Raw genomic sequence first — 69,043 nt, forward strand, 5'->3', positions numbered from 1 at the left:
TGGCTCAAGTGGTAAAGCGCTCTGGAGCTGAGGAACAGCTCCCAGGCCCAGAGTTCAGGCCCCACAACCAACAAGAAAGAAAGAACATTACAGGCTCATCTTTTCCTGATCCAGCCAATCAGATTGGAGTTCCGCACTGAGTCCTAGAGTCCCTCACTTTCCCAGTAGGGATGGGGGCTCAGATAGGCCAGGTGAGGGGATAGTGCTTAGAGGCAAAGACCGCCACAGGCCGGCAACAGGAAGTGCAGCTACCTGACTCAGGCAGTCAACTGTGAGAACCTCCCCAGACTGTTTAGGGTTCAGAGTTAGGAGAGCAGAGGTCGGGGGATGCTGGGCCCTGGCTGACATCACCATCAGCCAATCTTATCTTCCCACTCCTAGCTAGAATGAGGATCTTGCATTTGCATCAGATCATGCCTGGATGTATTTTACTGGCAAAGAAAGATCTTTCAGATCTCAGTTCTGCTTGGTTCCTCGGCAGCCCTTCTTCCAGTCATCTCCAACATTGTAAAACTTTTTTTTTTTTCATTCCTCCACTTGAATAACCTCATAATCCACTTCTCACTGAGAAACTCCTACTCATCCCTCAGAACCCATAATATGTGAAATTCTCTGAAGTCAAGCAAAAGCTTACTCCACCAAACCTTTCCATCATCCTTTTCAAAAGGTCTTCCTTTTTTCACTATTGATTTTCTTGGTCTTTGAGAAGGATTTTTTTCCCCTGCCAGTCCTGGGGCTTGAACTTAGGGACTAGACACTGTACCTGAGCTTTTTTTTTTTTTTGGTCCAGTCATGGGGCCTGAACTCTGGGCCAGGACGCTGTCCCTCAGCTCTTCAGCTCAAGGCTAGCACTCTACCACTTGAGCCACAGCGCCACTTCCAGCTTTTTTTCTTTTTGCTTATGTGGTGCTGAGGAATCAAACCAGGGCCTCAGGCATGCAAGCCAAACGCTCTACCACTGAGCCACCTTCCCAGCTCCACTTTCAAGAATTTTTAAAATTTATTCATTTATTTGAAAATGCTAAAAACAAAAACCAGAGGGTTGGGTTTATGTGTGTGCACCAGTCCCAGGACTTGAACTCAGGTCCTAAGCACTGCCCCTGTGCTCTGCTGTTCAAGGTTAGCCCTCTACCATTTGAACAGTAACACTACTTCCTGTTTTTGGGTGGTTAATTAGAGCTAAGAGTCTCACAGCCTTTCCTGCTTAGGCTGGCTTTGAACCATGATCCTCAGATCTCAGCCTTCTGAGGAGCCGTGGATTACAGGCATGAGCCAGCAGTGCTAGCTTCAAGAAATTTATTGATGGTTTCAGTCACTGAGAATGCTTCTCTGTGGTGCAACCAAGATTTTCTAAGAGTAAGACAACAGTGCTGATCACGAGGAAACAGCTAATGTTTATTGAAACAAACTGCCCCCCATTAAGCAGTAATTTCCCACTTCCTATACCTCTAAACCCAGACAGCCAACATACTCCTCTGCCTGTGTGTGTACATGTTAGAACTGGGGCTTGCTCTTAGGGCCTAGGCACTGTTCCTTACCTTTTTCACTCAAGAATGATATGCCATCACTTGAGCCACACCTCTGCTTCTGGCTTTTGGCTGGTTAATTCATTATCAGATTTTTATGGACTCTCCTGCCCGGGCTGGCTTTGACCAGGTCTCAGCCTCTTGAGTAGCTAGGATTACAGGCGTGAAACACCAGCACCTGGCTCTCTATAATGGTTTTTGATGTCTTTTGTTGTTGTTGGTCCTGGGGCCTGAACTCTGGGCCTGGGCACAGTCCCTCAGCTCTTCAACTCAAGGCTAGCAGTCTACCACTTGAGTCATAGAGCCACTTCTGGCTTTTTCTGCTTTTGTGGTGCTGAGGAATTGAACCCAGAGCCTCATACATGGGAGGCAAGCACTACTGAGCCACCTTCCCAGCCCGGTTCTTGATGTCTTAGAAGCAAAGTTTGATGCTAATTGGTAGGAAACATTTGGGTTTGGGTTCTGGATTGTCACGGGCCTAGTTTAAATACTGACTGCCACAAAACATAGTTTCATCAGTGTTCTTAAGTCTTTCTAACCTCAGTTTCCCCATCTACAGTGCAGACGGCAGTATATATCCCCCCCATTCCCCGTCATGGGGTAGTGAGAGATGAGACAGGATGAAGCTCCACAGCACCATCTGAAAGCAGAGTGGTTTAGCTGATGTAGTTGAGGACACCTGTCTTCCATGATCTCTTCTACAAAAAGCTCCCTAGTTTTCCTGGCAATACTTCCTTCACTGGAGAAGTCTCTAAGGGACTACTCGGTCCTGGCTAAGATCTGATCTGGCAACATGGATTCAGCCAACCAGACTCAGAACCTGAACCTGACATCCAAAACTCAGAGAGACACACATATACAACAGAGAAAAAGAAACAACAAAACATGTAGTTCACATGTCCCTACTACGCAGTAGGGACCAGAGTGACCACTGCAGCTTGGCTCCTACCTTCTCCTGGGCTTTTTCATAAATTCTCTGGTGTGCCAGGCTCCTAGCTACTCAGGAGGCTGAGATCTGAGGCTTGCAGTTCAAAGCCAACCCAGGCAGGAAAGTCCATGAGACTCTTATCTCCAATAAACCACTCAGAAAACTGGAAGTGGCGCTTTGGCTCAAGTGGTAGAGCACTGGCCTTGAGCTGACAAGCTGAGGGACAGTGCCCAGGCCCAGGGTTCAAGCCCCATGAATGACCTCCCCTCCCTCCCCCCCAAAATTCTTTGGCCTTCAGTGAATTTCATTAGATGGCTGACTTCTTTTGCTCATAACCAGAGAACTTTACTTGGTGGTACTAGGGCTTGCACTCAGGGTCTCATGAGCTTACTTGGTTCTTTTACTCAAAGCTGATGATCTGTCACTTGAGTCACAACTCTACTTCTGGTTTTTGGTGGTTAATTAGAGATAAAAGGCTCACACTTTTCCACCCAGGCTGGCTCCAAACCTCCATCTTCAAGTAAGCCATTAGCGCCTGGCTTCTGGTGGATTTTTTTTGTTGTTGTTGTTGGTAGTGGGGCCTGAACTCTGGGCCTGGGTGCCATCCCTGAGCTCTTCAGCTTAAGACTAGCGCTCTACCACTTGAGCTACAGCGCCACTTCCGGCTTTTTCTGCTTATGTAAATGCTGAGGAATCAAATCCAGGGCCTCTTGTATATAAGGCAAGCACTCTACCACTGAGCCACCTTCCCAGCCCATGGATTTTTTTTTTTTAAAAACAAAGGTTAGGACTCTGTAAGGCCCAACAAACTCTTTAATGCATTCACTCTGCTCTCCTGGGCAGAGAGTAGTTATCTCTTTGGAGCAATAAATCACCCCCTCCTCCCCAAATCAAGTGGCTTGAGAAAATAAACATTTACTATTTCACAGCCTAGTCCCTTACATTCCAGAGGGGCTCTGCCGAGCTGCTCTGGGTCTCACAGGGAGGTGGTAGTCGTCCAACTACTTGGCTAAGATGGAAAGAAAGACCAGCTTCCCACACGGCTCACCCACATGGCCAATGACAAGACCCCCTGCAAAGGGCTGCTCCAGTGTCTTCCTGACCTAGAAGCTGCACCCCCAAGATAAGGAATTCAAGGGAACAAGCTAGAAGTTTTGAGGTGTCTGATGACCTTGGCGTCAAGCTCCTATCATTTCCTCAAGGCCTGCTGGTCACAAAAGTCAGCCTTGACCATGCGAAGGCAGGGATGGCCTATGGCCAGCTTCTAGGCTGGCTGCTCACCATGAGCTTGAGAAACCTTGAAAGACTTTGTCCCTAGTCCCTCCCTATCTCCCCGTTCCTTTTCATTTTAGCTATTCCAAGTCACCTAAGATGCCAAGGGGGGAAAGAATTCCCTTCAGAAATCTACAAGGCTTTCCAGTAATAGCAGAAAAGAGGAATGGCTATAGAAAGGAAGACACCAAACAGGCAGGGGAAAAGTCTCCAGTTGAAGAACTGGGAAAGGGGAGAGGTGAGGCCCCTCTCTGGGGAAAGGAACACAGGCTGCCCTAAGGTCCACATATGAAGACTAACATCAAATGCAAGTGCTTCCTTTGGCCGATGAGTAACTTTTCCCTTTACAACCCCTGAATAATGTTTAATATCTAGCTAGGCCAACTGCTTGTGTCAACTATAGGTTACTGTTCTGGGATCTATTAGCCCAGCCTACTGCCAAGCTGTGGGCTAAATTGTGCACACTGTCCCCTGGCTGCTCAGTCATATGTTAAAGCCCTACGTTCAGGACCACAGTGTTAAAGAGCAGTATGAGCCTGTGAGGCAAGGCTAATCTAATGTGACTGGTGTCCTGAGAGGAGTAAATTAGGATACACAGAGGGAAGCCAGGGATGCAGGGGCTTGGAGGAGACTTGGAACACAGCAAGAAGATGGCAGTCTGTGAGCCAAGGAGAGAAACAACATTGTGACACTTGATCTTGGATTTGCAACTTCTCTAACTGTAAGAAATCTCTGTTGTATGAAACCCATACTTGAGCCCTCTGAACTGTCCTGGAAAGCAGCATTTTCTGTGCTCCAGCTCCTAACCCCTGTGTGGAATGTGGTATGGAAATCCATACAGAAGGACATCTTTCCTGGAATCGAGAAACTTCGGTGGGCTGGGCTTCCTTGGCCTTGGCCTGCTGGGGTGCCATCAATGTCTTGAGTTCAGTCAGACTCTCCATGGCTGGTCCCTCTGCAAGGCGGGGGCCCCAGGCCTCTCAGGGCAGTTTCAAGGGCTCAGGATCCTGGTGCCATATCCAGTGTGCTGCACACATGCTCCTTAGCTGTAAAGAACCTTTTGGATCCGTTCCCATACTTCCTGGGGTCCCAAGGACACCATCATCTCAGCCACTGGGGGTCCTTGCTATGAAAAACAAAAGGGGGGAAAATAAAGCAAAATCATTGCTGTATGTCTAGAACTGCCTCAGGACCTGCACTCAGCCTCAACCTGCAGCGCAGCCTGTATTCCAGGAGCTTGCCTTTTGTGATAGTACTAGGGCTTGAACTCAGGACCTAGTGTTCTTTTGCTTAGCGTTGTTTTTGTTTTTTTCCCCTCAAGGCTGGCACTCTATCACTGGAGCCACAGCTCCAATTCTGGCTTTTTTGTGTTTAACTGAAGATAAAGGGTCTCATGGACTTTCCTACCTGGCTGGTTTTGAACTGCGATCTTCAGATCTTAGTCTCCTGAGTAGCTAGGATTGATTGATGGCCCTGGGGATGGAACCCAGGACTTCAGCACATTATGTAAATGCTCTACCACGGAGTTACAGATTCGGTGTTTATGGTCCTTCTTTTCCCTGGATGATGTTGGGTCCTAGGAGCCCATTTTCCCATTAGGTAAACCACTGATAGATCTGTTCCCCCAATGAAGCCCATGAAGATGGGCTTGTGAGGTTGTTTTTTTTTTTTAATTTTTTATTGTTCTTATAAAGGTGATATACAAAAGGCTTAGAGTTATGTAAGTCAGGAAAAAAGAATATTTCTTTCTGGACAACGCCACTCCTTCCCACACTGTTGTCTTTTTGTGTTAGTCTTGTGGCTTGAACTGAGGACCTGGGCACTGTCCCTGAGCTTTTGTGCCAAGGCTAGAGTTCTCCCACTTGAGCCACAGCTCCACCTCAGGCATTTTAGTGTTAGAAGTCTCATGGCCTTTTGTCTGAGATCCTCAGATCTCAGCCTCCTGAGATTACAGGCCTGAGCCACTGGTACCTGGCTTTTATGTGTTTCACTCACTACCATACACATAGTATTTGCACGGTACTTGCATACAGATAAAAAGATGCTCAAAATATGATAGTCTTCTGAGTGACTCAATGCTTCGGCCATCTTTGTATTCCCACAAAGTGTGTTCAGCACCTGCCAGTAAATACTAGCTGAGCCAAGCCCCGGGTGGCTCCAGAAAGCAGCCCTGCCCAATGCCCCACACACCGGCTGTCCGCTGAGGGCCACTCGGAGGAGTCTCATCACTTCACTGTGCTTGGTGCCTTCCAGACTCTCAGACAGCTTCTTCAGTTCTCTATTCAGCATGTCCTGTGTGAAGCTCGCACCAGATCTTTCCAGAAGTCTAGAAAAGAACCAAAAGGAGCCAGCATGGGCCAGTGGCAAGTGGGTAGGAGGGTATACATCACAGATGATCTCATATTCACACTGAAGGCCTGGAGTTGGGGGCGTGGGGATATATCTCCCATCACTTCTATCCAAAGAGAAGAGACTACATGCATAACATGAGCCATGCAAGCGGGTGCACAGAGGGACCTGGAAGGATGTGTAACGGCTACCTATGTGCACTGCAATTGCTATGTCTTTCTTCCTGTGCAGAGGAAGTGTTGACAGTATCTGCCCTGCACAGGCTGTGAAGTCAGCCCTGACAGGTGCTACAAATGCTACAAATGAACACATGCTAAGTACTCACGAGTATTAAGTAATCCAGCTCAATCCAAAAATTAAAGATTAGTTAATATTAATTTCAGTATTTATTACATCAAAGAGCTCAGAGACAGGGCTGGAAATGTGGCCTAGTGGTAGAGTGCTTGCCCAGCATGCATGAAGCCCTGGGTTCGATTCCTCAGTACCACATACACAGAAAATGCTGGAAGTGGTGCTGTGGCTCAAGTGGTAGAGTGCTAGCCTTGAGCAAAATAAGTTCAGGGACAGTGCCCAGGCCCCTGAGTGCAAGCACTAGGACTGGCAAAAAAAAAAAAAAAAGAAAAAAGCTCAGAGACATTGTTAGAAGAAACTCAGGGAATGGTGCTGGTGACTCATGCCTGTAATCATAGCTACTCAGGAGGCTGAGATGTAAGGATCTCAAGCCAGCCAGGCAGAGGTCTGGGAGACTCTATCTCCCATTAACCACACAGACACAGACACACAGACACACACAGACACACAAACACACACAGACACACACACACACACAGACACACACACACACACACACACACACACAGCCAGAGGTGGAGCTCAAGTGTAGAGCATTAACCTTGAGCAGAAAAGCTTAGGGATGGCACCCAGGTCCCAAATTGAAGTCCCAAGACTGGCATAAGACAAAACAAAACAACAATAATACACACACACACAAACACAGACACACACAAGCACACAACACCTCAGGGATGCATTAAGACACAGAATGGAAGATTGGCTACTTTTTCAAGAAAGTATCGGAAACAGCCTTAAGATTGGCTGAGAGTGATTTCTTTGGGGATGTAACATAGTAGAGCAGAATGAAATCAGGAGACTGCTTCAAGGAACAGTCCTGCTACCAACTTGCTAGCACCTTCCTTTTACCACCAAGGGACTCACATAGCAAGGTTAAGTCCAGTAGGGGCAGCAGCGCCCCCACACTCCTGGCAGTCCAGCTGAACTCCTGGCTCCACCCCTCATTCTATGAGCACTGCAGTTGTAAACATCGGTCCCCGCCCAGACTGATGTGGTCTACAGACACGTAGTTCAAAGTTCAGCTCAGAAGGGGGCACTACTGGCCCAGGAAACCGCTTTCAGAATGATTTTAAGCAATAGCTTCTTAGTGCACACAGATTTCCTAACTGCCAGAATATCAGCAGCTGACCTTTAGTTTAAGACAAAATAAATCATTTTTCCCCCCCAGTCGGTTGTGGGGTTTGAACTCAGGGCCCGGGCATTGTCCCTAAGCTTTTTCTGGTCAAAGACTAGCATTTTACCACTTGAGACACACCCTTCTGGCTTTTTTGTTTTAGTAATTAATTGTAAATAAGAGTCTCCCAGATTTTCCTGCCCTGGCTGGCTTAGAACCATGACCCTTAGATCCTAGTTTCCTGAGCAGCTAGGATTGCAGGCAAGAGCCGCTGGCACCTAACTTCTCTGTGTTTTTGAGACAGAATCTACGTTGCACCTGGACACTGGTGGCTCATGCCTGTTACCCTAGCTACTCAGGAAGCTGAGATCTGAGGATCATAGTTCAGAGAAAGTTTGCAAGACTCTTCTCACCAATTAACCACCAAAAAGTCATTAGTGGAACTGTGGCTCAAGTGGCAAAGGAATAAGGCCCTGAGTTTAAGCACCAGTATTGGCACAAAAAAGAGGAAAAAAAATTACATGTTGCCCAGTCTATCTGTGAATTTATAATCTTCCTGTCTCAGCTTCCCAATAAGCTGGGATTACAAATGTGTACCATCATGCTTGGTCGCCTAAAAGTAACCATTCTTACTGCATCCTTGCCATGGTCTGAACGCTCATGTCTTCCAAATTTTCTAATGTTCAAGGTGATGGTATTATAGTATTAAGAGAAGGGGGGTGGGATGTGGGCGAGAGAGTAAGGTTAGTGCCCACATAGAAGAGACCCCAGAGAGCTCCCTTGGTCCTCCACCATTACAGTACTGTATATATATATATATATATTTTTTTTTTTTTTTCTTTTTTTCTTTTGCCGGTCATGGGGCCTGAACTCTGGGCCTGGGCGCTGTCCCTCAGCTTTTCAGCTCAAGGCTAATGCTCTACCACTGGAGCCACAGCACTACTTCTGGCTTTTTCTGTTTATGTGGTGCTGAGGAATCGAACCCAGGGCCTCAAGCTTGCAAGGCATGCACTCTACCGCTGAGCTACCTTCCCAGCCCTACAGTACTGTTTTATAATTAAATATTAAAAACATAAAATGGAATATGATAAGAGGCTGGGGGTGTGTGGCTCAAGTGGTAGAGCAGTAGACCAGCAAGCACAAGACCCTGAGTTTAAACCCCAGTAATGCCAGCAGGGGAAAAAAAAAAAAAAAAGGAAAGGAAATGAGTGAGGCAAAGCAAGCAAGCAATGTTGGAATAAAATCAGCACTCTTCCTACTCTTACTCCATCAAGGAAAGCAGCTGCCCAGGAACTGAAGGCAGACTGACAGGCCCCAGATGGCCACTGTTGGCAACTCTGGCCACATGAAAACTAGCTCAACACTTGGCGTGGGCCCCAAAGGGACTTCTAGTGATCGAGCAGCTCTGGAACACTTGGGTGTCAGCTTTCCTGCCTGGAGTGGGTGTCCCAGGGCCTGTCATCCACTCCCATGACAGGCTGAGGAGTTAAGACAGGAGCCTTGGTGACACAGAACTAATAGTTCCTGCTGTGGAATGTCCTAAATTAAGAGTGGTGTTAATAATAGCACTTGGGGATTGATCTTGGAAATAAACTTGTAAACATGCTTAATTATGTCTATGCTAGGTGATTATTGTGCTGTTCTCTGTAATAGTCACACAAATGCCCAGCACTAGGAGAGGGGCTAAAATTAATGCTAAAAGCAACTACTATGGAGCAGGTTTAGCTGTGGAAAAGAATGCATATGATCTCCAAGTTCTGAACAAATTTGGGTATAGTTGTCTCTGCTGCAATCCCAGTTTCTTGAGATTTTTTTTTTTGGGTCCAGTCGTGGGGCCTAAACGCTGGGCCTGGGTGCTGTCCATCAGCTCTTCAGCTCAAGGCTAGCGCTCTACCACTTGAGCCACAGCGCCACTTCCGGCTTTTTTCTTATGTGATGCTGAGGAATTGAACCCAGGGCCTCATGCATGCAAGGCAAGCATTCTACCACTAAGCCACCTCCCCAGCCCCAGCTTCTTGAGATTCTTATAGAGAACTGCCTAAGTCCAGTTTAGGACCAGCCTGGGCAACCTGGACACCCTGTCAGTTAACTTAAAAAAGAAATAAACCAGGCTGGGAATGTGGCTTAGTGGCAGAGTGCTTGCCTAGCATGCATGAAGTCCTGGGTTCGATTCCTCAGTACCACATAAACAGAAAAAGCCAGAAGTGGCACTGTGGCTCAAGTGATAGAGTGCTAGCCGTGAGCAAAAAAGAAGCTCAGGACAGTGCTTAGGCCCTGAATTCAAGCCCAAGACTGGCAATAAATAAATAAATAAATAACCAGAAAGCTGGTGGCTCACGCCTATAATCCTAGCTGAGACCTGAGATTGCAGTTTAAAGCCAGTCTCAGAAGGAACATCTATGAGAACTCTTATCTACAATTAACTAGCAAAAAAGCTGGAAGTGGAACCGTGGCTTAAGTAATAGAACACTAGTCTTGAGCAAATAAAATAAAAAGCTCCGAGACAGTACGTAGGTCTTGAGTTCAAGCCCTAGGACTAATACTGAATAAAGAAGAAAGGGATATATCAAGTAGGAAAAAAAAATCCAATTAGGTCTCAATACTAATGATCATAATACTAAGTTTGAAATAAAAATCTGCGAGAACTACATAGTCATTCTTGTCTGCTGTACCCCTTTCTTTTGCAGTAACAGAATTTTCAGCCTGGCACATAGCCGCCAAACTTAAAGACATTTCCCAACCAGGTGCTGGTGGCTCACGCCTGTAATCCTAGTTACTCAGGAGGCTGAAACCTGAGGATTACTGTTTGATGCCACCCCAGGCAGGAAAGTCTGTGAGACTCTCATTTCTAATTAGCCAGCCAAGAGTCAGAGTGGAGGTATGGGTCAAGTGGTACAGCATCGCCTCTGAGTGAAAAAACTGAGGGACAGTACTTAGGCCGTGAGTTCAAGCCCCAAAACTGGTGTGGCACGCGCATGCCACACACGCACACAGAGGAAAACTTATTGAGAGGCAAAAATGGAATGTAGCTAAGGTGAGTTCAAGCCATGGAGCCCACTGCAGCATTCTTAGGAATGTCCTTGTGCCCCTGGGTTGCTCTGCTTCCCAAGAAACCAACAAGTGAGCCCTTTTCCAGGGACTATGGGTCTGTGTGGGGGTGGGGAGATGGGGGGGGAAGGAAAAAAGGGGGTGAGAGGGTGGTCCAACAGGGAAGAGGAAGGGCTGGGAAAGCTGTCAAGGGGGAAAAGTCGGGAAGGGCATGGAACCCCGAGCTGGATCTGTAGACACTCACCCCAGCACACGCTCAGCAATCTTATCCACCTTCTCTGAGATGGCGCCCAGCTGCTCTCGGCCCACAGTGGGGCGTGTCCACAGGTAGGAGTATAGTGGGGAGACCAAATCCTGCAGGCGGCACACGTGGCCCTGGGGAAGTGGCAGTCACAGCCTACACTGCCAACAGGGCTCCTCAGGCATTGGAAGGGGAAGGAATGGCTCCACCAACCAGGGCCCCAGCCCCACACCTGTCGCAGCAGAATGATCCTCTCCAAGTACACGGGGTCCAAGACGGCACGATCTCGCAGCTGGCTCCCGAAAGTCTCCTCCACCAAGGCCTGCAGCTTCCTCACCAGCTGGCGTCTCTGGGCGTCACTGCTCACCAGTCGACGGAGGTGCAGCCTGCAGGAAGTCAAGGGGCTCTCCTGGGCTGCTGACTCCAAGGCTCCCCCAGGGCAGTGGGTGGGGGCTCCAAGGATGACACATCACAGAGATAGCCTTCGTGCTACCATCAAACTGTTCTTTACATTTATGAAATGATTTATTGAAGAATCCAGGTGTTCCATAACATGCTTCTTCTTCTTTTTTTTTTTTTTTCAGTCATGGGGCTTGAACTCAGGGTCTGGGCACTGCCCCTGACCTCTTTTTACTCAAGACTAGTAGTACTCTACCACTTTGAGCCACACACCACTTCCAGTTGTCTGGTGGTGAACTGGAGATAAGTCTCACAGACTTTGCCCAGGTTGGCTTTGAACTTTGACCCTCAAATCTCAGCCTCCTGAGTAACAAGGATTAGACATGAGCCACCGGCACCCAGCCATGCTTTTATTTATTTATTTTTTAGTGCCAGTCCCTTGGGCTTGAAATCAGAGCCTGAGTGCTGTCCCTGAGCTTCTGTACTCAAGGCTATTGCTCTACCACTGGAGCCACAATTCCACTCCAAGCTTTTTGGTGATTAGTTGGACATAAGTCTCATAGATTTTTCTGTCCAGGCTGGTTTTGAACCATGATCCCCCCCTCAGTAGGTAGGATTATAGGTATGAGCTATCAGTGCCTAACCTACTATGACTTATGAAATAATCATACCAGTGGCTTGACTACAGAAACATCTGGACACAACAGCTCTGGCTGCATTAAGCCTGTGGGCATCAGTACTCACATTCCATCCCTCAGTGACTCACACTCAGCAAAGTCTGCCTGCTTTAGAGACCACAAAGCATCCTGACCTGATTCCATCTTTCCCTCAAATACCACTTTCTCCATGACAACAAAGGTGCAAGTACACAGGCACCGATGTGACATTTACTTGAACACACCCTATATAAAAGATGTCCATTATTACGGTGTGATTCAAGCTACTTATTCAAATTGTCCTGGTAACACAGGGCAAAACCATTTACCTGTCCTCACAGGTCTGCTGGAAGAAGTCAGAGAAACAGTCATATTAGAACCGATGCAACTGCTATGAGTTCTCAGTACTGGCAAGAGCCTGTTCCTAAACCAGTGCCGAAGGAACCAAGACAACCTGACTGACCACAGATGCCTGGCTAAGTCAGGTCAACATTTGAACTGTCATGACATTAGCTTTCAAGATGAAGGTCTACCTTGAAATAACAAGCACCTGAAATACAGATTCAATGGCCTAAAACAGTGCTCATTATGGCTGGGTGAAGCATGAGGAAGGATGCTAAATGAAGATGCTTTTAGGCTGTAGGTGTCAACCAGGTTCATGCAAAGAGTGAGTGTCCAGGAATATAAACCATAATGATAAATCAGTGCCTGCTGTTTATGGAACACTGTCCATGTGCCAGGACTATGCAAGACACCTGTATGCAACATTTAATTATGACAACCGCCCTGCAGCCATGGCTGCTGCTGCCCCTGCTGCTACTGCTGCCTCCAGGCACCCTGCCCACACCCTGTCTGACAACGCCAATCAGGGTTTCTAGGAGGATCCATCCTCAGGGGCACCTACTGCACTGTGCACTTGTAGGTGATTACTGGTGGTCTCAGGACCTAGATTGTCCACTACAAAGAGCCTGAGGGTAAAACGTTACACACAGAGCTGAAGAGACAGTATGACAACTTGACCTTCAGGGCCTCCGAAAATGGAAGCTTGACCTTCAAGGCCTATGCAAATTTTGCTTCAGCAAATGAATTTTCTACTTTTACCCATAAAACTGGAATCTTTGACTATCAAGATGGACAAGACCCACCTTTTTTTCCCAGTGAGAACTGAGGCAGTGCTCAGAGGGGATCAGCCTGCCTCTCTGCTCATGAAGCTCTCATTCCCTCATCCACTCTGAGACTTCTTTTCCACTGAGAGGCTCTAGGCCAAGGCCAGACAGAAGATCTAAATACAAGACTGTCCTACTAGTCCACAGGAGAATCCAGATGTTACCTGTTTTTGAACACCATGTGGGCTTTGGTCTGGGTTTCCAGACACATTAACAGCTTCTACTTACATGTCTAAATAGACTGGAAAATAGCTATCTGCTCATCAATGCTAAGCAACGTTCTTTCTTCTTCTTACTACATCATTTGGGACCTCTTCTATTTTCTGTAATGCTTTTATAACCTGTTGCACAAGTTTGAACTTGACAAGTATTTGTGTTCGGACATGACTTTAAATATACATTTGAATACTACAGTTGCATGGTTTTTTTCCCCAGTCCCGGAGCTTGAACTCACAGCCTGGGCACTGATCCCGAGCTTCTTTTGCTCAAGACTAGCACTCTACCACTTGAGCCATAGCGCCACTTCTGGCTTTTTCTGTTTATGTGGTACTGAGGACTCAAACCCAGGGCTTCATGTATACTAGACAAGCACTCTATACCACTAAGCCACATTCCCAGCCCCAGTTGCATGTATTTGTGACAAAAGATAATTATTACAACCACTAAAAAAGATGTGAGCTTGTGGTTCACGTCTATAATCCTAGCTACTCAGGAAGCTGAGATCTGAGGATCACAATTTGAAGACAGCTGAGGCAAGAAAGTCTGAAACTTTTCTCCAACTAACCAGTGGGGGAAAAAAAAAGCTGGAAGTGGAGCTGTGGTTCAAGTGGTAGAGTGCTAGACTTGGTTTAAGCTAAGGGACAGCTCAAGCCCCAGTATAGCACTAAAAAGTAAATTAAAATAAAAATGGTAGTAAAATAACTCTTCTCTGTTTTCGAGAAGAGAAAATAAAGTTGAAAAATTTAGGTGACATGGAACAGTAGATAGCACACCCAAAGTCAGAATCAAGTACGGGTGACTCCAGAGTCCACTATACTTTCTCTTTTTTTTTTTTTTTGGGGGTCTGGTCGTGGGCCTGAACTCTTGGCCTGGGCGCTGTCCCTCAGCTCTTCAGCTCAAGGCTAGCACTCTACCACTTGAGCCACAGCGCCACTTCCGGCTTTTTTTTCCTGCTTATGTGGTGCTGAGGAATCAAACCCAGGGCCTTAAGCATGCAAGGCGAGCGCTCTACCACTGAGCCACCTTCCCAGCCCCTCCACTATACTTTCATTGTGAGAACTGGGCAGGAAAGACCTTTTCTACTGGAGGGACACCATTCCCACCTACCTGTTGAATTCTGGGAGTTTCTCAAGGTCCAGCAGGGCTGAGTGGCAGGTAATTCGGCTCAGGTCAAACTGTGTTATCAGCTCTGGCAGCGTCCTGCCCATCTGGTTCTCTGTGCAAGTGAACCAACCAGCCACTTAGCTTCCTCCTTCTCCTCCTCACCCTCCCTCCCTCCCTCTCTCCCTTCCTTCCTTCTTTCCTCTGTCGCCCAGTCTAGCTACTTCTTATAAGCAGCTGCTCTCGTCTGTGGAGCTGGAAGCCATTATGTGCAGGCACAGACCTGAAATGCCATGTCCTCACTAGCTGTGTGACTCTGGCAAGTTATTCCACCTCTCTGAGCCTCCCCATCATCTTACAAAGTGTGGGAATAACAAGTAACTACTCCTCAAGAATTTTTTCTTTCTTTCTTTTTTTTTGTTGGTCCTGAGGCCTGAACTCTGGGGCTGGATGCTGTCCCTCAGCTCTTCAGCTCCAGGCTATTGCTCTACCACTTGAGCCACAGCACCACTTCTGGCTTTTTCTGCTTTTGTGGTGCTGAGGAATCAAACCCAGGGCCTCATGCATGTAAGGCAAGCATGCTACCACTGAGCCACCTTCCCAGCCCAAGAATTTTTTCTTTTTGTTGTACTGAGGATTCAACTCAGACCCTCATGCTTTACCACTTGAGCCACTCCTCCAGTCCAGCATTTTGTTAATTACTCAGAGATGAGAATCTTGCAGACTTTTCTGCCTGGGGTTGGTGTTGAGCCACAATCCCCCAGGCCTCAGACTCCTGAGTAGCTGGGATTAAAGGCCTGAGCCATCAGCATCTGGATCCTTTAAAGCTATTTGAAGCTACATGAAATACGAGCAGAACAGTAAGCAGATGATTACTGACACAATTTCAGAACTCCCTGTCCTGGGCTGGGGATGGTAGCTCAAGCAGCAGAGCATCTGCCTAGAAAGTGCAAAACCCTGAGTTCAAACCCCAGTACACGCACCCCCCCCCCCCCCAAAAAAAAAAATCCTTGCCACATGTGGTCATCACATTTGGTGCTTGATTCATCAGGGTTTGGGCTGGGTGCTGGGCCACATTTAAGGGCTGAGCCTAGAACGACAGATTCATGGAGCAATCTGCAATACTTAGGAAGCACATCTGTGTAGTGGCAGTCATCATGAGGTTTTTAGTGGGGGTTACTGAGTGGCAGACAATAAGGGGTGCCTCACATCCACTGAGCTCAGTGAGTCCCCACTAACTACTGTGAAGGAGACTCTTATCCTCACAATCACAATTCAGATAAAGCAAGGAGCTTTAAGTATCCTGAAGGCAAGAACTAGACTCAGTGTGCTCAATTTCCAGCCCCAGCCCCCACACACTAAGTACTGTATAAAATAATGGATTGAGCTAGGTGCTGGTTGCTCATGTCTGTATTCCTATTCAGGAGGCTGCGATCTGAGGATCATGGTTAGAAGCCAGCCTGAGCAGGAAAGGCCGTGAGACTCTTATCTCCAATTAACCACCAGAAAACTGGAAGTGGTGCTATGGGTCAAAGTGGCAGAGCACTAGCCTTGAGCAAAAGAGCTCAGGGACAGTGCCCAGGCCCTGAGTTCAAGCTCCATGACCACCACCAACAACAACATAAAGAACTGGTCTAAGATCACGAGGCTGGCAGGGAGCAAAGCCCTTGCTCTGTACCATTCAACTGTGTCAACGTGAACGCACAGGTACCTGCAAACCCCGAACCACAGTTGGTGATGATGTCAAGAAGAGCATCTGGCAGAAAGCCAGCTGCCATGAAATGCTCCAGGAAAATGTCCCCTTGCCTCTTGGAGAGCTTGTGGCCATCTTTGTTGAGGACCAGGGGTAGGTGGGCAAAGTGAGGTGGCTGCCAGCCCAGGGCCTGGTACAGGAGCAGGTGCTTGGAGGTAGATACGAGCCACTCAGATCCCCGCAGCACGTGGCTGATGCCCATGTGGTGGTCATCCACCACACAGGCCAGATGGTATGTGGGGAAGCCATCACTCTTCAGGATGACTGGGTCCCCTTCCACGCTGGCCACTTCATGCTGATTCCAGCCATACACCAGGTCCTGGAAGCCTGGTGCCTCCTCCTCCAGGCGAAAGCGGATGGCGGGCTTGGGGTCCATGGCCAGTTTCTGCGCTACCTGTGCCTGGCTCAGGTTTCGGCACCGATTATCATACCTGTTGGGAAGCAGATCAGCATACCTGATAAGAGACCCGGGGTTGTACATGAGTTCCCTCCCTGGCCTCTGACCGTGGTGTGACACTGGGACAGGCATTTATCTCATTATGCTCTGTCCAAAATGAGAGCAATGGTAAGGCGGGATTATGCAAGGGAGCAGACTCTGATGTCTACGTCTACCAGCTATTCCCCGTTTCCTTTGCTGCCAAGAAGTGGCAAGTGCTGAGACCAAGGTGAAGTCACAATCGCTACAGGCAAGCCTGCAATCCCAGGACCCAGTGCCAGGGAGCAGTCCAAGGGGGAAGGGGACCCTGTTCTATTCCTAAGAGGCAGAAAACTCCATGTGGTGAGTAGGGGAGGGCTAAGGTCTAAGAAAGGTTTTCCTCTCCAAATGAAGCTAAGAAATAGTCACAAGAAGAAACTTTGAGTTTCTTTTGCTCAAGGTTAGCACTCTACCTTGAGCTACAGCGCAACTTCAGGCTCTTTCTGTGTATGTGGTACTGAGGAATCAAACCCAGGGCTTCATGCATGCTAGGCAAGCACTCTACCACTAAGTCACCTTTCCAGCCCCTGTTCTGGTTATTTCTAAGATAGGATCTTTATTTTTTGCCAGGATAGGCCTGACCCACCATCTTGTTTATGCTTCCCACCATAGCTGGGATGACAGGCACGCACCACCACACCCACCCAGCTTTTTCTGTTGAGAAGAGGACCTGCGAACTTTTGGCCCAAGCTGGCCTTGAACTGTGATCCCTCCATCTCAGCCTCCTGAACTATAAATGTGTGCCATGGTGCCCAGCTAGATCCTTTCTTAAATCCTCATATCCCTGCTTTCAGCCCTCCTTGGATGTTTTCCTATGAGGTGCTGTGTTTGGAGAAGGCAATGCAGTGGAAAGAAGCCACAATGGAGCCCTAGTATCTTGAGCAACCTGTCACCCACCCCAGAGTTCTGCAGGAGAGGGAGGCTGCCTGTGTGGTTTCCCTCCTGCTACTCAATGGGGTATATGGACACCTGGCACCAGTCCAACTTGGGAGGCTGTCGGAAATGTACATCTCAGATGAACAGGATGCTATGTGTTACCAGATCCCCAGGAGGCTCATACTGGCCAGAGTTCTAGGCATTCCACTGTGTCAGTCTGAACAAAGTGCCCCCTTACTTGTATTCAATTGTCCTAGGTAACGCACAAATGTAAATGTACGCTCAGTCTTTGACACGGTGAAATGTTCAATCAACAGATATAGATGGCTACATAGATCCCATGATGTGATCATTTAATTCTATCAATGGATTTGTAGACTGCTTACGATATTAAAGGAAAAAAAAAAAAAACACTGCCAGGTGTGGTAATGCATACCTGTAATCCCAGCACTCAGGAGACTGAGGCAGGAGGATCACAAGTTGGGGGCCAGCCGGGGCTACAAAGCGTGATCTTATCTCAGAAAACCAACACTACAGTTGATGTTGTAATGCATGTACAAACATTTGAGCCCTTGTCCAATAGTTCACTGAAGGTGGAACTTTCATACTATGTTCCTGCTGACCAGTGCATGAGCCACTATCCACTGACCCTGTCATTCTACAACTGCCACACAGGTAAAATGTCACCATAACAGATGAGAAATGACAAAAAGATCCATTAATAAGGAACCAACTAAGTTATAGATGGTATATGCATACCATGGAATATTAAGTGAGTAAAAGAATTGTGATCAACTAAGCATCACTTTCCCACAATACTGTGAAATTTGGGGAAATTATGTAACCACTTAATCACAATAAAAAAATTGGGAAAAAAAAAAAAAGAATTGTGAGCCAGGCACTGGTGGCTCACACCTGTGATTCTAACTACTCAGATGGATATGAGGATCAAGGTTCAAAACCAACCCAAGCAGAAAAAGTCTGAGACTCTCATCTCCAATTAACCCCCAGAAAACTGGAAGTGGAACTGTGTGTGGCTCAAGTGGTAGAATGCTAACCTTGAGCAAAATAGCCCAGGGACAACGCCCAGGCCCTGAGTTCAAGCCCCAACACCAACAAAAAGGAAGAAAAAAGAAAAAGAATTGTGAACTGGAGCTGGGTGCTGGTGGCTCACACCTGTAATCCTAGCTACTCAGGAGGCTGAGATTTGAGGACTGCAGTTCAAACCCAGCCCAGGCAGGAAAGGTCCATGAGACTCTTATCTCCAATGAACCACCAGATAACCGGAAGTGGCTCTGTGGCTCAAGTAGTAGAACACTTGCCTTGAGCTGAAGAGCTGAGGGGCAGAGCCCAGTCCCAGAGTTCAAGCCCCACTTCCAGCCTCCCCCTCCCCACCAAAAAAAAGAATTGTGGACTGGTATGAAGGCAACCTTCAAGATAGTATGGGAATGGCACACAACACATTATGTGCAACCAATTAGGGCAAAGGAGATAACAGGAACACTGGTCAGTGTATATAGAGAATTAAGTCCAACCGCAGATGTTGGATAAAGGCAAGTGAGGGCCAGAGGTAGGCTTAGAACAACTCATCCTGAATCTTTCTGGATATTTTATTTATTTATTTTTATTTTATTTTTTTATTGTGAAAATACTGTACAGAGGGGTTACAATTACATGGGCAAGATAATGAGTACATTTCTTATCAAGCATTGTAGCCTCCTCTTTTGTTTCCCCTTCCCATCCCTTCCCATCCTTCCCCTGCCCCCGCTTTCTGGACATTTTAAACACATAAAAGTTTTACCTTTTAAAATAATGTGATTTTTTTTTTGACAAATAAAGCAAATTTTTCTAATTTAAATTCCCAAGTGTAAAAAGCACGTGTATTCTTTTTTTTTTCTTTTTTTCTAGTTGTGGGCTTGAACTCAGGGCATGGGAACTGTTCCTGAGCCTTAAGGCTAGTGCTCTACCACTTGAGCCATAGCACCATTTCTTGTTTTTGAGTGGTTAATTGGAGCTAAGAGTCTCAAAGGGACTTTTCTGTGGGCTGGCTTTGAACTGCAATACTCAGTTCTCCTGAGTAGCTAGGATTACAGGCATGAGCCACCAACACCTGGCTCAAGTGTGTTTCTTTAGGTTTATTTGATAGAAATTTCTGTACATTGTATTTTGTACTAGAGAGTATCATATCACTGTACATTAAAACATAGGACTTCATAGGTTTTGTTACTTCAAGTATAAAAAATGTCCAGAGTAAAAATAATAATAAACTTGATTGGGGCTGAGAAGGTGGCTCAGTGGTAGAGCGCTCGCCTTGCATGCCTGAGGCCCTGGGTTCGATTCCTCAGCACCACATAAGAAAAAAGCCGGAAGTGGCGCTGTAGCTCAAGTGGTAGAGCGTTAGCCTTGAGCTGAAGAGCTGAGGGACAGCGCCCAGGCCCAGAGTTCAGGCCCCATGACCGGACCCCCCCCCCAAAAAAAAAATAATAATAATAAACCTGATTAAAATGACAGCCTGAGACAGCTCCTCACATGAACTGATGCTCTCCCTTGAGTATAGCTGGACCTACTGCCTTCCTTCTACCCATGACCGGATGTCACTTCCACTTCCATCTTGTGGACCCGCTTGCTCTCTCCCTTGTCTTCTCTGAGCAAGAGCTGCCATGTGTGAGTTGCCCTCTGGAGAGGCCTATGTAGCAAGGAACCAATGGCGTCCAGTAATAGCTAGCTGGTACCAAAGGCCTGCCAATAGCCTAGAAGGAAGGTGGAGGAAGCTCCTCCCCAAAACTACAGGCCATGAGCTGTTACCAGTAACTACTTGAAAGGTTTAGATCTGAGGAACATGGTTCAAGGCCAGCTGAGGCAGGAAAGTCCATGAGACTCCCATCTCCACCAAAAGAAGTGGAGCTATGGCTCAAGTGGTACAGCGTTAGCCTTGAGCAAAAAAGCTCAGGGACAGCACTCAAGCCCTGAGTTCAAGCCCCTGCAGGCCTGGCTGAGACCCAAATGGCAAAAGTACACTGAGCCAAAGAACCCAGCTAAGCCCTGCCTAGACCCCCACTCATAGAAACTGGCAGGGAGCTTATGTGTGGGGGCAGCTGTTACGCAGCACTGATGGCACACAGAGCACTGGCCAGGGCACTCACCGGGGCGTCTGGTAGCTCCTCAGGGCCTCCTTTTTCAGGAGCTCCAGCCGTTGTGGGGAGCAGAAACAGGGGTAGGCAGCTCCGGAGCTCAGGAGTGCCTCTGCAGCCTGGGCATACAGGGCCAGCCGCTGGGACTGCTGGTAGGGCCCGGCGGGACCGCCCCGGCGGGGGCTCTCATCAGGGGGGATGCCTGAGGAGCAGAGGGAGAAACACACAGCACTCAGTCCCATTCATTTCTCAAGGCACTTTACACACTAAGGATTCAACTCCGGGCCTTGTTCCCCTCTACCATTTGATCATGCTCCAGGTCCTTCTGTTTTTAGTTGATTTTTTCAGGCACTCTCTGGTATCTTTGTCTGGGCTGGTTGAAAATGGCTATTTTCCTATCTCAGTCTCCCTCATTATCTGGGATTACAACTATATACCACCACACTCAGCTTATACCAAACCTTTCCAGCCTCCCAATAATCCCAATAATCAATATTATTAGGTTTTCACTTTGGAGATTATAAGACAAAGCACAGAGGGGCTGAGGCCTCCGGGTCACCTCCTGGTACCTGAGAAGTCAAATGGCAGTGGGGTGCCCCAACACCAACTTCCTTTCTACCCACTGTTTCCTCAGTGAGGGAGAAACCAGTCCAGGCCTGCAGCAGTGGACGGAGAGAGGGTATAAGGATGGAGATGGAGCCTGCAGGCTTGGCTGCTCTTCTGTCTGCCTTTTTTTTTTTTTTTGTCAGTTGTGGGGCCTGAACTCTGGCCTGGGCACTGTCCCTTGGCTCTTCAGTTCAAGGCTAGCACTCTACCACTAGAGTCATAGCTCCACTTCCGGCTTTTTCTGCTTATGTGGTGCTGAGGAATCGAATCCAGGGCCTCATGCATGCAAGGCAAGCACTCTACCACTGAGCCACCTTCCCAGCCCCATCTGCCCTTTCTGCCTGTGACAGAGCTTGTACAGGATAATGATACTGGGTCCAGGATGCTGGCCACCCTGAAGACTGATTTTAAGGGGGATGAGCCCCAGGACCAGCACACACATACACACACACAACACACACACACGCACACGCACACACCCCCTCATAAACTGCTGGTGGAAATGTAAACTACTGCAACTACTATGGAAATCTGTATGAAGTTGCTTTTAAAAATTAAAAATGCATTTACCTTAGCCAGGCCCCAGTGCTCATGCCTGTAATCTCAGTACACAGGAGGATGAGATCTAAGAATTGCAGTTTGAAGCTAGCCGGGGCAGGAAAACCTGTGAGATTCTTACCTCCAATTCCCCACCAAAAATTCAGATGTGGAGGTGTGGCTCAAGTGATAGAACACAGCCTTGAGTGAAAAGCTACAGGGTAGTGCCCAGGACCTGAATTCATGCCCCAATACTAGAAAGCACGCACAAAAGCGCGTGCACACACACACACACGCACGCACACACACACACACACACACAAAATGACACAACGTTAGGCTAACCAGCGTGGGGCTTGCACACCTGCAATCTCAACACTCAGGATATTTAACCAAGTAGATCTTCCTTTTGAGACCAGATGGGCTAGAGAGCAAGAACTTTCCCAAAAAAGCAAAAACAAACAAACAAACAAAACACAAGAACAAGTCTGCTTATATCCTCTCTCTGTCATGCACTGGGTCTTTGCATAGACACTAGTCTCCAGCACCTGAAACAGATTTGTGGACCATAGTAAGTGATCTTGGTTCCTTTATTGAATTAATCTCAACTGAATATGGGCTGAAACCTAGGAGAGAAGCTAGAAGGAAAATGGATTTCAGAACTCCAGGGCCTCAGAATCCAGGGAGTAATTTACCTGGAGGAGAATACATATCCCTAGTCTTGGTATTTTCATAGGGCCATTTCCCTTCAGTGGTCATGCCACCTAGCAGGGCCCATCCTAGGTAGGCCTGCAGAAGTTTGTGTGGACACACAAGGAGACACACTCCTCTTTGTTCTCCTTCAGCCTAACTGTCTTCAGGACTTACTTCTAACCTGAAGATCCACTTCAGAGACTATACACACTTTGTTTTGCTCACCCGGTATGGTTAAAAAAAAAATCAGAACCTAGATTGAACAATAGGAAGTATTCATAAAAACATCTGGATTTCTGGCTCTTCTTAGAATCTGGACACTGGACAAGTTGAGCCTGCATTCCTATGGGAGCGGTAGCTGGGGCTCACAGGTACTTTGTCCTTTGGATGAGGTCATGTCCTCCAACTCCCATGTAGCCTGTTTCCTGCCTGGTCCCCTTAGGGAATGGACCTAACAATTCTGCAATTAGAACAGGGCCACCAAGCCAGGTACCAGTGGCTCGTGCTTATTATCCTACCAACTCAGGAGGCAGAGATCTAAGAAATGCAGTTAAAAGCCAGCGTGAGCAGGAAAATGTAACTCTTTTATCCCTAATTAACCAGCATAAGCAGGAAATGGAGCTATGCCTCCAATAATAAAGCCCTAGCCTTAAGCAAAAATGTTAAAGGAAGTACCCAGGCCCTGAGTTCAAGCTTTAGTATCAGGAATCCTAATTCAGCCTGGGACCTCAGCATTTTCTGGCACCCCATGAACTCCTTACCATCCTCCACCCTGGACCCCACAAGCTCAACAGCCTTACCTGCCCACTCCAGCATGTCTTCTATGTTCTCTGCCGCCCCAGGCACCAGACGGGTCTGATCTGTGTCCTCCAGCCTCAGAATGAAGCTGCCCTGGTACTTCTTGGCAAAGATGTAATTGTAGAGAGCAGTACGGAGACCGCCCAAGTGTAAGAACCCTGGTGGAAGAGAATGGCTCAGCCCTAACAGAAAAAGGCCTCAGCAAGGGGCAAACAGCTTTGTCCAGGACAGAATGTCCTAAGCAATTTCAAACAGCTGGCCACTGGATGGACAGCGTTTGGAGCCTCATCCTGGAACTAGACAACCACCAGGTTTACAAGCTGTGTGAAATGTAAGCACCTGTGGCTCATGATTGTAATCCTATGTACTCAAGAGGCTGTGATCTGAGGATCTCAGTTTAAAAGACAGCCCAGGAAAGGAAAGTTCATGAGACTTTTACCTCCATTTAGGGCCCAAAAGCCAGAAGTGGAGCTGTGGCTCAAGTAGGAGAATGCTAGCCTTGAGCAAAAAGCTCAGGGGCAGCCCCAGAATGGAGATACACACATAAAACGTACCAACTCTCCCAAACCAACTGCCACTATTTTTGTATTTGTGTCAAGGCCAAGTTCCAGCTAAAGGACAAGCAACAGAAAATTATTCATTGAAGCCATATAGCTTGCACACAAATTTAACAATGTGCTCCACTAAAAAATATGCCAATTACAGGAAAACAACACATTTTAAATACTGTAAAAGCACAGTACGCATTGTACTCTATCATTACCATACAATTTGAATTGGTGTCTACTTGAAATTTTTGTGTATCTACCAGGGCTGGTGCTGACTGAACTCAGGGCCCAAGCTTGGTTCTCTCTCTTTTTGTTTTTTGGTTGGTCGTGGGGCTTGAACTCTGGGCTTGGGTGCTGTCCTCGTGCTCTTCAGCTCAAGGCGAGAGCTCTACCGCTTGAGCCATAGCACCACTTCCGGTTTTCTAGGGGTTTATTGGCGATAAGAGTCTCACGAACTTTCCTGCCCGGGCTGGCTTTGAACTGAGATCCTCAGATCTCAGCCTCCTGAGTAGCTAGGATTACAGGCATGAGCCACCGGCGCCTGGCTTTGTTCTTTTTGTTTGTTTGCATTTTTTTTTCTGGTCATGGGGCCTGAACTCTGGGCCTGGACGCTGTCCTTCAGCTCTTCAGCTCAAGGCGAGCGCTCTACCCCTTGAGCCACAATGCCACTTAGGCTTTTTCTGCTTATGTGTGTTGAGGAATCGAACCCAGGGCCTCATGCATGTGAGGCAGCACTCTACCACTGACCCACTTCCCAGCCCCCTCCCCCCAAGCTTGTTTTTTTTTTTTTTTACCCAAGGCTGATACTCTACTACTTAAGCTACAACGTCCACTTCCGGCTTTTTGTCTGTTAATTGATGATAAAAGTTTCACGGACTTTCCGGCCTGGGCTGGCTGTTCACTACAATCCTCATATCTCAGCCTCCTGAGTAGCTAGGACCTTCTGAGTAACTATGATTATTATAGGCATGAGCCACTGGTGCCCCACATTACTTAACTTACATGAGCTTCAATTTCCTGATCTGCGAGAATGATTAAAAAACAAACAAACACAAAAGTAAGCCAGGCACCAGTGGCTCGTGCCTGTAATCCCAACTACTCAGGAGGCTGAGATCTAAGGATCACAGTTCAAAGCCAGCCCACGCAGGAAAGTCTGTGAGACTCTTCAATTAACCAGAAAACCGGAAGTGGCACTGTGGCTCAAGCAGTAGAGCACTCGCCTTGAGCTGAAGAGCTCAGGGACAATGTCCAGACCAAGTTCAAGCCCTGCCACTGACCAAAACAAAAAAAAAAAAAAAAGATTTTTTTATCTGTGTGCAATCAACACCCTTTTCTAGCAAATCAGCAAAAAAGTGAGAAGTTGAATCTTATTGTTTATTAAATGCATTCTACAGGTATAGATCTTGCTAAGTGGTTCAGCTGAACTGGCTCAAACCCAAGAAGCAGGTACTATTATTAGCCTTGTTTTGACAGATGGCAAAACTGAGACTCAAGAGAGGTGAAGTAATTTGACCAAATTATATATCAAGGATTTGGCAATGACTGAAATTTGGATCCAAAAAATTGCAGGCCTTGGCCCACTATGGGAGTGTTTTGCAAAGCAAGGCATTCAGTACCGTGCTGGTGTGCAAACTTGCCAATTCACAACAGGTAAACATAGAAACAGAGTGAGCTTTAGCAACTAGCAACTTTGAGTAATAAAAAGAAATGAGCTTATATTTGGTATGTTTCCGAACGCGGAGCTGTGGCTCAAGTGGTAGAGTGCTGGCCTTGAGCAAAAAAGCCAAGTGACATCCTCCAGACCCTGAGTTCAAGCCCAGTATTGGCACAAAGAGATGAAAAGAAATCAGCTGGTCAATGGGCAGAGGCTGCCTGGGTGGGACTCATGTGGTCAGGGATAGAGGGGCTGACAAGGTCTCTAGGAGAATATATACTGGTTCTCCATTTTCCTTTGGCTTACTAAACTAAGAATCTAACCACAAGGCCTTTGTACTTAACAATTCCCACTGCCCAGGTTCCTCCCACAGGCTTCCCATGAGTAATCTTTTTATTTTCAATCTGGGTCTTAGCTCAAATGTTCTTTCAGCAAGGCCTTGTAGAGCACCCTACATAATCCCTAATCTACTCTGCTTCATGTATCTGTAAAATAACTTCCATAAAGTTAAAAAACAAGTCTTTAGAAGCCGGGCGCCGGTGGCTCACGCCTGTAATCCTAGCTACTCAGGAGGCTGAGATGAGAATCATGGTTCAAAGCCAGCCCAGGCAGGAAAGGCTATGGAATATGGGACTCTAATCTCCAATTAAGTCCCAGAAAACCGGAAGTCGCTTAAAGTAGTAGAGCATTGGGGGGGGGGGGGGGGAAGCTCAGGACAGAGCCCAGGCCGAGTTCAAGCCCCATGACCCACGACAAAACACAACATCTTTTTGGGTGGTGCTGGGACTTAAATTCGATGCAAGCGCTCTACGACTAGAGCCGCATCTCGGTGCTTTCTTTCTAGATGTCAATGGTGGTGAAGGCTTCTCAAGAGCAGGGGCCTCGACTTTTTCGATGACCCCGTCTCCCAGAACCCAGTCAATACCTGACAGTTCCTACTCCACAATGCACGGTTACTGAACGCGTGAGAACTAGAGCCTGGAAACATGGTGGTACGGTCCTACACAAAAGAACCTTCTGGCAAGGCGGGCCTCAACCTGCGCTTCTGTGAATGGGGTCCGCGCGGCGCTCGCAGACTGACAGCACCGGAAGCCATTCGGGGAGGGCCTTGGGAGGGCGGGGACCGGACGGTGGGCCGCGCGGGGCCGGCCGCGTCACGTCCGCCAAGGTTACCTGTGGGGCTGGGTGCGAACCGCACTCGTACCGCGACCCCGGCATCGATGCCCAGGCTCGCTTCCCGCCGTCCCACGCCGCGGCTCGAAGCCGCTAGGGCTGCCTTGGGCCCCAGCAGCTTCTTCAGGAGCGCCGCCATGTGGAGCCGGACCGCACACGTGAGGCTTCTTCGCTGCGACACTTCCGGGAAGCTCCTTCCAGCCAATCCGCTTTCGCCACAGCGCGTTCAGCCCCGCCCCTTAAAGTCGCAGGTGTCTGAGCGGGAAAAAAAAAAGCTCACGCCCCCTCTGGAAGGCTGCGGCCGCGCCGCGCCGCGGAGAGGCAAAGGCCGGCGGGCGGAGCGACTGCCCCGGGCCCGCCCCGCCCCTCGACACCGGGAAAAGCTCAAGCGTGGCAGGGCCGGGGCGAGCGAAGGGGGCGGATCTCCATAGAAACATCCACCTGTTTCCGGCCCAGACTCGGCGAGATTAGGGGCTGCTGCGGGGGCCAATCTCAGCCAGCTCGCTTCTTCCCAGCGGCCTCTGCGGGCGCGGTGGGTGTTGTACACAATCATCATGGCGGCGGCCGGGGCCCCGGATGGTGAGTGCGGAGGGGGAGGCGGGCGCCCGGCTGGCACGGAGGCTGCGGGAGCTGCCGAGGTTTGCGGGGAGGGAGGGGGAGGCCGGCGGGGAGGGGGGGGGACGCGGCCCGGCCTCGGGGGGGGGGGCGGGGAGGGGGGGGCGGAGCGCGGCGCGGGAGCCCGAGCGGCGGCGGCGGCGGCGGTGCGGCGGCGGTGCGGCGGCGGCGGCGGCGGCGGCGCCGGGGCAGAGTCGCGTCTCAGGCCCAGCCCGCGGCGAGCGCCCACCCCGTAACCCCGTTGCAGGCGTGGAGGAGCCCGGCATGGACACGGAGGCCGAGAGCGTGGCCGCCGAGGCGTCCGCGCGGCCCCTCAGCTGCGTGGAGGCCGAGGCCGCGGCGGGGGCGGCGGCGGCGGCCGCCGAGGACTCGTGCGAGGCGCGAGGCCGTCTGCAGCCCGCCCCGGCCCAGCCCCCCGGGGACCCTGCGGCGCAGGCCTCGGTCAGCAACGGCGAGGACGCGGGCGGCGGCGCGGGTAGGGAGCTGGTGGACCTCAAGATCATCTGGAACAAGACCAAGCACGACGTGAAGGTCCCCTTGGACAGCACCGGCTCCGAGCTGAAGCAGAAGATCCACTCGATCACAGGTAACCCGGGCGCTGACAGCCCGCCTGCCGCCCCCACTCCCCCCTGCCGCCTGGCTCCCGGGGCTGGGCTGGCCTTCCACGCGCGCTCCTCCCCTCCCGCAGCCCCCCTTGCAGTTCTCCGAAGGCCACTGTGGAAGGGCTGTGATCAGCCACGTTGGGGGTGTGTGTGTACTGCACCCGAGATGATAGAGATGAGCAGAGCCGAGATTGAAGCCCAAGTGTCTCGTCTCTTTTTTTTCTTCTAGGACTGTTCAGACACAGCTACCCAAAATCACCTGAAACACTTGTTCAGTTTTAGGTTGTTTTTTTTTTTGGCAGCAGCTCTGGGCTCTTCTGGAGACTCTGGTTTCCCTGGGTCTGGGATGGTGCCAAAAGAATTCATTTGTAGTGAGATATATCTTAGGTAACTTTTTTAAGGGAAGTTTAGCAAACACTTCTGCTGGCTATATATCATCCTGGCCCTTTGCAAGTTAACTCATGTTTGTCCGTCTTATTGATACTACTTTGCCATTAGAATTGATTTGTGTGTGCATGTGTGCTGGTACTGAGGCTTGACTCGGCCTGGGCACCGTCACTTAGGTTTTTCAAAGCTCATGTCTGGTGCCATTCTACTTGAGTCACACCTCCAGTTCCAGGTTTTTGCTGGTTAACTGAAGCTGGTCTTACAGTGTTTTCTGCCTGGGCTGTCTTTTGAACTATGATCCACACATCTCAGCCTCCGGAGTAGCTAGGATTATAGGCATGAACCACCAGTGCCCGGTGGAAATGATTTTTTTTTTCCCCTAAACCCTTCTCCAAGTAGCCCATAAGGTCTGGAAGAATAGTAACCTGATTGGCTTCTCTGTCCCTGACACCTATGAATTGTCACTTAAGAGTTGGGCAATTAGAAGGTTGAGGAACAACTTGGAAAGAATGATAGGGAAAATTGATCCCTTACAGAGTGCCAGGCACTAGTGCTTTACATTTGACATGTCTTATAGTCCTTAAAGCAAAGCAGGAGAGCCTACTCTCATCACTATGTAAAGTTCTAGATTGTGACTGAGTTGATGGGAACTGCCAAAGTTCACAAAGCCAATAGATGCTGTAACCAGCATTTACTTCCTATTCTTTTTCTTTTTTTTTTCTTCTTTTTTTGGGGGTAAGGGGGTGGGCAGTCCTGGGGCTTGAACTTGGGTCCTGGGCACTGTCTCTGAGCTTCTTTTGCTCAAGGCTAGCACTCTACCATTTGAGCCACAGCGCCACTTCTGGCTTTTTCTGTTTATGTGGTGCTGAGGAGTGGAACTCAGGGAGGGCTTCATGCTAGGCAAGCACTCTATTACTAAGCCACATTCCCAGCCCCTTACTTGTATTCTTTTACTCATGGGTGGTGGTCCATGCATCTGGTCCACATATTGCCTGTCACTGTGTTCTACCTTTTCCCAAGGTCTCCCGCCTGCCATGCAGAAGGTCATGTATAAGGGACTTGTCCCTGAAGATAAGACATTGAGAGAAATAAAAGTGACCAGTGGAGCCAAGATCATGGTGGTTGGCTCCACCATAAATGATGTTTTAGCAGTGAACACACCCAAAGATGCTGCTCAGCAGGATGCAAAGGCCGAAGAGAACAAGAAGGAGCCTCTCTGCAGGCAGAAAGTGAGTCCACCCTGTGCTTGTTGGTCCTGAGCAATTTGAGGCTTTGTCCTCTCTAGCCTTGGCTGCTTACATTCTCCCTAGAATAAGCTCCTCTTTGGACAGGGTCCATGATGGAAATTTATGGCAGCAGTTGGGTGCGGCAGAGTGGAGGTGACAACTACCTGAGATTTGCAACTTTGTCTCATCTGGCGGGTCAGTGTGTCTCAAGTCTACCTACTTTAGGATAAGGCCTTTGGAAAGGGAAGCTTCAGACCAGAGAATAGAGTCAGACCCGGGTTTCTCTGTCCTGTTGCGTGCCAGAGGAAAAATGCCTGAGTTCAAATTCAGCCCCATGTTGTCCAAGTGTTCACATTTGTGGGGTTTTGTTTTTTGTTTTTCTTTTTTTGCTTCCCCCGAGTCATTAGGCTTAGTCTTGGTAGGCATGGAAATCACATTTCAGAGGTTTCTCTAAAAGTGACTATTTCAGGAAACCAAATGGAGCTGTAAGAAGATAAGAACACTGGGTTTCATTTTGTCTTTTTGTCCTGATACCTGACATGGGGGCCTGGTTTTCACTTTTATCTTGGTTGCTCATTTTGAATAGTAAGGTTCTAGCTCCAAGTTGTGCATACTGTAGCCTAAAACAATAATGATTTTACTGTAGAAGAAACAGATTGGAAGAGCCCTTCCTTGTGACTGTATTCCCCAATGAGCGCCACTTGTTACTGAATCGCATCCAGGAAGGAAAACAAGTGTTTTGCCTTTTGTTGTTGCTTTTGTTTTGCTGGGGCTGGGGTCAGAACTCAAGGCTTTGCGTCTGCTAAGCCTGTCACTAAGCTACACCCCCAGCAAAAATAATTGACCCTGTATCTTCAGTGGAGATTACTTTGAGCCAATATTAGTTTTAGTGGTAATAGGCTCTAAAGCATATGACCAGCAACAGGACAGAAGACCCATAATCCATTCTGTGTGCTCCCAAGTCCCAAAGGGATATGAATACCACAAGTGTTTTTGCAACCTGGCAGCAAAGCCTGAGCAGAATTCCTAAGAAATAGCCATATTTTTCTATAGAAGTATTAAATGTGTACGGGGACAAATTGCTGTTCCAGATACCATAAAGGGTATTATGTAATGTAACTTAAAACCATGTTGTTTTTACAAAAATCTCTGAAATGTTATAGTCTAGAACATCTTCCCATGATTTTTTTTAAATTTTTTAATTTTTTTTTTGGTGGCAGCATTAGGACTTGAACTCAGGACCTTGCCTTATGCTTGGCTTTTTTGCTTAAGGCTGCCACTCTAACACTTGAGCCACACCTCCACTTCTGGCATTTTGTTTCATTTGGGCTTTGGTGCTGGGGCTTGGACTCAGGGCCTCAGGCCAAGCATGTGGTCTACACCCGAATACCCTAGTCCCCGTCTACAGAGTTTAGGTAAGAGTTGGATAGGTAAGACTGTTAGGTTACAAACCTACATTAACATCTAAAAGGTGTATATTTGGGCAGATTTAATCTCCAAAGATGGAGACCTAGTTTCTAGTCATCTCCTGAGTTTTTTTCTGTCTTCCTGTCTTCTTCGAGTTTGAGGTAGATGTCCATGTTCTCAAGGCCACGCCCTTGAGCAGAACTTGCCTCTTAAATACAGGTTTGAGTTACTAATGGTAGCCTAACAGGCTTGGAACTAGTCTCCACTGTGCAGGGGAGAGCCTTCAAAAGGTTCTTGTAAAGACGCAAGGCTGACTCAAGTGATGCTTGCAGCCTGTGCTGCTATTGTGTCAATGATGCCACTTTATAAGGCGCTGCCTGGCTTGATTGAGAGGATCCAGCCCCTCCCCTCCCACTGGCAAGTTAGAGATGTGGAGGGTGACCACGTGCTTGCTTGTACTCTGACAGTGGTTGAGTTCATTTCTGCTGGTGAAGGTGTGAGCTGGCTCATGGCCTCCCGGTGCTTAAGTTTGACCAAATTCCTTGGCCTGTAGTTCAGCTTTACCAAGCTTGCATTAGCAGTAAAGCCACAGGTGGAGAGACAAGAGTTGGCCATTTAGGGGGCTGTGTACTTGAAACTCTTAGTGAGCTGCCTCTCAGTCCTAGAGTTGGGATGGGTGAGGGCTGGAGGCTGCTTCGTGGCAGGAAACACAGGGGTCAGCAATTGAGTTTGGAAATGTGCTCCTCACATTTTCTACATAGCTGGGATTGAGGATGGAGCCATCACTATGGTAGACTGGAACTCCTTTTTTTGTTTTTTTAGTCATGAGGCTTGAACTAAGGGCCTGGGCACTGTTTCTGAGCTCTTTTGCTCAAGGCTAGCATTCTGCCACTTAAAGCCACAGCTCCACTTTCAGTTTTCTGGTGATTTATTGGAGAGAAGAGACTCAAAGACTTTCCTGCCTGGGCTGGCTTTGAACCATGATTCTCAGATCTCAGCCTCCTGAGTAGCTAAGGTGACAGGTGTGAAGTGCCAGCACATGGCTTGGAATTCTGTTTTTGAAGAAATACCCTTAGGGTTTTCAGCTGGTAGATAGTACCTTGTAGTTTTCTTTGGAGTTGAAGAGGACAGCAAGTGCTGCCACTCTCGTCCTGCCACGAGAGTGCCACGTTTGTGGCCATCCTTAGCTCAGTGCTTCATCCTTTCAGCAATGACTATTTGGTGAGAAGGGAGTAGAGGGATTGAACCGCAGCCTGGACACCTTGCTTGCTCTATAAGGTCAGCTGATGAGTAGTACAGTGCCTGAAGTTAAGAGTGGGTCCTGTCTCCTCAAAGATGTAAATTGCAATTGCTTAGTACTCCTCAGAGTTAGTGCCTAGCCCAGGTAGAGACTGCTTCATCGGCTTGCGGGACATCTGTGCTCTGTAGCATCCAGAAGGTTACCCAGAGTCTGTAGAAATCAAGAGGTTTCAAATCTAAATGTTAAGGTTTTCTTCCTCCCATGTGTCAGAGAGATAGCCACACGATTCCAGTGTGGGCAGCTGTCTCATTTAACCTCGTCTTCTGACTTCCGTTCTAGCAACACAGGAAAGTGTTGGATAAAGGAAAACCCGAGGATGTGATGCCTTCTGTGAAGGGTGCCCAGGTAAGCTAGACATTCAGTGACCGTCTGTAATCCAGACAGCCCACCTCTTGAGATTACTGTGATCGAATCCTATCCCTGCCTCTCTTACCATGTTCTTGTCCCTCCAGGAGCGCCTGCCAACAGTGCCCTTGTCTGGCATGTACAATAAGTCTGGAGGAAAAGTGAGACTCACCTTTAAGCTAGAACAAGACCAGCTGTGGATCGGCACTAAAGGTATGTGTTGCTCCCGGCCTCCTCCTGGCTTGCTCAGCTGCCAGTGCCTCTTAGCTCTCGTGCCTGAGTGCTGTCTGCTCCTCCTCTGGAAACTGGTCCTCACTGCATTCTCTGCATTTCTGGCTTTTGCTTTGCCTTTCAACACTTGCCTCTCTCTCCCCTGCCCCAGTCCTGGGGCTTGAACTCAGGGCCTGGGCAGTGTCCCTGATTCTTTGGATACTCAAGGCTAGTACTCTTATCACTTGAGCCACAGTACACTTCTAGCTTTTTCTAAGTGGTTTATTGGAGATAAAGAGTCTCACAGACAAGCCCAGGCTGGCTTTGAACGGTAATCCTCAAGATCTCAGCTTCCCAGAGTAGCTAAGGTTACAAGTGTGAGCCACCAGCACCCAGCTAACACTTGTCTCTTGCTTGGCCTTCTTCCCTCTGATCTCAGAGACAGGCCATCAGACACTGACTCTTTTTGCAACCCAAAGCCAGAGGTCCTGAGTACTTGGCCTGGCCAGGTGTGCTCCCTATACAAATGTTTATGGGTATACACACAATTTATAAAAATTGGGAAGTTCACTTTATGCGATGGTAGGGCACATGCTTTGAAAAGAAGAATCAAAAGTTCTGATCATTTGGGGCCTGCATTCTTACATGGAACCAAGGACTGTAGCTAAGGAGTATTTTTCCTAATACTAGGGCTTGTGAACTCAAGGCCTGGGCACTGACCCTGAGCTTTTTGCTCAAAGCTAGCACTCTACCACTTGAGCGACAGTGCCTCTTCCGGCTTTTTCTGTTTATGTGGTACTCAGGAATCAAACCCAGGGCTTCATGCATGCTAAGCAAGCACTCTTACCATTGAGCCACATTCCTGGTCCCTCTTTTTTTTTTTTTTTGGCCAGTTGTGGGGCTGGAGCTCAGGACTTGGGTGCTGTCCCTGAGCTGCTTTTACTCAAGGCTAGTGCTCTACCACTTTAAGCCACAGCTCCACTTCCAGTTTTCTGGTGGTTCACTGGAGATTAAGAGTCTCAAAGACTTTTTTTGTCTAAGCTGGCTTTGAGCTGTGATCCTCAGATCTCAGCCTCCTGAGCAGCTAGGATTACAGGCATGAGCACTGCCTTCATTATGCTGACCCTGTCTGGTTACCTTCTGGCCTCTGCTCCCTCCTCCCTCCTCTGCACAAGATCTGGGTCAACAGGAGTTTTCTGGGCAATATCTCAGACCCTCCTGCCTTTCTAGAACATCCTGCTGGTTCTTTGTTTGTTTTTTTGGGTCCAGTCGTGGGGCCTGAACTCTGGGCCTGGGTGCTGTCCCTCAGCTCTTCAGCTCAAGGCTAGCACTCTACCACTTGAGCCACAGCGCCACTTCTGGTTTTTTTTTTCTGTTTATGTGGTGCTGAGGAATCAAACCCAGGGCCTCATGCATGCAAGACAAGCGCTCTACCACTGAGCCACCTTCCCAGCCCCTCCTGCTGGTTCTTGAAATGAACAAGCCAAAATGCCAGAGGTGCTTGAACTTTCTTAACAAATTTTCTAACTTGTGATTTTTTTCTAATTTCACTTTTCAATACTTCCCTGCCTGAGCGGAGCAAGCTGAACAAATTTGGAAGGGGTCTCTCCTGTCATTCTGATCCCCTCACCGGACCATTCCCAGAGGCTGGCCATCGTGCCCTGGGTCAGAGTCAGCTGCCCAGCCTCCCTGGTCTAGTCCGCTCATTTGCCCCTCATCAGACTTCTTTGCCTTTGCCTGCAGGTAACCCAGTGAAAGGCATTGGCCAAGGGAGAGCTGAGCAGACATCGGTAGGGTAGGTGCAGGCAGGGTTTTGGTGGGCCCTGAGGCTCCAGGTGCTTGTTGAAGCCTCGAATACTTTAGTTATGACACACCCCAGAACCAGGGACTGGGCTAAGGAGGACTGCCGAGGTCTCTGCGCTGGAGCTTTTATTTCAGCAGCCTCTGTCCTTCAGGCTTTGAGCCATTGAGCAGCCTCATCCTTACCAGCTTTATTGGGGGGTGCTGGTCCTGGGGCTTGAACTCAGGACTTAGGACACTGTCCCTAAGCTTTTGTGCTCAAGGTTAGCACTCTACCACTTGGCTCATAATTCCACGTCTGGGGTTTTTTTGGCAGTTAATTGTAGACAAGAGTCTCACAGACTTTCCTGTCCTGGCTGGACTACAACTGCAGTCCTCTAGTCTCAGCCTCCTGAGTAGCTAGGATCACAGGTGTGAACCACTGGCACCCAGCTCACCAGCCTTATTGAGGGAGTCCTTGTGCCTTCCAGAGTTGAGTAAGGCTGAGCTCTTCATTCCTCTGCAGACCCCTTTGCCAGTGTCCATCGGGCCACATGCTCCTCCCCTGTGCCTGGGAATCTGGCCCCGGTATCAGGAGCAGCACAGCCTGTTCCTCAAGCTGGCTGATAACCTCTGGCTTTGTCTTCCATTGGCAAGAAGTGGCTGGCTGTCCTGGCATCTGTGGGGTGCTCTGCTGGGTGAGGAACCTCAAGGCCACCCCTCCCCTTTGCTGCCTGGTGTAGGAGGCCTTGGGCCTAGCCCAAGCAACAGCAGGCAGCTGCCCTGTCTGGAGGGGAGTCAGTCCATCCTTTATCTTGCTCATTGGCATCAGGAACATAGACCTACTGTTGTCCAATCTTCGGAGTACCAAGGGAAGATTAAAAATCCCTGTTTTCCTGCGAGGTCTCCATACATTTCAGGATGAAACGTGCTTTCTTTAATTTAATTTTATTGTGAAGGTGATGTACAGAGGGGTTACAGTTATGTCAGGTAATGAGTACATTTATTTTTTATTTTTATTTTTTTATTACTATTTTTTTTTGGGTCCGGTCGTGGGGCCTGAACTCTGGGCCTGGGCGCTGTCCCTCAGCTCTTCAGCTCAAGCCTAGCGCTCTGCCACTTGAGCCATAGCACTACTCCCGGCTTTTTTCTTTTTGCTTATGTGGTGCTGAGGAATCGAACCCAGGGCCTCAGGCATGCAAGGCAAGTGCTCTACCACTGAGCCACCTTCCCAGTCCCACATTTCTTTTTTAAATGTCACCCCTCCCTCATTTTTTTCTGGTTTTTTCCCCTCCCTGCTCTGCTCCATTCCAAGTTGTTGAAATGTGCTTTTCATACTGTCAGTCTTGTTCTGGGTATGAGGACTCCATTCTCATTCCCCATTTCAGAGGCCACAAGACCATGGTCAAAGCATGTTTGTTCCTGTTTGGCAACTGTTTTCATACCCTACCAGCTTGTCCAGGTTTTTCTTCTTGCAAGGGCTTCAGTGTGTCTTCCACCCTGATTGAAGTGTTTGCTGAGCCTGTGTGCCGGTACCCCGGTATCTGCAGGTGTCCCTTTTCATCTCCCACTGGTCCTGTGGTTAGCCTGTACCCTGCAGCTTCCTTTCTCTCCCTCTCACTTTCTCCACATGCCCCTCCCTGCCTGTCTTAGCTGCCATTCTTAAACGTGCTGCACAATGACATGTACCTCACATGACTGAGGCCACAGGGACCCCCTGCTCCTTCATTCTCTCCCTGTCCCAGTGCCTGCACCTCAACCAGCGCTGGGTGTGGACTGTTTTGTGGGTGTTTATTAGTTTCCAGGCTGACTCTTCCCAAGAAAGGCCTGTCTGTTCTCTTGAGACCTGTACCATCGCCACATCCCCTTCATTGGCTCCCCAGAAGGTCTTAGGGGACACCAATGAGAAGTTTTAGACTTGCTGCCCCTTCTGCAGATGCCTGTAGTTCTGGCAGCCTGTTGAGGGAGGGGTGCTGTGGTAGGAACTGGGACAAGTGGACCATGAAGGACTTGCCAAGCCAGGCACTGGTGGCCCACACCTGTCATCCTAGCTCAGCTCAGGAGGAAGCTGAGATCTAAGAATCCAGGTTCAAAGCCAGCCTAGGCAGGAAAGTCCATGAGATTCCTTTTTTTTTTTTTTTAAGGTCCGGTCGTGGGGCCTGAACTCTGGGCCTGGGCGCTGTCCCTCAGTTCTTCAGCTCAAGGCTAGCACTCTACCACTTGAGCCACAGTGCCACTTCTGGCTTTTTTCTTTTTGCTTATGTGGTGCTGAGGAGTCGAACTCAGGGCCTCAGGCAAGCGCTCTACCACTGAGCCACTTCCCAGCCCAGTCCATGAGATTCTTATCTCCAATGAACTACCAGAAAATTTGAAGTGGACCTCTGGCTCAAAGTAGTAAAGTGCCAGGCTTGAGCAAAAGCAGCTCAAGGACAGTATTCAGGCCCAGAATTCAAGCCCCACGACCGACCGACAAGATAAATAATAACTGCTGTCATCCCTCTTGTCTAGAGCGCACTGAGAAGTTGCCCATGGGCTCCATTAAGAACGTGGTGAGTGAACCCATCGAAGGGCACGAGGACTACCACATGATGGTGAGTGCGTCTGCACTGCAGGCTCCGTGTTCCCCTCACCCTGCCTGGCCACGTGCCTTCTGTCATTTTCAGAAACATCCGTACCTCTGTTTTGATTTGTAATACTTTGTTTTTAGACCAGGACAATAAATACCCAGAGGAGGAAAGGCTTGTGGGGTTTTTGTTTGGCTTATAAAAAGAGTGTCCCTCCAGCCTTGGGGTTATGAGGGTCCCAAGCAGCCTCCCTGCAGGAGCCTTACTTTGGCTGGAGACGCTGCAGGGGGCAGGGTGTGAGGTCAAGCCCTGTGGCACTCAGAACAGCTTGTCTGGAGGTCCTTCACAGGGGTCAGCAAACCAAGGGATCTGTGACACACCCCTACAACAGCTTGGGCTAAAGCTCCCTTTCCCACTCCTATTCAGAAAGACAATTTAATAAACGAAGTCCAAAGGTACTGCCCTAGATATCTGACTGGACACACCATCTGCCATTCTCTTCCAGGGAAGCAGGACTTCCAGGAACAGCAGCAGCTAGTGATTTGCCCTGGGGGGGGTAAAGAGAAGTGTGGGGAGACCCACTCACTGTAGGGCAAAGTCAGCGTAAGGGCTGGGCACAGATGGTAGCTCACACCTGTAATCCTAGCTACTCAGGAATCTGAGATCTGAGGATCGTGGTTCAAGGCCAGCCCTGGCAGGAAAGGCCTTGAGACTTTTTTTTTTTAGGGTCCGGTCGTGGGGCCTGAACTCTGGGCCTGGGCGCTGTCCCTCAGCTCTTCAGCTCAAGCCTTGAGACTTCTTGTCCAGTTAACCACTTAAAAACGGAAGATATGAGCTGTGGCTCAAAGTGGTAGGACATTAGCTTTGAGCACAAAAGCTCAGGGACAGTGCCTGGGCCCTGAGTTCAAGCCCATGACTGATAATAAAAGTCAATGGAAAAGCTGCATGGAAGGGGCAAGCTCCTGGGATTGCTTCAGACAGCTCTGGGAACCTTCGTCTGTAAGACAAGATTGCAGACGGGCTTATTGAGCTTGCTCTCTTGTTTCTCTGTTGAACAGATGGATTTTCGTGTGCTTAGCTGGGCCTTTTGCTCTGTTTTGACACATTGGTGGGAACAGTGTGACCCTGTGGGGGCTATACCCAGTTTGGGGGCAGTGTGATGGTAGGACACAGAGTGGAAGGACTCAGGATGTGGTTAATGGCCTAGTGTTTCCGTGAAGTGCTTTTTTTCCTCTCTGCAGTCACTCCTGGCCAGAGCTGGTTCCCACGGCCCCCCCCTTTCTAAATGCTTAGGTGGCGCTCAGGTGTCCAATGGTGTAATGCCAGTATGCATTCCCCTCTCTCTGTAGCTAGATTCAGCTGTCACCCTGCACAGTTAGTGTGCTTGTGCTCTTGCGTTTTAGATAGGTTTAAAAAATATAGAAAAAGGTCAGGCACTTGTGACTCATGTCTGTAATCCTAGCAACTCAGGAGGCTGAGATCTGAGGATCATGATTCAAAGACTGCCCAGGCAAAAAAGTCCATGAGACTTTTTTTTTTCTTTTAGCCAATCCTGGGGCTTGAACTCAGGGCCTGGGCTCTGTCTCTGAGCTTAGCTCAGAACTAGTGCTCTACCACTTGAGCCACAGCCCCACTTGTGGTCTTTTCTGTGTATGTGGTACTGAGGAATTGAACCCAGGGCTTCATACCTGCTAGGCAAACACTCTACTACCAAGCCATAATCCCAGCCCTCCATGAGACTCTTATCTCCAGTAACTCACCAGAAAACCAGAAGTGGTGCTGCTGTGGCTCAAAAGAGGTAGAGTACTAGCTTTGAGTGAAAAGCTCAGAGACAGTGCCCAGGCCCTGAGTTCAAGCCCCATGAGTGACAAAGTACAGGACAGAATACCAAAAGTCCAATACCTACTAGGATAAAAGATAATTCTAACCGGTTTTAAGTCTTTTGTTTTAAATAAAACATTTACTGGCAGACTGTTTCCCCCTCTCCCTCCCCCCCATTGTTATCCCCCTCTGTGGCCCCTGTTATGACCATCCGTCTGCTTGTCTGGGCCTGTGTCTGTGAGCAAGACAGAGTATTGTTTTTACACTTTTCCTAAGTGGTATCATGATGTGTACCATTCTGCAACTTATTCATCATTGCTATCTGTCCCAACAACTCTAGATCGGTAGGATCGGGTTTATTCCTTTGGAAAACACCTCAGTGTTGGTGTGAACCAGCCAGGCGCCCTTAATGCTAGAGGTGCAGGCCCTTGGCACCATTATGTTGCTGTTTCTCCTGTGTGGATGCAGGGAGCTAGCGAGTTTGCTCCTGGATCAGGCTGCTTTCACAAGCCTTCCAGAAGGTTCTGATGGGTATTGACATTGACTGCTACTGTCTTAGGGTTGTCTGTGTTGAACTTGTCACTTTTTTTTTTTCTTTTGAAATATTAGGAGAACATTCCCCATGTGCTTTGTGACCTTCTGTCTTTCATCCCTTTAATTAACTCACTTCCCTCCCTGCGTTCATTGTGCTGACTGCTTGGTGGTCCACCTCTGAGGTTGGGCTTGCTTTTCCTTGTCTCCCTTCCAGGCATTTCAATTGGGCCCCACGGAAGCCTCTTACTACTGGGTGTACTGGGTTCCAACTCAATATGTGGATGCAATCAAGGACACTGTGCTGGGAAAATGGCAGTATTTTTGAAAGCACTTTCACCTCTGGCCCAGGAGACTGACCCAAAGTGAAGGACATTGCCGGGAGAGGCCTGCAGCACCCCTGGATTTCCGAGTTCTGGAACTTTGTTCACAAAACTCATCTGTTCAATCTGAGGCGATGTGCTGACTGAAGCCAGAGGTGATGTACTTTCACCATAGCTTAATTTTAACTTAAAATCACCGGTTCCTTTTCTTGCAGTCAGCTTCAGAGCATTTTTAAAGTCCATATGGTGGAAATCAATAAATCTGAATTCCGAACATGTGGTGTGGAACACTTTTAAGTCTGTGTGAGAGTAGATCTGCCATTGTTGCTGAGAAGGGAATGATAAAAAGCTTTTCTGGTTTCATTGTTGTTGGTTTTTGGTGTTTTTTTTTTTTTTTTTTTAGTTTTTAAAGTGATTTCAAATGAAATATTTTCACAAACCTTGGTTTTGAAAACATTTGGACTGCTTTTTGATGAGTTGGGGTGTATTTTGTTTTTGTCTTTTTTCTTAGTATAAAATTGTATGTAAAATGGGGGGGGGGAGTGTTAGTAAGCCATACTTTGCTGTCCATTCTGATTTTTTTTTTTTATTTCAATTCAATTGCCTAGATTTGAGATTTCGTTAACCCAAAGATGTCTGTTCCTCTTTCGGTACCTCATCCACACTTCCTTTCTGAGCTCCCCCCACCATGCTGCTGCCTGGGGGTGCTTGAGGGAGAGGACTTGGGGGGCCTGGGTCAGGAGCTCTCACCTTGCTGTAGTGGTAGTGAGCTATGCTGTCTCCATGTCTTGCCCTTTGGGCTTCCAGGGGGTGCCCAGCCTGGCGCCAGCAGGCATGGACCGGGCTGCTCCAGCTCAAGGCAGCGCCCCATGGAAGGAAGTTCCTAGGGCCAGGTTAGGTTTGCAGACCTTTATTTGGAAGTGCCCCCCAGAAACCTGCAAGCAGTCCAGTGATGATTTCAGTTAGACTTCTCCATTCCGTCCTTCAGCTCATGCGTTAAGTTCAAGTGCCCTTTATCCCAGCCTCCAAGGCTGCCTTTCCCACTAAGTCATGTGACCCCAGTGCGTGGGCCCCGTGGTGTTGGAACCTGGAAGTGGGATAATTTAATTGCCCTCTCATGATCAGCTCACCCTCTTCCAGTTTCAGTCCTTTCTTTGTACACGTGCACTTGTATTGTCTCCTGATGGCTTGACTGAAAGGCGGGGTGTCTTTTGGGTGATCCCCTTTGTGCCGTGCTGTTTCTCTGCTGCTGTCTTTGCAATTCTCCTCTCACTGGTCTCAGCCTCCCACTTGAGCCTGTCCCTTCATTCTGTGAACTGTATTTGCATGTGTTCACCTAAGATGACTTTCCCTTATGAGCCAGCTGTGACGCTCTTCTAGTCCTTTCCCTACCCTTCTAAGCTGTAGTTCAGGAATCCTGCCCACTTGCTTTTCGTGGTGTACTCAATGCCAAGTTTTGTCTCTGGCAAGGGAAATCTACTCTCTGCTGTTTTGGGGATGTAACTACGTATGTGAAGCTCAATGTCCAGGAGACAACCTGGTTTTCATCCTTTGCTGGAGCTTTTGTGTGTGGCCTGGCCTGATGCCGGATTGTGTGTCTCATTCTTACATCTGCATCCTCTCCGGGCTACATGCCCGCCCCAGAGGTGACTGGGCAGCAGGCAGCGCATCATCTTGCTTTGCCCTTTTCATTTGTCCTCAAGACTTGTGTGGCGGTGCAATGATCCCATTGTTTTGGTCTCATCAGGGGCATCTTTATGCCCAGATTGGCTCTGAGACCCCTCCTTCCAAGTGTCTGCCTGCCTGCCTTCATCTCCTTGCTGCCCAAGGGCCTGACCGCTTCTCACTCAGGCTGGTGCCAATATCAAGAGGACCAAAGCCTGTGTGAGCCTTTTTCTTTTCAGTAAAAATGGTGCTTTTATTCCTTACTTGGAGATTCTCTATATAAATAAAAGTATACACAACGGCTTTTTTTTGTTTTGTTTTCTTGTACGGAGCTGTTTTTCAGTGTTGCTTTGCAGAGCTTGTGGGTCGTGAGTTGACATTGGATTGTCAGCTCAGAAGGCCTTGGGAAAGCTCCCAGAGGGCATGGGCAGCCCTTGGAAGCTGGTGTCACTCTTGTCACTGTCGCAGTATTCACTGATGGTCACTCCCTCCCATGGGCAGTGTGTTTCCTCCTCTGGACTAGCCTGTCCCATTTGTGAGCAGACACAAGTGCTCATCTTGAGCTGTATCAGTGTTCGTGTCCTTTAGGGTTCCATGCCTGGCGGTGAGCTGTCCTTCCTGGAGGCTGACCGCCTTCCCTACCACCTTGAATTGGTACTGGTGCTCTCCCGCCCTCCTTCCCTCCCAAACATCACCCTTCTGGGGCCACCATGCCTGACTCTTGTGAGCCAACCAGAGCACTTAGATTCTAGAGTGACTCCAGCTCTGGGGTGAAGTATTGTAGTGAGCTTTCTGTGGGTAGCATCTATTCTTTTTGAATTGGCCAGGGTGGCCCAGGGAGGCCCTTAGTAGCCACTTCTCTTAGGAGGGCTGGAAGGATGAACTGCCACATTGCCATGTCACCGAAGCACCACAGTTCACCCAGAAGGGACTTGTTTTCTTCTTTAACCACGTGCCTGAAGGAGCACTCGGGGACTCCTTGCAAGAGGCCTGCCCTCTCCCTACCAGGGGCTGAGAAGAGGGGGTGATTGCACGTGCCAAGGGCAGGCTTGTTTCCCACCATTTGCTGGGGGTGCCTCTTGCTCCTTGGCCTCTGTAAAATATCTGTTGGCTTAGAAGAGGATGGTCCCTTTGTCTTGTCACCTCCCATTAGGCAGGCGCGGCCTGTGTCGTCTTCTCCTCCTCCTCCTCATGCTGCTCCTTGGGCCTGGTTGCCTTGCTGAGGTGCCAGGGGTGAATGAGGAGCTCCTGGTACATGGACCTGCCAGGCTTGGTGGTTCTACTGCTATCTCAGTGTCTAGCAGCCTTCCTTATCTTTCTTAAAAGAGTTCTGCGGTTATTTGACAAAAATCTGTAAGTACCATGTTTCCTTGTGGTGTGTGCTCTGTTCTGGTTCGGTTTTAAATCAAATGCCTGTTCAGGAGGAGATGAACGTATTTAGTCTATTAGATTTACGCTGCTGGATTTTTTTTTTAAAGTGTATAACCTTGAGTAGCTGTCTTATTGTTTATCCTGTAAGATTAGTCTCTTGATTAAAGTTTGATAATTAATGTGTCTCCTTTCCAATTCTTCATGCGCCTACTCCATACTGAGGACTGACCATGGTTTGAACTGGGCTGAAAGCCATTCTTTGCCAGCTGTGGTCTTATTTCCTTGATTTTGAGTGTATCCAGGTTAACAGTTGGTAAAGATATTGATTTGGTTTGTTCTGGAGTAGTCACAGGCACCAATGAGCTGGTGAACCATTCTACTGGGGCAGCCTTCCTTGGTCTGCTTAGCTTCCATGCATGTTAGGGGGAGCTGCTCACCACCTGGGGGGTGTCCTGTGACCCCACTGACAATTTGGCTTTTGAGAACACGTTTAAAACACTTTGAGGCCTGGTGCTGGTAGTTTACTCGTATATTCATAGCTGCTCAGGACGGAGACCAGCCCAGGCAGAAAAGTTTTTAGGGCTCCCATCTCCAGCTAACTAGCAATGCCAAGACTAGAGAGGTGGCTCAAGTGGTTAGCGCACCAGCCATGAGCAAGAAGGCTGCATGAGGCCCTGAGTTCAAGCCTTGGTATTAGGAACAAACATAAAACCCAATATTGTGAACAACCTGGATGTGGTTGGTATATACTTGTAATCCTAGCTACTCCAGTGATGGAGTCAGAGTTCAAGACTAGTTTGGCAGTCACAAAATACAAACATGGCTCAAGTAGTAGAGCTCTTGACTAACACTTGGTTCAGACCTGAGTGTATTGTAAAAGATAAAATAACAAAAACAGAGCTGGAAGCTGTTGTGACTCACCCCTGTAATCCTTGCTACTAAGGAGGCTGAGATCTGAGGATCGTGGTTTGAAACCAGCCAAGAAAAGTCTGAGACTTTTTTTTTTTTTTTTTTGGTCCGGTCGTGGGGCCTGAACTCTGGGCCTGGGTGCTGTCCCTCAGCTCTTCAGCTCAAGGCTAGCCCTCTACCACTAGAGCTGCAGCACCACTTCCGGCTTTTTTCTTTTTTGCTTATGTGGTGCTGAGGAATCGAACCCAGGGCCTCAGGCATGCAAGGCTAGCACTCTACCACTGAGCCACCTTCCCAGCCCAAGTCTGAGACTCTTACCTCCTATTAACCAACAAAAAGCCAGAAGTGGGAAGGAAAGTTTTTTCCATAAAAAAGCCAGAATTGGAGCCTGGGGTTCAAGTGGTAGAGTGTTAGCCTTGAGCAGAAAAAGCTCAGAGACAGAACCCAGGCCTTGAGTTCAAGCCCCAGCCCTTGAGTTCAGGCACCAAAAAACACAGGTGAGCTAGGTGGGCATAGTAGTATAAACCTGTAGCTCCAACACTCAGAAGGCATAACAGCAGGAGGATCGTGAGTTCAGGGCAAGACTGACCCAAGGAACCCCGCCCCGTCCCCCCTTGGGAGTGACATGTGGGCTACTCTGGGCTTTGGGGGTCCTCTCACAAAGACTTGCTTTTGCTCCTTCTTGTAGGCCATTAGAAACAATATTGCTCTGATCCACACACTTCAGAATGCTGCATTTGGCCGGTTCACTGCTTACCTATAGTGGTAGTTTGTAATTTCTCACATTCCTGCAAGTTTTTAGAGCAGAAAGACCAGTGCTTCTGTTGGAACACCTAGACTCTACAATGGATTCTCTGTATGGCCATTCTTCCCTTGGGACTTGTGACAGTGACATGAATGGGCCACGTCACTATAGGTACCTGGTTGAGATCAGCCCACAAGGGTTTAAGCTCTACCTCATGCTGCAAAAGCTGGCACTTTCCTAAGGTAATAAAGGGGAGAGGGGGCACAACAGCCACCAAACACACTGTAGTGTAACAGCAGCTGTTTTGTGTGGAGTAAGGAATGTACACATCAATGTGCTAGAGTAACTAGTGACAGAGAAGCAGGCCCGAGGGGGGCCTCAAACTGGAGGCTTCTTGCCTCAGTGCTCTTCCCACTCTGCCACTGCCTGGAGGCTTGGCAGTTCAGTACTTGCACCTTGACTTATTACTATTTCTTGCCCCTCCCCCTTATAAACTAGAAATTCTAATGAGTAATTATGACATCACTAAATCTCACAACATCTAGGCAATACACACACATTATCTACATTGACTTCAAGAAACAGCAGTAATGAAAGGAGCAGTTGGGGGTGGTGTCCTAGCACCTGCCTTAGGAGGCTAAGGCAGGAGGCTAGAGTTCAAGGGCTACATAGAATGAATGCAGCAGAGCTGGAGCTCACCAACATACAAAAAGAAAAACAGTGCAAACTGACCACATCCCACTGTCTAAAACCTAAACTCTTATAATTTAGAAGAGGGCATTAGGTAATAGAAACTTAGTCCTACATGCTAGTATCAGCCCGAAATACCCTCTCTTTTAATTTATTTATTGTCAGTTTTTGTCGGTTGTGGGGCCTGAACTCTGTCCCCCAGCTCTTCAGCTGTAGACCAGCGCTCTACACTTGAGCCTTAGCCCCCACTTCTGGCTTTTTCTGCTTATGTGGTGTTGAGGAATTGAACCGAGGGCCTCACTCGGCAAGCACTCTACCACTGAGCCACCTTCCCAGCTTCTAGTCCTCTCTTTATGAAAACACATTTTAAAAATATAATTTTATTGTTACTATTAATGTGTTGTACAGAGGGGCTACCATTTCATAAGTCAGGTAACAAGTACATTTAACACATTTTTTTCAAGTACACTACTGAAAGACGCTTTTCCCCCCCCACAGTACAGGGGTTTGAACTCAGAACCTCCTGCTTGCTTTGCTGGAGCCATGCCTACATCCCTTCTTTTTGCTGGTTAATTGGAAGTGGTATTTCAAGAATTCTATGCTGACTGGCTTTGAGCCTCGGTCCTTCAAATTTCATCCTCTTGAGAATCATAGCTTCCCAGCATGTTTCCTTTCGAGACCTACCTCACTATATCTCAGGTTAACCTTGAATGAACTCTGACTCCTACCTCTGCCCTGCCCTAAATGTCACGTGTGGGTGTTTTGTTGTTTTTTTTTTTGTCATAGGGATTGAATTCAGGGCCTGGGCTCGGTCCCTAAGCTCTTTTACTCAGGCTGAGTGCTCTATCACTTTGAGCTACAGCTTCACTTCTGGTTTAGGTAGTTAATTGGAGATAAAGAATCTCACAAAAATTTTTCCTGCCTGGGCTGGCTTTGAATAGCAATCCTCAGATCTCAGACTCCTGAGTAGCTAGGATTACAGGGGTGAGTTACCAGCACCTAGCGCGCGCGCGCGCGCGCGCGTGTGTGTGTGTGTGTGTGTGTGAGGGAGGGTCCGTTGTGGGTCTTGAACTCTGGACCTGGGTGCTGTCTCAAGCTCTGCAGTTCAAGGCTAGTGCTCTACCACTTTAGCCACAGTGCCACTTCTGGTTTTCTAGTGGTTAATTGGAGATAAGAGTCTCATGGACATTTCTGCCCAGGCTGGCTCTGAACCACGATCATCATTAGATCTAAGCCTCCTGAGGAGCTAGGATTACAAGGCGTGAGCTGCCAGCAACTGACTTTCCCTGTATTTTTTTTGGGGAGGTCTGGTGGTGGGGCCTGAACTCTGGGCCTGGGTGCTGTCCCTCAGCTCTTCAGCTCAAGGCTAGCACTCTACCACTTGAGCCACAGTGCCACTTCCGGCTTTTTTCTTTTTGCTTATGTGGTGCTGAGGAATCGAACCCAGGGCCTCATGCATGCAAGGCAAGCGCTCTACCACTGAGCCACCTTCCCAGCCCCCCTGTATTTTTAATATACATGATTAGTGATTATAAATCAGATAAACCTTTAATATTAAGGTTTAATATTAAACCTTTAATATTAAGCAATGTCATATAAAGGCATTTCATTAGACATTATTAGAAAAAAATAAAGATTGAGAAGTGTTGGTTTCATAGATTTATTTTCAAAGGCAAAACACTTAGACAATTTAAATAGAAGTCCAACAGAGAGGCTGTGCCACCACTGCTGCTGAGGCGCCTTCTCCCCTCGACCCTCTCTGGTATCATCTGAGTCCTCTCTGCGAGGAAAGGGTTCTGGCAAGGGCAAAGTAAGATCATGTTCTTTCTGTGTGTATCACAAACACTGAGACCAAGCTAACATTGGCCACTTTCAGTGCACTGCTATATTCAGCGCTGCACAGACGCTACTCAAATGTTACCCCTAGTCGGGGCCTGTCCCTGCCCCCCGATGAAATGTCACCAGGCTGAGGACAGCCTGGAGGCTGTGACTGAGAAGCTGCTCTGTCCCCTCCCCTCCTCACAGCAGGTGGCTTGCCTTGTGGCGACTCGGGAAGGCCGCATTAGGAAGGGCTGGTAACCAAGGGAGTCCTGTCAGAGGAAGACTACTCACTCAAGAATGAAGACTATAGCCTGCTTGCACTGGCAGACTATGGCAGTGTCTGGGATTAAGGCATGGACACCATGCCCAGCTCTGCTTTCATTTTAAAACCAATGAACAATCTGTCAAGTATTTCCATCCCTTTCTTCTTGACTCTTTGCTTTGAAGAACTACAGACAAATTAATGTCCTAGGTGAGATTATTTACCTGGTGGTTTATTCATATACATCCTTCTTGTCTGCAATGTAATCTACAATTTCTTGTGGACACATCAACTTCTCTGCATCTGTATCAGGAATTTCAAATCCTAAAATGGAGAGGGTTGGCAACAATGTGTGGGTACAGAAACGAAAGCATCCCACACTTCCCCTAAACCCACAACTCTCAAAATTGCCCAGCCACCCTGAACTGCACTCTGGCTGTAAGCACAGCGCTTCTGAGTGGCACTTGACGCCAGGCTGGGCACACTGCTGGTTGTTTCACATACAGTGAGCAGAGCAAAAAATTCTCGTTTTTTTGTGCCGGTCCTGGGGCATGAATTTAAGGCCTAGGCACTGTCCTTGAGTTCAAGGCTAGTGCTCTACTACTTGGCCACAACTCCACTTCATGGCTATTTTTTAGATTTTTTTTTCCTTTTTGCCTATTGAAGATAGTCTCATGGACTTTATTGCCAAGGCTGGCTTCAAATCTTGATCCTCTGATCTCAACCTGAGTAGCTAGGATTACAGATGTGAGCCACTGATGCCAACTGAAAACTTTCTTAACCAAATCCTTAAGAACATTTTCATCAACCCTGAAACAACCTAGAACCTCTTAGCAGTCCCCTCAAGCGCCACCCCCACCCCATCCCTCCCGTCACGACTGCTTTTTGTGGACGTTTCCTATGAAGAGCTATGCCAGTGCTCCCTTTGCTCAGCACGCTCTTGTGGCTCATTGCATGTGTACCGGGATACCATGTGAACTGGACATCATGCCTTTCTCCAGGGGGGCCAGGCAGCCACTCCCCTCCTGCTGAGTGCTTGCCCAGACCCTGCCCAGTGTTTATACACAGCCTCTCCTCAGCATTCAGTCCTGAGCTCAGTGCTGCTGCCAGGTCAGTTCACAGCCAAGGAATGGGACTGGCCCTCAGAACCGTTAGGCAGTGACTGCAGAGTACAAGACCTGAGCCATGTCCTCTGCAAGGACACACTGGCACAAATGGGCAGTATGTGCAGGGCACGCAGAGGCACACTGGGACTGCTGCCAAGCGTGGCGTCACCACAGCTCAACTTCTGCCCCTTCCTTCTGGGACCCCTCAGTGCCATCCTGGGCCCTCTGCTGGCCAGGTCCCCAGCATGGACTTACCTCGGATGGTACGAGGTAAGAGACACTGTTTCTATTAATATTTGATTCTAATTCGGACTTCCAACATTTCTTTCCACTATTATACCTAAATGATAACCGTACTATGCATAGCACACGTTACCAAATTCATCTTCCATGGCCATGATAATCTCCACTTGGTCCAGACTGTCCAAGCCCAGGTCTTTCATGAAGTGGGAATTTACTGAGAGCTGCAAGAAAGGAAACCATAGGTAGGATGGCAGTCCATTCTAGCCAGGGAAAAACCCCAAGACTAGTTGAAAAATAACTAAATCAAAAAAAGACTACGGGTGTGGCTTAAGTGGTACAATGCCTGCCCTGCAAGCCTAGGATACAGAGTTCAAACCCCAGTACTGAAGGGGGGAAAAAAATTGGCACTCAAGAGGGGGTGAGATAGCCAGGCGCCGGTGGCTCAGGCCTGTAATCCTAGCTACTCAGGAGGCTGAGATCTGAGGATCACGGTTCAAAGCCAGCCCGGGCAGGAAAGCTGGTGAGACTCTTATCTCCAATAAACCACTAGAAAACCACAAGTGGTGTTGTGGCTCAAGCAGTAGAGTGCTCGCCTTGAGCTGAAGAGCGCAAGGACAGCGCCCAAGCCCAGAATTCAAGCCCCACGACGAACCAAAACAAAAAAGCAACAACAAAAAAAGAGGAGGTGAGCTTATGAGCTGGAAGCCAACCTAGCCTAGAGATCAAGGCTTGTCTCAAAAAAAGGGAGCAAGGTAGGGCTGGTGATAAAAGGCCCTGGTTTTTACCTCAGAGACTAAAAGAAAGAAAAAAAAATCCACCCATTTGAAAAAAGCAAGAAGGGACAGGAAAGTGTTCATGGTATATTATATCTGATGACTTGTGGATTGGGCTGGTGCTGGGGATTGAATCCAGGGTACGTGACCCCATCCAGCCCACTGGTATTTTTCAAAAGCAGATGTGTGCAGTGCATGCAGCCGGACCTAAGCACCCATCTGACTCATCCCAATGCCAGTACCCAACTCCTCTCATGAAGCCTGTGATTAGAGCTGGGGTAGGAATGGGGGTTGTCAACAGCACACTTACCTTTTCCGGGTCGATTTTGTCATACAGCTTCAAGACATACAGTACGCGGTCCCTGATGCCCTCTAGTGTCAGGGGTGGCAAGTCACTGTAGGAGCGGCCCCACCTCAGCACAGGCCCTGGCACCTACAAGAAGACAGGGGAAAGTCAGCGAACCTCTGTGCCACACATACGTAGACAAAGGTGGCTCACAGGTGGGCTCTCTCTAGTCCTGGGTGGCCTCAGAACCCCAGCAGTTCTCAGAAGGTTGGCCTGGGGCTATGGAAGTAGATCAGCAAAAAGGAGAGTCTGGTCTCTCTGCCCAAAGCCCGGCCTGGCCCTGGCTCCTCGCCTCTACTAGCATCCACAGGCTTCTCCTGCTTTGACTGGTCAAAATAACCCGCAGGGACTCACCATTGGCCTAGCAAGGCAGTTCCCACCCAGGGCCTAGCATTGGAAAGGTCACATTTGGCTCATGAAGTTAATTACAGGACCCTGTGATTAGCTCATAGAAAGTGGGTTTGCTTGTAGGGGCATAAGTCTTTAGGACTCTCACAACACTGAAAAATACTAATAAAAATGAAGCTGAGAGCTACTAGCTACTACTAGCTGCCTAGCTACTCAGGAGGAAGAGATCTGAGGATCTTATTTTGAAGCCAGCCCAAGCAGGAAAATCTGGGAGACTATCTCCAATTAACTGGAGATTACCTTCAATTAAGCACCAAAAAGACAGAAATGTAGTTGTAGCTCAAGTGATGGAGTGCTAGCCTTCAGCACAAAAGCTCTAGGACAGTGCCCAGATCCTGAGTTCAAGCCCCCGGACTGGCACAAAAAAGGAAAAGATAATGAAGCTAAGGACTATGGGTATGGTTCAAGTGGTGGCGTGCCAGCTGAGAGCAATGAGAGAACGTGGGGCACTGAGTTTATGCTATAGCACCAGGAGGGAAAAAATAAAGCCAAAGCAACATACACATTTGTAACGAGGAATGCTTATTTTGGTATAAAAGCCAGGCACTGAAATCACATCTAATCAGCAAATTAAGGCAAATAGCCTGGCATGACACAGTGCCAGCACTTGGGAGTCTGAGGTAGGAGGACACGAGGATGTAGTTTCCTTTTCCCTGAAAACAAGTTTAGTTGAAGCATTTCAGGTGTTATTCCAGAGTATTCCTGGGTACTTCTGAGGTAGCAGAGCCGTTTCCTTTTGTGTTCCCTTCCCCTGGGTAGAAGGTGTTTCCAAGTCACAGTTCAAATATTGCAGAAAGGACAAAGACAGGAGGGGGATGTGTGAAGTAAGAGATCTAACAGAGGCATGTGTGCATGAAGAATAAGATTAAAAATCACATGCCACAGGGGCTGAGAAGGTGGCTCAGTGGTTAAAGCGCTTGCCTTGCATGCCTGAGGCCCTGGGTTCGATTCCTCAGCACCACATAAGCAAAAAGAAAAATGCCGGAAGTGGCGCTGTGGCTCAAGTGGTAGAGCGCTAGCCTTGAGCTGAAGAGCTGAGGGACAGTGCCCAGGCCCAGAGTTCAGGCCCCATGACCGGACCCAAAAAAAAAAAAAAAAATCACATGCCATGAAGAGGGGAGGCTTCCAAGTGTACCTAGATGCAGGTGTCTGCAGTACCTACGCTAGCCACTAGGTGTCAGCACTGCGTTCAGCAGCTCTGGCCAGGTGAGTGGCAGGGCATGAGGCCCTAAGGTGTACCCAGCAAGAGGCTACACTCAGGAAGTAGGCTGTTGCTGCGGACACCCCCATACGGGCTCTCATGAGCTGCATGTCCTTGAGCAAGTTCATCTTGGGGTTGTGGAAGAATTTTTTTTTTTTTTTTTACCAGTCCTAGGGCTTGAACTCAGGGCCTGGGCTCTGTCCCTAAGCCTCTCTGTGCTCTACCACTTGAGCCACAGCACCACAGCATTTTCTGTTTATGTGATACTGAGGATACTGAGGCTTCATGCATGCCAGGCAAGCGCTCTACTACTAAGCCATATTCCCAGCTCATCCTGGGGCTCTTTTTTTTTTTTTTTGGGGGGGGGGGTCAGTTGTGGGGCATGAACTCTGGGCCTGGGCGCTGTCCCTCAGCTCTTCAGCTCAAGGCTAGTGCTCTGCCACTTGAGCCACAGCCACTTCTGGTTTTCTGGTGGTTAACTGGAGATAAGAGTCTCATGGACTTTCCTGCCCGAGCTGGCTTTAAACCTCCATCCTCAGATTTCAGCCTCCTGAGAAGCTAGAACTTCAGGCGTGAGGTGAAGTGTGCTGGCACCTGGCTTCCTGGGGCTTTTAACTCCAGGCCTGGATGCTGTCCCTGAGCTTTTTTATTTTTTATTTTTTTCCCGGTCGTGGGGCCTGAACTCTGGGCCTGGGCGCTGTCCCTCAGCTCTTCAGCTCAAAGCTAGCGCTCTACCACTTGAGCCACAGCACCACTTCCGGCTTTTTTCTTCTTATGTGGTGCTGAGGAATCGAACCCAGGGCCTCTGGCATGCAAGGCAAGCGCTCTACCACTGAGCCACCTTCCCAGCCCTGTCCCTGAGCTTTGTGCTCAAGGATAGTGCTCTACCACTTGAGCCAAAGTTCCACTTCGGGCCTTTTCTGTGATTAGAGATGAGAATCTCATGGATTTCCTGCCTGGGCTGGCTTCAAATCATGATCCTCATATCTCAGCCTCCTGAGTAGCTAGAATTACAGGTATGAGTCACCAGCGCCTGGCTTGTTGGAGGCTTTGAACAGACCAGGAACTATGTGAGCGTCAGGAGGGGACCTAGGAAGACCCCCTGGCAGGACCATGGTGTTAACAGTGTGACACCATCAGCCTACTCCTTCCTCTCTCACTTCTTTTCTTTTCTTGTGAAGCCATGTTGGGTGGAACACAGGGTCTTGGGGAAGTGCTCTACCACTGAGCTACATCCCAGGCATTTTTGGCATTTTGCTTTGAGACAGGGTATCAAACTCTGTCCTCTTGCCTCAGCCACCTGAGTGCTGAGATTGTGCACGTGTGCCCCCACACCTGGCTGTTTCTTTCTTATCTGTTTGTGGCAGTATTGGGTTTGAGCCTGCTAGGCAGGTGTTCTACCACTGCAGCCATGACCTTCAGCCCTTTCTGCTTTATTTGTGAACGGGGTCTCATGCTTTTGCCTGGGACAGCCTGGCCTCTGGTGTAGCTGCGATCACAGATGCACACGCCATGCTGAGCTTATTAACTGACATAGGGTCTTGCAAACTTTTTGTGTGGGCTGACCTTAAACCTTGACCCTCTTAATTACAGACATGAGCCACTAAATCCATCCCTATTAAAAAATTTTAAGGTACTAGGGATTGTACCAAGGGTTTCAAACATGTAATCTACCACTGAACAACAACCATTGTCCCAACCCCTTTCTGAATTTTGAGACAGTCTTGCCAAGTTACCCTGGTTAGACTTGAACTTGTGATCCTTCAGCTTCAGTCTTCCAAGTAACAGATTAGAGAAGTATGCTATCATACCCGGCTGTCTCTTAATTTCTTACCATTAATAAGCCCTAAGTTCATATCATCTCCTTCAGCTGTCCCAGTAACTCTGAGATGTGTGGTCCTATCACCTTTCTTTTACAGATAAAGAAACGGAAGCAGAAAATGGTCTCCAGGCTACTATGACCTCTTAGAAGATCTCACTGCCCCTTCTGCCATATGTCAGCTGTCAAGATAATGAATGACAAGCAAGCACCTCCTCAAGAGCCAACATATAACTGTATGTGACGAGAATTACCTGGCCAGGCCTCTGAGGAGGCGGTGTTAAAAGTGCCTCCTCGCCACTAGTGATTAGACTCTCCCAGAATCCACCCCACTCCACTGGGGAGCTTCTCTGCAAGGGAGAGCCAGAAGCAGCTACAGAGCAGCTCAGAAGGCTTTCCCTACCACCTGCCCCAACATCTCATACCCCATGCCCACACTCGTACCTCTCACTCAAGCTGCATGCATCGACTCCCTCTTCTGCTAGTCAGGAACCACAGGGCCAGCCCTTCCCCATCACACCCTCTCAGCCATGTCTACTCGCTCACCTCTCCCAGCTGACTGGGAGGACTGGTCTTAGTTATACCTTCAACAAGCCTTGCTCAATGCTCACTTCTTGTGATGCCGACAGAGCAACAGTTAACATAAGGCCTAACAGAACTCTCTCTTGATACCTCTGAAAGAACTTAGTCAAAACCATTAGGAAACTAAAATGATGGCTCTCTGCTGCAGATGTACTGGGCTCTTCAAAGCAGGGCCAAGGCCACCAGGGCAGGACCATCTGGGAGTGCATGGGAAATGATAGTTTTCTGGCTCCTTGCCAGACCTAGAGTCAGAATCTGCATTGGAACGGCAGGGAAGTGCACACACAGGGAAGCTTGCAAATCAATGCTGAAAGAACAGGGAAAATCACTTCACATCTTAACTGAATGTGAAAATCAGTCTCAAGACTCAAGCAGAGCCAGACGCTGGTGGCTCACACCTGAAATCCTAGCTACTCAGGAGGCTGAGATGTGAGGATCTCAGTTCAAAGCCAGCCAGGGCAGGAAAGTCATAAGACTCTTATCTACAATTAACCACCAGAAAACCAGAAGTGGTGCTGTGGCTCAAGTGGTAGAGTGCTCTCCTTGAACTGAAGAACTCAGGGACAGCACCCTGACCTAGAGTTCAAGCCCCATGACCCGCCCCCCCACACAAAAAAATAAAAATAAAAAGAATCAAGCAGAAAATTCTACCACCTATTTTTTCCCCTCTTGTGTTGGCTTGAACTCAAGACCTCTCATTCTAGAGTGGCTTTTTAACTTAAATCTACCACTTGAGCCACATTCCCCCCCCCCCCCCCCCTTCCAACTTGTTCCTATTTAATTGGAGATGGAAGATTCTCTGATTTGTCTGCCAGGGCTGGCTTCAAACCATGCTCCTTGGATCTCAGCCTCTTGTGAACCAGCAGAGCCTGGTTCCCATTGCTCCTCTCAACATCTAACATTAGGGTATTCACCTCTGACTGGCCATGTCCAACAAATGAATGCTAAGACTATCAGCGAGTCGCCATCTGTCCGCATAAAAACAATGACTTGATTCTAACCGCCTTGGCCTGGCATACTTTTTTTTTTTTTTTTTTTTTTGGGGGGGGGGTCCGGTCGTGGGGCCTGAACTCTGGGCCTGAGCGCTGTCCCTCAGCTCTTCAGCTCAAGGCTAGTGCTCTACCACTTGAGCCACAGCACCACTTCCGGCTTTTTTCTTTTTGCTTATGTGGTGCTGAGGAATCGAACCCAGGGCCCCGAGCACGCAAGGCAAGCGCTCTACCACTGAGCCACCTCCCCAGCCCTGGCCTGGGGAGAAATAATTAAAGAAATAATTATTTAACTGTAACAATCATGATAGAATTTCATGACTTTACACAAAGCCCAGGAGTCTGAAAAGAGGTTTCCCAATTTGATCTTGAGAGTCTACCCTACCCCAAGGCAGTTCTGTCTGTTTCGGAGGCGCTGGGGCTAGAACCCGGGCCCTCCAGCTTGCCCAGCAGGCCGGGTCTCCCACCGGAGCGGCGCCTCCAGCCACGCCGGCGGGAGCTCAGCCTCGAGCCGCCCCGCCAGGGCCTCGGGCCGGGGCGGAGAGCGCGGAGGACCGCGGGAGGGGCGCCGAGGGCCGCTCAGAGGCCTCCGGGCGACCCGGGCCGCGGTCAAGCGGCCGCCCCCGCCCCTCCCCGCCCCGGCCCCCGCGGCCCCGCGCCGCCGCCGCCCCCCACCCCGCTCCCCATGACCTCTGACCCGGGGGCGCGCTCCCCCGCCGCTCCCCCCGGCCCCGCGGCCCTTGACCCCGGCAAAGTCACCCCCGCGAGTCACCTGCGCAGGCGCCGCGGCCGCGTGCGTGGCCCCGACCGTCCTCCGGGCCTCCGCGGGTCGCAAGGCAGTGCTCAGCGGCCGGGCCAGGGCCAGCGTGGGGACCCGCAGCGGCGGCGGCGCCAAGGCCGCGGGCAGGCGGCGGGCACAAGCCGAAAGGACACGAGCCGCCATGGCTACGCCAACCCAGGATGCACCGCGCCGCGGCCTCCCGCCCGCCCCTCGCCTCCCGCGGCACGCTGGCCGCCTAGAGCGGCGCGGCCGGGCGGCGACGGCGCCCCCGGCGGCCCCCGGCGGTACTCCAGCCCTGGGACCGCCTACTTGCCGCGCAGCCCGCGGCCAAAGCGCGCCCACCATCCATCCCCGCCTGACGCCAGGAAGACAAGGCAACGGAGTTTGGTTTTCTGCTCGAAATACATTTGCCCAAAAGGTTTTTCGGTTTTGTAGGTCGTGGGGCTTGAACTCTGGGCCTGGGCGCTGTCCCGCAGCTCTTCAGCTCAAGGCGAGCGCTCCACCACTAGTACTCCCGCTTTTCTGGTGGCTAATTGGAGATGGAACCTTGATCCTCAGATCTCAGTCTCCTGAGCAGCTAGGATTACAGGCGTCAGCCACCGGTGCCCGGCTTGCTCCAAAGTTTTTATGCAATGATTCTTCCAGAGATATTCACTATAGAATAGGTTGAAGACGCAGTACACAACATGAAACAGACCTTCCACAGCATTTAACAGGTTGAGACACACACACACACACACACACACACACACACACACACACACACGAATGCACTCACTATATCTCTCTCTATGAATGACATAGTGTTTCCTTGTGCGGCTAAGGCAGGATTCGTGAGCCCAGGAGTTCCAGGCCAGCCCGGATGTTACAAGACCTTCTGCAAAAATAATGAATTAGTAGCGGCTCACACCTGCTACTCAGGAGGCTGAGATCTGAGGATCGCAGTTCAAAGCCAGCCTAGGCAGGTAAATCTGTGACAGGAGTTTGAATTTACAGCCTTAAGATTGCTATGCAAATGTATTCTTCTTTTTCTTTTTGTCGGTCGTGGGGCTTGAACTCTAGGCTTGGGCACTGTCCCTTCACTCGTCAGCTCAATGTGAGCATTCTACCACTTGAGCCACAGCACCACTTCTGGTTTTCTGGTGGTTTATTGGAGATAAGAGTCTCACGGACTTTCCTTCCTGGGCTGGCTTTGAACCATGATCCTCAGATCTCAGCCTCCTGAGTAGCCAGGATTACAGGCGTGAGCCACGGGCACCCGGCTTAGTGGGCCTCTTATCTCCAATAAACCACTAGAAAACCGGAAGTGGTGCTGTGGCTCAAGTGGTAGAGTGCTTGCCTTGAGCTGAAGAGCTCAGGGATAGTGCCCAGGCCCAGAGTTCAAGCCCCATAACCAGGGTAGGGGGGAAAAAAAGAGGCTGAGCTTTGTGGATTGCAGTTCAAAACCAGCCTAAGAAGGAAAGTCCAGGATTCTTATCCCCAATTAACCACCAGAAAACCAAAAGTAGTGCTGTAGTTCAAAGCACTAGAGCATTAGCCTTGAGTAAAAGTTCAGGAACAGAGCCCAGGCTGAGTTCAAGCCCAATGTCAAAAAAAAAAAAAAAGAGCAAATAAATACTAGTAATTTGAGCTAAAATTCTAAGCACTATCACCAAATCAATACATTGAAAATTTCTGTCTCGTGGGACATGGTGCTCTTGTGTGCAATCCCAGCACTCAGAGGACTGTGTGTTCATGGGCAGCTTGGGCCATGTTGTAAACTGCAGTGTCACCAGTGGTAAGTCAATGGGATGAAGGTCACATGGGAGCGAGCATGAGGAAGAGCAACACCATTTCTAAATCAGGGTACTCATTCAATACACATAAAAATAAAATATTAGGGCTGGGAATGTTAGCTTAGTGGTAGAGTGCATGCCTAGCATGCATGAAGCCCTGGGTTTGATTCCTCAGTACCACATAAACAGAAAAAGCTGAAAGTGGTGTTCTGGTTCAAGTGGTAGAGTGCTAGCCTTGAGAAAAAGAAGCTCAGGGACAGAGCCCAGGCCCTGAGTTCAAGCCCTAGGACTAGAAAAAAAAATACAGTAATACAAAAATAACACAGCCAATACAGAATAATAAATAATAATCCAAGAGGCATACTGCACTGTAGTAATCCACACCAAGTGAATTACTCTTCTAGCAAGCATGGCTGACTAAATACTCTAGGTGCAGACTTATTTAGGTCCTGGTTTGGAAAATGATCTCAATACAATGACAAAAAATATGTCAAGCAGAATGTATGAAAATAAATATTTATTGGCATTTGAAGTTTTCTGTACACCTTTAAAAGTAAATGTGCAAATGTGGCTATCACCAAAGTGCCCCAGATCCTTTACCTCAGGGTAACATGAACCAGCAGTGCCACCACCATCACAGCAAACATCCCAAGTCATCCCTTTACATGTCACTTGGGAGTTCTCCCAATTTCCACCCAAAAGTGCTGGGAGATCAAATACACCCAGAAAAGTGTTTTCCTTTTAACTCATGAGTAGCGATATATGAATATATTTCCATCTTTCTGTCCAGCCAGCAAATGAGAATCTGTAGCTGACCATTTTACGAAAGACCAATTTTGATCTGGGCTGGGTGGCAGGAGGGCAGCACAGCGCCCCAGCACTAAGTCCCAGACAGCAATTGTTCCAGAAGTCAGGACTGCGGCTGCGAGGTGGTCTCGCACATCCCCTTCCAGGAACCTGCACCAAGAAGAGAGGATGGTTTATACCACACAACAAACAAGTTGGTTTTTACCAAGACGGACAAGTTGGTGGCCCATGCCTGTAATTCTATCTACTGAGGAGGCTGAGATCTGAGGATCTCAGTTCAAAGCCAGCCTGGGAAGCAAAGTTCATGAGACTCTGATCTCCAATTAACCATCAGAAAACCAGAAATGGTGTTGTGGCTCAAAATAGTAGAGCACTAGCTTTGGGTCAAAGAGCTCAGAGACAGTGTCCAAGCCCCGAGTTCAAATCCCATGACCAAAAGAAAAGAACCAGGTCAAAGCTGGGTGCTCATGCCTGTAATCCTACTCCACAGGCTTAGATCAGAGGATCATGGTTCAAAGCCAGCCTGGGCAGGAAAGTCCATGAGACTCTTATCTTCAACTAACCAGCAAAAAAGCTGGAAGTGGAGCTGTGGTTCAAGTAGTAGAGTGCCAGCCTTGAACTCAAAATGCTCATGGGCAGTGCCCAGGGCCTGAGTTCAAGTCCCACTATGGACACTGAGAGAGAGGAGGTGGGGGGGGGAGAAGGAGGGGGAGGGAAGGAAGGAGGGGGAGGTCCCAAGAGTTTATCCCTTCCACATGTAGCCAGTGCATCTATGAAGGAGGAAGTACATCCTCCTAGGACACTGCAGCTGCCAGCACCCTGATCTTGGATCTTGCAGAGATGAACTTCCATTATTCATAAACTGCCTAGTCTGTAGTATTTTGCTATAGCAACTCAAATGGACTAACAGATGCTTCCTACAGGATTGGCCCCACATAGGCTATCAAGGTTTGCTGAATACATAGGGTTAATAAGATGCCAGAGCCAGCAGCTGTCTCCAGGACTATTCTAGGCCAGTGACTAGGGCTCTGTCTTTCCATCCAAGACATCAAGTGGTTAAGTGAAAGCACACACTGCAGGTGAGATCTGAGGCTCTCAGAAAGGAGTATTCCATAAAGGTTACAGCATTTATCGGAGTAAATAAATACACAGGGACTTAGCTGGATAAGGGCTTAAGGATGTCTTTTGCACAAGGTGCAAAGAAGCATGCACAGTAACCCCTGGGCTCCTCGTCCTCAGGAACTATTAAAGCTAATATTGTAATCTTGAGTTATGGTGTCTGTTTTCAATCCTTTTTCTCCAACACAGATAAAGGAAGTCTTTAGACTCAGATGCTACCTGGGTGATTTGACTTTGATGCTGTTTTATAGCTCAGAAACCCCTTGAGGAGCAATGTGTCCAATCATCCATTGACCGGTAAGTGTTTATCAATAGACTGCCTGCACAGTTGAGGCTCAGCCATGTCTCAAAGGGACAATCATTGTCTTCCTGAGGTACAAGGAAAAGTCCCTTAAATGAGCTCTGGTGGAAAGAACCTAAACTGTTCAGTTTCCAGCACAGCACAATCAATACGTGGTGCTTTAAACATATTGAGTGAATGAACAAAAGAGTTGACATGCACACTGAAAAACCCCGGATGGGGCTTCCACACTCTAGTCCTACAAACAGGGAGAGAGGTGGACATCTCAGTGGGCAGGAGGACCCCTGAGCTCTACCACATGTGTTTGGGCGCCACAGCCAGTCACACTGGGCCAGCCGCCCCATTTCCCTGACTGCATGGAGACAGGAGACTCAGTGAACCCCTGAGTTAAGCCATACCTTCTGTGTACTCTGCACTTAAGAGTATAAGAAGCTTCTGCTGTTTGGCCGGAACTTCAGGTGAAAGCTGTGTGTGTGTGTGTGTGTGTGTGTGTGTGTGTGTGTGTTGAAGGGGGAGGGTGTGTGTGTGTGTTGAAGGGGGAGGGTGTGTGTATGTGTGTGTGTGTAGGACGGCCACCTTGGAGCCCTCTGTCAGCACGTGCATGCTGTGGACCGACCTTGCATACTTCCTGCCGACTTTGGGGCAGCCTCAGGCAATGTGCCCCACAGCTACTCAGGAGGCTGAGATCTAAGGATCAGGGTTTCTAGCCAGCCAGGCAGGAAGAGTCACAAGACTCTACCTCCAATTACCGAGCAAAAAAGCTGGAAAGAGCTGTGGTTCAAGTGGCAGGTGACAGGTGTGCGGCTTTACCATTTCTATGATGAGCTACAGTAGGGTCTTTCTCATCTATCCAGTGACACAAGAATAATTTGTACAGTACCTTCCAAAGGGCCACACCCCCGAACCAAAGCTGTAACCACTTGCCTTCCAGCCTGCCCTTGGGGCAGGCAATACAGCAGCACCCCCACACTCAGGGCAGTCTTGGGGTTGATCGCCACCAGCTGGAACACTGGGCTTCCCAACCACTCGCTCTCTTTGGCACAAGGGTGACTCAAAACCACAAACAGGAGCCCCTGGTGTAGGAGAAAAATAACCAGACCATCAAGAGCATACTCGGCAAAGACAAGATCAAAGAATAATAGGATTGATCTTAATAAGCTCCTAAACATCAGTGGTTCTCTCACTCTGCAAACAGGAAGTGGACTTGAGGGTTTAAGCATGGGTCCCAGGGGTACTGGGTGTATGGCTGAGCATGAGTCTAGATAAGCCATCATTTCCTCTACCTTTAGAGAAAGCCTTGGCACAGGTGTACAGCTTCCAGTGAAGAAATACCCACATGTAAAGTGGCATTTGAAAGCTGAAAATATGTTTTCCTAAGAATAACTTGTTAAGTGGAGGCTGAACTCTCAGGCAAGTCCAAAGAGCAGGCAAAAGCTCAGATGCTACTTGTGGAGTGACCTTAAAGAGGACATCACAGTTGGGCAAACATATGTTAACAGTCTCTCCCAACTTAAAATAGATAGTTCCTATTAACTTCTTTCTGTGTGTGTGTACTGGGGCTTGAAGTCAGGGTCTAAGCACTGTCACTTTAGCCTTTTCACTCAAGGCTGGCACTCTACCATTTGAGATAAAGAGTCTCATGAACTTTCCTGCCCAGGCTGGCATATAACGCTGACCCTCAGATCTCAGCTTCCTGAGTAGATAAGATTATGGGTGTGAGCCCCCTGTGCTCAGCTCAGATCCTGCTATTATTACTGATGTATCTACAAACAGATGGAGCCATTCTCTTAGTAAGAAAGGGAAAATTAAACTATAGGGCCATTTTAGAATGAGTAACATGCACGTTCTACTTATCCATTTCTAAAATGAATGAATTTTTAAATTATTCTATTTTTGTTGGTTGTGGGGCTGGAACTCAGAGCCTGGGCACTGTCCCTGAGCTCTATGCTCAAGGCTAGCGCTCTACCACTTTGAGCCACAGCACCACTTCCGATTTTTTGGTGGTTCATTCGAGATGAGAATCTCATGGACTTTCCTGCCTGGGCTGGCCTTGAACTGGGATCTTCAGATCTTAGCATCCAGGACCTCTAGGTGTTCATGCCCTCAGGGTACTACTGATGCCAGGGTGGTGAGTCCTGATTGCACCTACACTGCTGCCAATGCCTATGCATGTGGCTTTTCTTTTTCTGTTGGTCCTAGGCTTGATTCAGGGCCTGGGCTCTGTCTGAGATTTTTTTTTTCTTTTTTTTTCTCTATTTTTTTTTTTTTTTGGTCGGTCATGGGGCTCAATTCTGGGCCTGGGCGTTGTCCCTCAGCTCTTCAGCTCAAGACTAGCACCCTACCACTTGAGCCACAGTGCCACTTCTGGCTTTTTTCGGCTTATGTGGTGCTGGGGAATTGAATCCAGGGCCTTATGCATGTGAGGCAAGCACTACCACTGAGCAAACTTCCCAGCCCCATCTATGAGCTTTTTTGCTCAAGGCTAGTGCTGTACCACTTGAGCCACAGCTTCATTTCTGACTCCCCCCCCCCCCCCCCCCCCCCGATCCTGGGCCTTGAACTCAGGGCCTAAGCACTGTCCCTGAGCTTCTTTTTGCTCAAGGTTAGCACTCTACCCTTGAGCTACAGTGCCACTTCTGGCCTTTTCTGTGTATGTGGTACTGAGGAATTGAACCCAGGACTTCATGAATGTAGGCAAGCACTCTACCACTAAGGCACAGTCCCAGCCATCATTTCTGACTTTTTGCCAGTTAACTGGAGATAAGAGTCTCATAGACTTTATTGCCCAAGCTGGCTTTGAACCAGAATCCTCAAATCTCACTCTCCTGAGTAGTTAGGATTACAGGCCTGAGCCACTGGTACCTGGCATTGCACCTAGCTTTTCCATACACACTCATGTCGATATTCTTCACCATTCCTGGACAACTATGTGTCAGATGCTGAAACTAAGACCTAACACATGGGCTGGGAAGGTGGCTCAGTGGTAGAGTGCTTGCCTTACATGCATGAGGCCCTGGGTTCCATTCCTCAGCACCACATAAGCAAAAAGAAAAAAGCTGGAAGTGGCACTGTGGCTCAGGTAAATGGTAGAGCGCTAGCCTTGAGCTGAAGAGCTGAGGGACAGTGCCCAGGCCCAGAGTTCAGGCCCCACAACCGGACCCAAAAAAAAACAAAACAAAAAAAAGACCTAACACCATGGCCAAATAATGGTGTTTCTCCCTATAGAACAGCCAGAAAATCTAATAAGCAATCAGTGTCCCAACACTTGTCTGCATTCAGAAACTTCAAAAAAAAAGGCAAACACAGCTATCCAATTGTAAGAAAGAAGGCAACAGGCCAGCCCTGTCTATGACTGTCACTGCTCTTATGGCCAAGGCTGACAGTAGGGCATAGGGAGACACAAGGGAGGGCTGACACTCACTCACCATTTCAGAATAGGCTCTGTGACACACCGAGGCTTGGTAAGAATCGGCCATGTGCATTTTTTTCAGGAGTTGACCAGTCCTTAAATTCCTAAGACACCAAAAGTAAATAAGCTGACACCATCTTTCCAGCAAACTGCCTTGCAACCACAATATTCTTTTAAGGAAGTGACCAAGGGAAAAATAAGGCACATATACCTTTGATTTGTCTTAGTCCAATTTAGCTAAAAGTAGAACTGTAGGTTAACTTCAATTACACAAGGCCTTAAATTGAACCTGGGAGGCCACTGGGACAAATGTTTCCCAAGTCCACAAGAAATTCTCCATGGTCTCTGTTTTTGCTTTTCTGGTCCTGAGATTTGAATTCGGCTCAGAGCCTGGGCGCCGTCCCTGAGAGGTTTGCTCAAGGCTCACACTCTGCCACTTGAGCCTCTGCTCTACTTACAGCTTTTTTAGTTTGCTGGAGTTAGAGAAGTCTCATGGACTTTCCTGCCTGGGACAGCTCTGAACCAATCTTTAGATCTCAGCCTCCTGAATAGCTAGGATTACAGGCCTGAGCCTGGCTATGGTCTCATTTTACTTGGGCAGAAACCAAGCACGAAGTACAGAATTGTTACTACATTTTTGTGACTTTTCTTGCATGCCTACATTTTTTTTCTTTTTTTTGGGTCCGGTCGTGGGACCTGACCTCTGGGCCTGGGCGCTGTCCCTCAGCTCTTCAGCTCAAGGCTAGCGCTCTACCACTTGAGCCACAGCGCCACTTCTGGCTTTTTTTTTCTGCTTATGTGGTGCTGAGGAATCGAACCCAGGGCCTCATGCATGCAAGGCAAGCACTCTACCACTGAGACCCCTTCCCAGCCCCAGCATGCCTACATTTTCCAGGGAAGAAAATGGCCACGAAGGCAGACTTGGCAGGGTGAGGAATATAGCTGTAACAGATCATGTGTATTTACAATAGAGGTAGGCCAAGATAATGAAGACAGAAGAGAAGATTAAGCTGGGGCAGAATCTCGGGAGAGGACGAACAGAGAGAAGAGGGTACATGAGGAAGAAGGGAAGAGTTTGGGGGCTCTCCTCACTGTGTCAAGGATCTGTGGCACTGGTCCTGGCACCCCACTGTGGGCTCCTGATTACCACAAGGCCTGTCTCATGTTGCATGATACCCTCACAAGCCTGGCCAGCAAGGCTTCACTATTCATCTATGCCTGCCATGTGTCTCTCTGGTCTAGACCTCTGCTCAGGTGCTCCTTTCCAATGCCCTTCTGTTACTGGCCCATTTCCCACCATCCCATAGGCCAAGTTTAGGTCTCATACCTCCAAGATGCAGAAAGCTAAATTAGCTTCCTCCTCCGCTTATGCCAGCTCACAGTCACCCCCTCTCTTCTCACTCCCTGTAGTACAAGTCCCTATACCTCACTTTGATTTTAATATGCAATAATGGGTATGACAAGTCATCTAACAAATATAAAGCTTTCTTTGCACAGGAACTATATGCAAAGACCTTGAGAAAAGCTAGGTGCAGTGGGTCATGCCTGTAATCTCAGTTACTTGGGAGGGAGAGGGCAAGAGGATCATGGTTTGAGGTCGGCTTGGGCAAAAGTTAATGAGATACCCCTTACCCAATCTCAAGAAACAGGCAAGGCATGGTGGGTCACTCTTAAATCCTAACTATGTGGGAGGCTTAAGTAGGAAGAGTAAGGTCTAAGGCTAACCCTGGGCAAAATGTGTAAGACCTTATCTGAAAAACAGGCAAAAAGGGCTGGGGATATGACTCAAATGGTAAAGAAAATAGGAAGGTTAGCGTTCAAACTCTAGTACCAACAAAAACTAAACCAACCACCACCAAAGGGAACAAAAATTAAACAACAATAACAACAGTGCTGTAAATGTGGCTTAGTGGTAGATGCTTGCCTAGCACGCAGGAAGCCCTGAGTTCGATTCCTCAGTACTACATAAACAGAGAAGGCCAGAAGTGGCGCTGTGGCTCAAATGGTAGAGTGCTAGCCTTGAGTAAAAGAAGCTCAGGGACAGTTCCCAGGTCCTGAGTTCAAGCCCCAGGACTGGCCAAAAATAAGTAAATAAAATAAAAACAAATTTAGAGAGGGAAGTCCTTATACGTATATGAAGACCCAAGGAAAGCTTACCAGATGATGACGTTGCTCATGACAGTGGTGCCAAGCAGAGCTTCCTGCATCCCCTGCACCTCGGCGAAAGTCAGCACAGTTTCTTCAGGGGGCATCAAAAACCGCTTTTCTTTGCTTCTGCATTGAAGATAGTATTAAAAATCAAGACTTTGCACCAAAGCAATGTCTAAATAGCGCTTGTATCTATCATAAACTGTATATAATAAAAACTGACCTAATACTGGAAGAAGCATTTAAAGAAGAGAATCTGTATTCTAGACTCTCTACGACAAACATATAATCTGCTTCCACATTATGACTTGGACATGCTATAGGCATCTCTTATGCATCGTATCCAATACTAAACTCATCAACTTTCTCTTTAAATCTCATTTCTTGAAGCCAGGAGCAGGTGGCTCATGCTTGTGATTACAATCCTGGCTACTTGGGAGTCTGAGCTCTGAGAATCACAGTGCAAAGTTAACCTGGGCAGGAAAGTCTGTGAGACTCTTATTGCCAACCAAGCACTAAACAACAACAAAACAGCCAGAAGTAAAGCTGTGGCTCAAATGACAGAGCCCTAGTCTTGAGTAAAAAAACTCAAGGCAGCACCCAGGCCCTGAGTTCAAACCTCAGGACCAACACACAACACATACATACACAAAACCTCATTTCTTTGGCATTTCTCAACAACTATACAACCACTTCCCAAGTCACCAGTCCTAAATTCTGGCTATCGATCTTTCCAACTTCCTCTAAGTCCAGTCCATCATCAAGCTGCAGGGATTTATGGTTTCTAGTCTTCCAGGTTCCTCTCACTAACACTCTCCTAACTAGAGCATGTTACTTGTCTTTTAAGACAGCCAAGGTCCCTGTCCTGTTATTAGGAAAGACAAAAAATTAATAATTATTAAGTGACCAGGTTCCAGTGGCTCACACTTGCAATACTAGCTACTGAGATGGCTGAGATCTGAGGATGGCAGTTTGAAGCCAGGGCAGGAAAGCCAGTGAGACTCTTATCTCCCAATTAATTACCAAAAATCCAGAAGTACAGTTGTGGCTTAAGTTGTAGGACACTACCCTTGAGCAAAAAAGCCAAGGGAGAATAAAAGACCTGAGTTCAAGCCCCAGTAATGGTGTGTGCACGTACATGCGTGCCTGCACACACGTACACACATGAATAAAAAAATAGAGTTGGGCGCTGGTGGCTCACGCCTGTAATCCTACCTACTCAGGAGGCTGAGATCTGAGGGTCATGGTTCAAAGCCAGCCCTGGAAGGAAAGTCCATGAGACTCTTATCTCCAATTAAACACCAGAAAACCGGAAGTGGCGCTGTGGCTCAAGTGGTAGAGTGCTAACCTTGAGCTGAAGAATTGAGGGACAGTGCCCAGGCCCAGAGTTCAAGCTCCATGACTAACAAAAAAAGTAAATAAATAAAATGGAACAGGCTCAATGGGAGAATACACGCATGAGGCCCACAGTTCAATCCATAGCACTATAAACAAAATTAAAGGAAAAAAAATGTTGTGAGTATGGTTTTCTTCATGTTGACTTTGAGGTGCCCACAGAGGGCTGACAAGCAGCCTGAGAAAGAGATAAACTAGAAATGTACATTTCAACTACGAGCATCCAGATGGCAAAGACACCAAGTATGAGGAGCCAGGAAAGAGCTCAAGACCTGAAAGTACGTCTAACACAGAGATTTCATTTTTTGTGTGTGTGTGCCAGTCCTGGGGCTTGAACTCTGAGCCCCAGGACTGTACCTAGGTTTTTTTTTTGGTCAAGGCTAGTGTTCAACCACTTAAGCCACAACTTCCACTTCTGGCTTTTTTTTTGGTAGTTAATTGGAGATACAGAGTCTTGCAGACTCCTGTCCTAGCTGGCTTTGAACCATGATTCTCAGATCTCAGCCTCCTGAGTAACTAGCTCATTCCATGAACTACCAGGGTCCAGTGACACAAAGATTTCAAAAAAGGCTGAAGAAAGAAGAACCTCCCTGCCCCTCCTGACTTCCACCTCTCAGACCCACTTCTAGATTGTGACCCTGGGTTGAGGGACTTCCTGCTTGCCTCTAGCACAGGGGAATGAGATTCCAGGGATCTACTGTCTCTGAAACCTCTGACAAACAACTCTCTAACTAGTAGTCAAGACCATCTGGTGCCTTCCTTACCCGCCATCCTCAGCCAGTGTCATGACTTCCACTTGCTGATCACAGGGGACCCCACTGCTGCAGACTAGCCGCCTCTTTGTCAGGCCAAGCACAGCCTTTATATTTCCAGATTGTAGGAGCACGTGCCTTTCACTTTCATCACCACAGGACCAAAGCAATGCCCTAAGCCAAAAGGCAAAGAACTATTAAAAGACTAATACAAAGTTTAAAACAAACATCAATCAGACATGACATGATTTAAAAAAAAAAATCTTCCTTTCAATTCAGATTCTTGAAAGAATCTGAACTCAAAACAAGCTAACAAAGACCAAGAAAACACAACACACACAAACCACACCAAGACCAAATAGCAGTCACTCCTTGGGACTTTCCATACCTGATTTCTCTGATTTCCAAAGTTCCCAATGCCACACACACCAGATTAGAAACCTCGGGTATTGGAACTATTTGTAACACTGGAACCTAGATAAAACACAGTTAAAATTCTATTTTGTTGTTTCAGTTTAAATCAAGCTACATTTCCCAAAATTTTGTACATTGTTTTGTAGCCTTACTATACCAGGATTATTTCCAACATTGAAGTACATGTGAGAAGGTTCTGGAGCCACCTTGTGCTAGTGGTTAGTTAGCACCCACCTCAACCTTATTGTACTTTCTCTTTCTTTTTCCTTTTGTCTAATTTGTGTGTGCTGGTATTGGGGCTTGAACTCAAGGTGCTGTTCCTGAGCTTCTTTTGCTCAAGGCTAGTGCTCTAGCACCTGAACCACAGCTCTACTTCCAGCTTTTTTTTTTTTTGTAGTTTAGTGGAGATAAGAGTCTCAAAGCCTAGGAATGTGGCTTAGTAGTAGAGTACTTGCCTAGCATGCATGAGGCTCTGTGTTTGATTCCTCAGTACCACACAAACAAAAAATAAATAAAAATCTTTAAAAGGTCTCAGAGACTTTCCTGCCTGGCTGGGTTCAAATCATAATCCTCAGGTCTTAGCCTCCTGAGTAGTTGGGATTACAGGCATGAGCTACCAGTACCTGGCTCACTTGGCTTTTTTTTTTTTTTTAATTATGAAGGCTGGCATTCTACAACTTAAGCCATCCAACTCTTTTTGGCTGGTTAATTGGAGATAAGATAGCTAAGATGACAGTTGTGAGCCATCAGAGTACCCCACTCAAAATTCTTTTAGGACAAGGCCTTGAATTATGGTCTGTTTCTGTCTTCCAAGTAGCTATGACTACACATGTGCAACCAAGCCCAGAAAGCTAGCATTTATCTAATACTATTTATATCTCTAATTTTGAGAGGGGAAAGGCTGAGTAAATTCTAGCCAGTGAGTGTAAAGAACATTATACTTAAAATATATGTGTATCCCAGCTACTCAGATGACAAACAGAGAAAGAGATGAGGGGGAAAGAAGACAGATGTAAGCGTGTTTAGAAGTCAGCAAAATTCCAAGCTCCTGCAACAGGCCTCGTATAGTCCTTAATAAAAAGTGTTAAGACAAATAAAGCATTATGCTGATGGTAGGGTCAAGATGGTGACCCACGGACACCCACATCACAATTCTTTGAGCTTTTTTCATTAATATGTAGTGGGAAATAAGCCAGCCCTTGTGTTCTGTCACGCACAATTCTGCCAAGTTGTCAATCTACATGATCACAGCCTGCAAAGATGCCTTTCAGCTTGGAGGTTCACACTCACCTCTGTGAAGTGCCAGGTGTACATTTTCTCCCATTGCCACGTATGCAGCGGCTTCCAAAGAGAAACTGCGTATTCACAAGCAGTTATGATGCATGGCTCCTTCAAGCCAGCTTGTTCCCACCACAGGGCGCTCACATCCACGGAACAGGAACTGCAGGGGTTCTGACCCAGAACGGCAACAACAACGATGTTAAAGGG

At 48.3% G+C, this 69,043-nt stretch overlaps 4 protein-coding genes across 7 annotated transcripts in view; 1 reads left to right on the top strand and 3 right to left on the bottom strand.

The window, feature by feature from the left end:
- Positions 1-3,228: 3,228 nt before the first annotated feature.
- Positions 3,229-26,804, bottom strand: Ears2 (glutamyl-tRNA synthetase 2, mitochondrial). 2 transcript variants are annotated; one of them, XM_042689791.1, is made up of 9 exons: positions 26,615-26,804; positions 23,242-23,397; positions 20,618-20,807; positions 16,082-16,554; positions 14,377-14,485; positions 11,062-11,215; positions 10,833-10,963; positions 5,917-6,052; positions 3,229-4,852 (listed from the first exon to the last, which is right to left on the bottom strand). In XM_042689791.1, the coding sequence occupies exons 1-9, from the start codon at positions 26,751-26,753 to the stop codon at positions 4,769-4,771; spliced, it is 1,572 nt and encodes a 523-aa protein (XP_042545725.1). In that variant the 5' UTR covers positions 26,754-26,804; the 3' UTR covers positions 3,229-4,768. The 2 variants fall into 2 exon arrangements, with proteins under 2 accessions (XP_042545725.1, XP_042545726.1); XM_042689792.1 differs by lacking the exons at positions 3,229-4,852; positions 10,833-10,963 and having other exon boundaries at positions 5,923-6,052.
- Positions 26,805-26,889: 85 nt separating this feature from the next.
- Positions 26,890-40,000, top strand: Ubfd1 (ubiquitin family domain containing 1). The gene is made up of 7 exons (XM_042689823.1): positions 26,890-27,193; positions 27,477-27,815; positions 29,239-29,447; positions 32,431-32,496; positions 32,604-32,709; positions 36,994-37,076; positions 39,619-40,000. The coding sequence occupies exons 1-7, from the start codon at positions 27,169-27,171 to the stop codon at positions 39,727-39,729; spliced, it is 939 nt and encodes a 312-aa protein (XP_042545757.1). The 5' UTR covers positions 26,890-27,168; the 3' UTR covers positions 39,730-40,000.
- Positions 40,001-46,750: 6,750 nt separating this feature from the next.
- Ndufab1 (NADH:ubiquinone oxidoreductase subunit AB1) lies at positions 46,751-55,621 on the bottom strand. Its single transcript, XM_042689843.1, has 5 exons — positions 55,427-55,621; positions 49,620-49,742; positions 48,670-48,757; positions 47,412-47,511; positions 46,751-46,900 (listed from the first exon to the last, which is right to left on the bottom strand). Exons 1-4 carry the CDS (start codon positions 55,595-55,597, stop codon positions 47,420-47,422), a joined length of 474 nt encoding a protein of 157 aa, XP_042545777.1. The 5' UTR covers positions 55,598-55,621; the 3' UTR covers positions 46,751-46,900; positions 47,412-47,419.
- A 2,089-nt stretch (positions 55,622-57,710) lies between these two features.
- Palb2 (partner and localizer of BRCA2) overlaps positions 57,711-69,043 on the bottom strand; it is a 28,622-nt gene continuing 17,289 nt past the window's right edge. For 2 of the 3 annotated variants that reach the window (XM_042689795.1, XM_042689794.1), the window contains 7 exons: positions 68,846-69,007; positions 67,530-67,615; positions 67,154-67,315; positions 65,004-65,120; positions 62,863-62,950; positions 60,362-60,510; positions 57,711-58,167 (listed from right to left, as the gene is read on the bottom strand). In XM_042689795.1, the coding sequence (XP_042545729.1) occupies positions 57,957-58,167; positions 60,362-60,510; positions 62,863-62,950; positions 65,004-65,120; positions 67,154-67,315; positions 67,530-67,615; positions 68,846-69,007 (975 nt within the window). In that variant the 3' untranslated portion in view covers positions 57,711-57,956. The remainder of the gene's footprint in view (positions 58,168-60,361; positions 60,511-62,862; positions 62,951-65,003; positions 65,121-67,153; positions 67,316-67,529; positions 67,616-68,845; positions 69,008-69,043) is intronic. The other variant, XM_042689796.1, reaches the window with a different exon arrangement.

The sequence above is a fragment of the Dipodomys spectabilis genome, unplaced genomic scaffold (genome assembly GCF_019054845.1).
Source record: "Dipodomys spectabilis isolate Male_0828 unplaced genomic scaffold, ASM1905484v1 ptg000127l, whole genome shotgun sequence".
In the NCBI taxonomy this organism is placed as follows: domain Eukaryota; kingdom Metazoa; phylum Chordata; class Mammalia; order Rodentia; family Heteromyidae; genus Dipodomys; species Dipodomys spectabilis.

What these genes read in the sequence shown, in the direction of transcription:
- Ears2 (XM_042689791.1), bottom strand. Translation starts at nt 26,753, where the DNA reads ATGGCGGCGCTCCTGAAGAAGCTGCTGGGGCCCAAGGCAGCCCTAGCG. An exon ending in AGGAGCTACCAGACGCCCCG is followed by an intron (nt 16,555 to 20,617) that starts GTGAGTGCCCTG and finishes GCTTCCCAACAG; the next exon opens with GTATGATAATCGGTGCCGAA. An exon ending in CTGTGGTTCGGGGTTTGCAG is followed by an intron (nt 14,486 to 16,081) that starts GTACCTGTGCGT and finishes TCACTTGCACAG; the next exon opens with AGAACCAGATGGGCAGGACG.
- Ubfd1 (XM_042689823.1), top strand. Translation starts at nt 27,169, where the DNA reads ATGGCGGCGGCCGGGGCCCCGGATG. An exon ending in CTTCTGTGAAGGGTGCCCAG is followed by an intron (nt 32,497 to 32,603) that starts GTAAGCTAGACA and finishes TTGTCCCTCCAG; the next exon opens with GAGCGCCTGCCAACAGTGCC. An exon ending in ACGAGGACTACCACATGATG is followed by an intron (nt 37,077 to 39,618) that starts GTGAGTGCGTCT and finishes TCTCCCTTCCAG; the next exon opens with GCATTTCAATTGGGCCCCAC.
- Ndufab1 (XM_042689843.1), bottom strand. Translation starts at nt 55,597, where the DNA reads ATGGCGGCTCGTGTCCTTTCGGCTTGTGCCCGCCGCCTGCCCGCGGCC. An exon ending in ACAAAATCGACCCGGAAAAG is followed by an intron (nt 48,758 to 49,619) that starts GTAAGTGTGCTG and finishes CCTTTCTTGCAG; the next exon opens with CTCTCAGTAAATTCCCACTT. An exon ending in GGCCATGGAAGATGAATTTG is followed by an intron (nt 47,512 to 48,669) that starts GTAACGTGTGCT and finishes TCTCCATTTTAG; the next exon opens with GATTTGAAATTCCTGATACA.